General features: G+C 37.0%; 1 long non-coding RNA gene across 2 annotated transcripts; it reads right to left on the reverse strand.

The window, feature by feature from the left end:
• Nucleotides 1–18,611: 18,611 nt before the first annotated feature.
• LOC148125292 (uncharacterized) lies at nt 18,612–52,582 on the reverse strand. Of its 2 annotated transcripts, none has more exons than XR_015744413.1 (3): nt 52,477–52,582; nt 21,638–21,742; nt 18,612–18,822 (listed from the first exon to the last, which is right to left on the reverse strand). It is a non-coding gene; the product is annotated as an uncharacterized LOC148125292 (long non-coding RNA). The 2 variants fall into 2 exon arrangements; XR_015744412.1 differs by lacking the exon at nt 18,612–18,822 and adding an exon at nt 19,872–19,950.
• Between the last annotated feature and the right edge of the window lie 19,507 nt (nt 52,583–72,089).

Consider the following 72,089-nt stretch of genomic DNA (forward strand, 5'->3'; position numbering starts at 1 on the left):
GTATCCCATCCTCGTTGCTAGTGTTAAGTCTGGGTGGTGGGTCCCAAGGAGAGACGAGACTCGTGGTAGTGAACAAACAGCTCTTTATTAGCAATCAGATACTGAGACAAAACCCCTAGCCGAGGCTGCTCTTTTTATAGAGCTTGGCCCCGGCTAGGCAGCCAATGACAGTTCTTGTACCATATCTTCCAATCAGGGCTCGGCTTTTCTGGACCAATAGGAACGCAGGCTTTCAAGCCTGCTAGTACGGAACAATTTTTTTATTCCATTTGTAGATCCTATGCTTTTATTAATTTTTGTCTAATAATATGTCCTTTTAAACAGTTATCCTTTTTGTATGCCTACGCTATAAGTATATATGAAGTACTTTTGCTAACCTGCTGGCCTCTTCCAAAATTGCTACCCTACTATGCAAGAATTTTGTCTTCTCTGATTTCCATGATTATAAATATGTTTTATTGTGCCATTTAAAATCTGGAAGGCAAGGCCACTTCTTTCTTTGGAATCTTGTATGTTTGTTTGTTTTTTTGCTTGATTTTAGGTCTGTCAATGGAGATTCTTAATCATCCAGGTCATGGTTGTCCCAAAGGTGCTTTTTTCAAGAGGCAACTGGACTTTCTGGTTTTTCTTCAAAGTAGTTTTGCTTCTCATCCAAGAAGCTTCTTCAACTCTGACTGGATGGTGGGGAATGGAAGGATTTATATTCCTTGCCGACAGATGGCATTTAAATTCTTTTAACGGGTTGTTATAGTCATCTAGAGGCTAATTCTAGGTCTTTTCCCGTTCAATAAAGTTTACTGACAGTAAATCTCCCATGCCTCATTATTAGCAAAACCGAAAATCAAAGTGTACGAAAACTGTTCTTACCACTGCAACCCACTTAGCCATCAGATATGAAATACTTTAAAAAATTAACACAATTTTCTGCAGTTTTTCCTGATGTTACCAAATGCTAAATGTTTATAAGAGAGACAATTTAGACTTTATTCACCTCTCACGAGGTGGCACTTGGTAATTAACAACTCTTGTTAAAGGTATAACACTCATATGTCACAACTAAGCCTCAATATCTCAATGTTTGTGTGTGAAAGTTTGTGTGTGAAATGTAGAAATATTGTTGCAGCTATTCTTTAAAGTACCATAAGAGCCATGGTGACACAGTGATTAGTAGTACTGTAGACTAATTCTGTTGACTACCAGCTGCCACCAGTTCAACAGTTCGATTCTCACCAGTTCAAGGTTGACTCAGCCTTCTCTCCTTCCAAGGCGTGTAAACTGAGGACCCAGATTGTTGTGGGAAATATGCTGACTCTGTAAACCACTTGAGATAGCTGTAAAGCACTTTGAAGTGGAATAAAAGTCTAAGTGCTATTGCTATTTGCCCCTAAATAGATTACAGAAAGTTGTTCTGTCATTTTCCCAACCCCAATAGACAGTGTATATTATGAGATAGTTAAGCTGGTTAGCACACATTTGTTTTCATTACTCATACTGCTGAGTTGTCAATTATGACAATTTGTCTATCTGTTTTCTTGCTCATCAAAGATACATTACCTTTGCCCTTCAGGAGATCAGCTTCTTCTGCAAGATAAGATAAAATTCAGGTTGAGCACTACTAATTGTGGTCTGGGCCAAATAGGATTATTTTTATAAAAACATTAAATTGGCTTAGATTGGTAAATGGGTAAGTTTGCTTATTCTGTTTTGAATATTTGGCAAAGGTATATATCTCAGCCATATGCAGGACCATATCTTACTACCATCACGCATAACCTTTGCATATGGCTCCTGAGAAACCCATACAAACAGTGCTATTAAATTTTAATATTTAATGTGTGAAAATAGTTTTGTCTTGGGCTTTCACTGCTTTCAAAGAATGGGCCTTAATCCATTATCTAAAAGGCAAGTGTAGTTCCTGGATGATAAAAAAAAAAAGTGTTCCAAGTCAAGCAAATTTGTTCAAGTAAGGCTGTAGAGCTCAAGGGGATATTTAAGGAAAAAAAACCTGAAACCTAGGGTTCCATGTTCCACATTTTCATATTTAAAACAAGAAAAGAAGTCTGCTTTGAAACCTACTGTAAATTAATAATTCATTCTTGGACACAGGACTTTTGGACCTAATCAATACCTAATACTCTACATAATACTCTATATAAATGATCCTTGCAATCTCCAACTGCGTCCTCTTCATGGATGATGTAAAACTATTCAACACCACCAACAATGCTACTGTTCTATAAAGCAACCTTGATTATGTGTCTGAATGGTCAAAAAATTGGCAACTCCAAATCTCAACTAACAAATGACCTGTCCTACATATTGGTAAAAAAAATCAGTGCACCAAATACAAGCTAGGCGGATCTGACCTTGTTGATGACCCTCACTCTGTCAAGGACCTTGGAGTTCTAATATCAAATGACCTAAGTGCCAGAGCTCACTGTAACAGCATTGCCAAAAAGGCATTAAGAGTTGTAAATCTAATCTTAAGAAGTTTCTTCTCCAGTAATATTGAATTGCTAACTAGGGCATACAAAACCTTTGCTAGACCAATACTTGAATACAGCTCATCGGTGTGGAATCACCACTGATATCAAACAGTAATACAATTGAGCGAGTCCAGAAGTATTTCACAAGAAGAGTACTACACTCCTGTGCTTCCAACAGAATATCCATATCATCAGGATTGAAATTTTGGGCTTGGACAACCTTGAACTATGCCACCTATGGTTAGGCTTAAGCGTAGTACACAAAATTATCTGCTACAATGTCCTACCACTCAATGACTACTTCAGCTTCAACTGCAGCAATACAAGAGCACAACAGATACAAACTCAATGTAAACTGCTCCAAACTTGATTGCAGAAAGTACGACTTCAGCAACAGAGTGGTCAGTGCCTGGAATCCCCTACCTGACTCTGTTGAAACATCCTCTAGCACCCACTCCTTTAACCTTAAACTATCCACTATTGACTTCACCCCATTTCTAAGAGGACTGTAAGGGTTGTGCATAACTGCACAATTGTGCCTACCATCCCTGTCCTATTGTCCCCATTTATTCGTACCTATTTCTTGTATTCTTACTCATGTTTATATTTATACCTATTATCTTGTAAGCGATTGACAAATAAATAAAATATGTGTTTATTATTTATAAATAAATAAAATAAAATACATATGTGGAGGGATGAATAAGTTACCTGTCTCTATACTCAGGAGTATGTCAGGTTCATCCTTGTAAATTAATATGGATCAGACATAAACTATTTCAAGCATTATAATGAGTGTTAATTTGTCCCATGCCTCTTCCCTCCCTTTTTAAAGTAAATATATTTATATATAATTTTGGAGTGATTGTACAAATAAATGTTGACTTAAAGTTATGACCAATGAAAATATTTCTAAAGATATTCTTTGTGACAGGTTATTCAGATCAGCATCTCTATCACTTGAACTTATCTTCATTGTTGGAGGATTTTGCTTTTATAGCACTCTGGTTATGTGTTTCCTGGCAAAATGAACTTACTTTCCACTCCTCTGGGATTTTGAAGCTTTGTAATAGCAAATAACCCTATACTTTTGTTAGACCTACAATTTACATTCTTTTTATTTTTGAAAACTACCCTCATGGTAAAATTAATTAAAAGGCAGAGTATAAATCCAATAAATAAATAAATACAGTTTAATATGAATGTATATGTCAAAAAAAGTATAGCTGCACTTAGACTAGTGATTAATAGCTGTTTTAGTCCCTTATTACAACTCTATAAGCAATTAGAAACACATTTCTGCACTACCAGATAAATGTTCTGCATTACTCAGCAGAAAACTGAAATCCAGGATCACAAAGTAAGAGGCCAAATTAAATCTACTGATTCAAAGTCACTGCCATAGTTTGCCTTGTTGCAAATTGGAAGCCGTGCCAGAGGTAAAAGCAAGAGAAGAATGTATAAGCCTGGGGTTCTCAGTGGTTAATTCCTGTCACGATAAATCACAGTTTATCATCAGATAAAATTACTGTTGATGTGTCTAAAATGTAAATTAAAAATAAGGGGTGCTATACAAAATCCTGCATGCAAGGATAACCCACACCTATCTAAGTGAAAAATGAAAGATCATTATTTCTCAATAGAAGTGGTCAGCATTTTTCCTGGAATGGAGATGGAGAACTTTTGCTTCTAAATTATGAATACAGTTCATAGTATTTGATAAGAATTCAAGATTCAAAACAAGTTTAATCATCACATATAAATTCTGTAATTTAAGACAGATCTGGAAGAACAGAGAATACCTATTAAATATGTGAATCCTTCAAAACAAATAATCTCCTTCATAGCTCCCAGGCATAGGATTATTTTTTTCAGAAAAAAGTATTGTCCAACATGAATTCTACCCTGGGATGTATTAAAATCAGTTCAAACTAAGAAACATGTTGTAACATTTTTACATTTATAGGTCCTATTGGATCAACTTTGGATTCAGAAGAAGATATCATATTGTTTGGATTTGTCCAAAATTAACAGAAAACTTTCCTGTATTAAAATTATTGGACCAGGAGCTTTAGGCTCATATACAGTTTGACTAACATATGTAAATCTGAGAGGTGTTGCAAATTACACAAAGAATTGTTATAAAGGAGAATATTTGTAATTGGGGGTTGAAATGAGGAGTCCTTACTGCTCTCTGAGTTTGGTTGTTTTCTTGTAGATGTTTCATTACACAAACTAAGTAACACAATTAGTGCTCAAAGTAAGTGAGATTTGAAGACAGGGAAGAAGAGTAGGATGACAAAGGAGCTACACAGTCCCTGGTACTCTCTAAGCTTAGTAGTTTGCTTGCAGGCATTTATGACCCAACTAGGTAACATCACCAGTGCTAAAAGGGAGTAGTGTCTGTGAATTGGAAAAGAACGGGGGAGGGGTGCAGGGGAGGGAGTGGAAGAAGAAAAAGAAAGACTAGGAAGGAGAGATGAGGAAGAGGACTCTGAGATCCTTGGTGCTCTCTGAACTTGGTTGCTCTTTTGCAGACATCACTAAGTAACATCGCTAGTTCTAGAACATAGAATCCTGACATATCATTTTGGATATTAATATGTTTGTAAGAAAACAACCAAGCTCAGGGAGCACCAAGGGCCCCTCAAGAGTTACTATGATAAGATTTTCTATGTAGTTAGAACACCTACATATTCAGTGATCATGTTAAGAATGTTTCTATAAGCATAATAAATTGATAGCTACTTCTTGGAATAGACAGTTCAGCAGAATACATGACTCTCAAGGCAAGTTCATATAATAAGGGTAGATAATCTGGCAGATTAAATATGTTTTGAATTCTAATTATCTTCCCCATTGTACAGTTATTAGACATAATAGAATTTTCAATACATAAATTTGAAAGATCTTACTATATCCTAATTTGTTTCATATTTTAAAAATATCTTTGGTATATTAATATTGTATTTTCCTGCTGTATTAATACATTGTAGCAGCATTGTAGTGTGTTGAGTTATACAGTCTAGTATACTGATTTCATTTAACAGAAGTTAAATGTTGTGTGAAAAATGTATAATTTCATTTCTGGAAGATTCATTAGTTACTTTTTCATTATTTGTATTTTATTTATGTGGTCTCTCTTTATTGCTGATTCATCTTTATTAGTATATTAATAATGATGTAAATCTATTCATATCCTGATATCTACACTTTGAGTTTTCAAAATCAAAATGTATTTTCAGATATTGTTTTGTCACTCAAAATGTCTGACCTTAAAAGTTTGCAAAAATAGAACAATTAGTCAACATTTTTGTTACAAAAGGAAATATCTTACACTGCTTATTGGCACATTTGAGATGGATGAAGAAACCAAGTATGAGAATTTTTGAATTCGAAGAGTTGCTCCCACAACAAACATTGCACATTTAAACATGGAATCCAACTAGCTCCTATCATGGGTATAATAATTAGAAGGCAAAATAATGAATCTTGGTATAGACAATTCAAAGATCTTTTTCAGCTTTTACCTTCTAAACTTTGATGATACACCCAAAGAGTGACATTTTCCTTTCAGACACTTCCCATAAAGGCATGATGCTACAGCTATCATCTTAAGAATGCTTCTAAAGATAAATGTCCTTGAAAATAATGATACTCTGCACTGGTACTTTGCTTTTCAGTATGTTTGCTTCTATTAAAAATTAATTCAGTCCATTTTGTCCTTTTTAAGTACCCTTCCTTCAAGAAAGAGATGAAAGAAAACAGAAGCAAATGGGAATTAATATATGTTGTTTTTTTAGACACTTTAGAAATGAATGCATGCTTCAGCCCAAAAGCTGAAAGAATGAGATTTGTGCCTTCACTGTACTTGACTGCTAGTATGTTTGCTTTATCTTGCATTCCCTTCCTTATCATTGATCTAGAAAAAAATATTCTAAAATTATTTCAAGAACCACTGGTTATAGCTTTCAATTCTTACATATCATCTGCTCATTTCTTGACTCTGTGCTGTTGCTGTGAATATGCACATTTATACATTTATATATAGAGGAACAAAAGAAGTTCTGCATTTTATGCAACAATGCTGAAATTAAAAAAAAATAGAAGAATGGAAAATTACTGATGTCAGAGTTCATCCTTTAAACAGTGAGATAGTTAATTCAAAATTAATTCAAGAGCAGAACTTCAGGAGTATTTATATTCTCTCATCCTATTTGTTATAAACTATAAGGACCATGTTGCAGAGTGACTGGAGAAGAATCTCAATGCCAGCAATGTCAGAGGGATAAGTTAATACGTTTTCATATTTGGAAGGACACATTGGGTCCTTTCTTCTACTACTGCTTTATTTCAAAGGCTAGTTCTGCCATGTAGCCAATTCCTAGATTCACAGAATATTTGCCACATATATCTGTCACAGTTCCTTTAAGTATACCCAAGACAGAGCTCCAAACCACAAGAAATCCAAGACAATAATATCCCTTGGAAATTCACACACACAGCATTTTTCATAGCCCTCCTTGGTGTGCTGGGGAGAGGGCTTAAAGAAGGACAATAGCTGCATAAGTGCTGGCTATATTTTAGGTAGCTTGCTTACTCACAGTGTAAAAAAAATGGTACTTGATTTTAATGAGTAAATGAAGTCCTTGCTTTAGGTTACAACATGTCTTAGGCTGATCTTGGACATTATTATACTGGATTTATAATCCAGTTATGAAGTACAGTTTATCTCAAGTATATTGCATGCCTGGCTTTAAGACATAGAAAATGAAAAAAAAAATATGAAGGAGGGTTAGTAAAGAGAAAAATTAGTTCAAGAAAAGATTTATGGACTTTTCCTTATGTTCCGGACTAGCAGGCTCGTAGCCTGCAAATCTGATTGGCCCGCTGAAAGCCGATCATGATTGGTCACCATAGACTGATGCGATTGGCCAGTAAATGGGCTGCCGCGATTGGCCCTGCCAAGAGCGGCAAACTCAAATTGCCTTCATTGGCTGCCTAGCCGCAGCCAGCCCTATATAAGGGGCTGCTGCAGCTGGGGTTAGTTGCTCAGATCTGAAGTCACAAATAAAGAGCTGTTGTTGCTATCTGAGTCTTGCCTCCGTTCTTGAACCGTCCTCCCAGATTTAACACTGGCAACGAGGATGGGATGCCGAGGCAACAGAAGCTATTGAATTGAGCTAGCTGAAGGAGCACGTGGCTGACAGAACGCAACAACGGCGACATGGCCAGCAGCGCTATACCACCCGCACCATTCGATCCAGCTAGCGAAGATTGGGACTCATACATGGACAGATTTCAAATGTTCCTGGAGTCCAACAACCTCAAAGATGCCACGCCCAGCAAGAAATGAGCCGTTTTTCTAACCCATTGTGGACCAGCCGTTTTTAAGATGGCTAAAGCCTTAGCCAAGCCAGCTGAAGTTAAAACCATGGATTGGGACACCCTTGCTCCCATCCTGCGCAACCATTATGCCCCAGCCGTGCCAACTCTCATTCGCAGGCATGAGTTCTACCAGAGGGACCAACGTGAAGGTGAGAGCGTTGGGGATTTTGTGGCAGACCTGAGGAACCTGGGTGGTTTGTGTGGCTTCGCCAACCTCGAAGAAGCCATGAGAGATCGCATCGTCCTTGGCCTCAGAGACCCAACCGTCCAGAGCAAGATTATGGCCAAGGGAGACATCTCGCTTGCAGATGCCATAGCAGACGCCACAGCAGCCGAAGCCACTTGTAAATCGGCAGCACGAATGCGTCGAACCAGCGGGACCAACCGCCAACCCACCAACAATGCTGGGAAACCTTCGGACAAGTACACATCAACCACCCATCACGAAGACGTCGAGTCATCCTCAGACAGCGAGGAAGAAGAAGTCCACAGGCTTCAGTCAGAACGTGAGCAACGGGACCAGCGGGGTCCAACTACCAATGCGCCGGATGCAGGGGAAACCATCCCGATCCGAATGTAGATTCTTAGACGCCATATGCCGTTTTTGCGAGAAACGGGGACACATCGCGAAGGTATGCAGAAACAAGAGAAATTCCAGCCCCAGACAGAGAGGGAGCAGCCCAAAGAGAAATGATGGCAACGCCATCATGAAGAGGGACCGGCCTAGCAACCAGTGGAACTGGTACAGCAGACCCCGAAGGTTTAACGATGCCCCCAGACGAGAGGAGGCTCATCAAACCATCACCATCGGCCACGCTTCATCACTTGACGCTAAAAAGATCCGAGTAGAGGTCACGATTGAAAACAAACCATGCAACATGGAAGTCGACTCTGGGTCATCACTATCCATGGTATCCTGGAGAACACTCAAGCAGCTAATCCCCAACATCCGATGCGAAGACCTCAGCAGTCAGAGACTCATACTGAAAGACTATCAAGGCAACCGGATTCCAGTCTCAGGTACCTGCCATGTGCAGGTCTCATTCAAGGGACATAAGGCAATTCTACCACTCACCGTCATAGACCGAGACCGGCCAAGTCTATTGGGTCTTCAGTGGTTCGCGCCATTAGGAATCGGAATGGCTGGCATCCATCATACTGAAGACAATGACTGGGAGGCGTCTCTCGTCCACGACTTCCGAGAAGTGTTCAACGAAAGCCTAGGCAAGTACAAGGGGTCCCCCATTTCATTTAATCTTTGCCCCGACATAGCACCCATTCGCCTAAAGCCACGCCGAGTTCCCTTTGCTCTTAAATCCAAAATTGACGAGCAACTGGACAAATTAATTGCACAAGGTGTGTTAGAACCTATTGACCACGCCCGATGGGAGACACCAATTGTCACCCCCATAAAGTCTGATGGGTCCATAAGAATCTGCGGTGACTACAAGGCCACCCTCAATCACGCGCTACAGCAGAGCGCCTACCCAGTACCAGTTGTTCAACATCTCCTGCATTCACTTGGGGGTGGCAAAATATTCGCAAAATTAGATCTGGCCCAAGTGTATCAACAGCTGCCAGTTGATCCCGAGACTGCAGAAGCCCAAACTATAGTCACACATCGTGGTGCATTCAAATGCAACAGGCTCCAGTTTGGTGTAAGCGTAGCCCCAGGCATCTTTCAAAGCCTGATGGAGAGACTATTACAAGGGATAAAAGGGGTCGTGCCCTATTTTGATGACATATTAATAGCAGCACCCACAAAAAACCAATTAGAAAAATGCCTCAGAACAGTCCTACAGAGGTTCAAAAACGCTGGCCTCAAGGTTAAGATGGAAAAGTGTCAGCTTTGCACAGAGCGGGTGGAGTTTCTTGGCTACCTCCTTGACAAGCAAGGAATCCACCCCACAGAAAAAAAATTGGCAGCTATCAAAAACGCCCCAAGACCTAAAAACAAAACTGACCTCCAAGCCTTCTTGGGAATTATTAACTTTTATAACATCTTCCTACCCAGAAGGCGACTGTTGCTGAGCCCCTTCATAGACTACTCGATAAAAGGGCATCCTCGATTTGGGGACGTCGGGAGGAACACGCCTTCCAACAAGTAAAAGACCTCCTTACCTCAAAGGCAGTACTAATTCAGTATAATGAGACACTACCTTTGACTGTCAAGTGTGATGCCTCACCATTTGGGGTAGGGGCCATCCTGAGCCACGTCCTAGCAAACGGCTCAGAAGCACCAATTGCATTTTTTTCATGAACTCTATCAAAAACAGAAAGAAACTATAGCCAATTAGATAAGGAAGCCCTTGCTATTGTCTCTGCAATAAAACGATTTCATGAATATGTTTATGGGAGACCATTTTCTATTGTAACGGATCATAAGCCACTACTTGGGATCCTGGCGGGCGACAAACCTACTCCACGTATTCTCTCCCCCAGAATGACGCGATGGTCAGAATTTCTCGCTGCCTAAGACTATCAATTAAAGTATCGCCTGGGGAAATCTATTCCCCATGCAGATGCCTTGAGCCGCTCACTGCTACCCGAGCCACAGGAAGACCCAGCTCCCACACTCCTGGTACTGCAAATAGAGACAATGCCATCGCCTCCACTAACGGCTCAAGACATCGCCTTTGAAACCAAAAGAGACTCTTGTTTGGCATGAGTTCTTGGCTGGGTGGAGAGGGGATGGCCAGATTACGACACTAAGGAAATGTTTAAGCCGTTTAAAAACAGACAAACGGAACTTTTTTCACAAAAGGGGTACGTTTTGTGGGGAGACCAAGTTGTTGTACCAACTAAGTTACAAAAAAGGGTCTTGCAAATGCTACACGATGGACACCCGGGCATCGTGCGTATGAAAACACTGGCAAGAAGTTATGCCTGGTGGCCAGGTATGGACAAACAAATCAAAACCTGGGTCGCCTCTTGCAACAAATGCCAGGAAAACCACTCAGCTCCACCTAAAGCCCCACCAGCAGAATGGGAAACACCCAGGAGTCCTTGGTCTCGCATTCATATTGACTTTGCGGGACCTACGAGAGGCCACACCTTCTTAATAACTGTACATGCCTACTCAAACTGGCTTGAGGTCAATAAAATGAAAGCAACCACTACTGAGGCGGTCATTAAAAAACTGAACAGACTCTTCACCACACACGGGTTACCAGATGTCCTGGTCTCTGACAATGGGCCCCAATTTACTGCCTTAGCCTTTGAACAGTATTTAGCGGAACGGGGCATCCGACACGCACTCACATCGCCGGCTCATCCTGTGGCGAATGGCCGGGATGAACGAATGGTTCAGTTTACAAAGAAAACCCTGCAGAAAATGGATCAAGGCAACATCCACGACAAAGTCACTAGAATGCTGCTCCTACAACACATCACACCAAACAGCACGACCAACAAGAGTCCAGCTGAACTCCTGATGGCCAGGAAACTCAGATCGCCTCTAGATCGTTTGCACCCTGCCTACACCCCGGAAAAGCCCCGGGGTTCCAGCAGCAAGCACTGTGTTTTCAAGGTAGGAGACCTTGTTTTCGCAAAAAAAATTTCTGGGGATCCCCTTTGGATTCCTGACCAGGTAACTCAAGTTACGGGCCCCCACTCCTACCGTTTACTCACCACTGATGGCAGACCATGGAAATGCCATATTGACCAACTGCACTCCAGACCAGCCACATCTTCCAACCCTGACCCTAACTTTGACACTAGGGGGGGAGGGGAAGCAGTGAACTCAGAATTAGAACCAACACCTGTTTATCCCGAGCTAACACCAAGATCACCGCACCATGGTTGGCAACACTCACCAGCTGCAGCTGAGAATGGACAGTCGAACGCTTCGCCAAGAAGCAGCAACCAGGCAGTTTCAGCGAGCCCCAGGAGCCATGACAGTAACAGCGAGGCTGAGGACTCCATCCCCCTGGGGCACCAGAGGAGAGCCCTAACCATGACACCGGTTCACCGTTCCTGTTTGATCCAGCAAGCAGTCCATCTGAACCCGGGTTTGAACAGGGTCAAGCGGAACTGCGTAAGTCAGGCAGACAGGTGCGAAGACCTGCCTACCTGCGAGACTATATTACTCCACCCCTTAAACGGAACCGAGAGGGGAGGGGTGTTCCAGACTAGCAGGCTCGTAGCCTGCAAATCTGATTGGCCCGCTGAAAGCCGATCGTGATTGGTCGCTATAGACTGATGCGATTGGCCAGGAAATGGGCTGCCGCGATTGGCCCTGTCAAGAGCGGAAAACTCAAATCGCCTTCATTGGCTGCCTAGCCGCAGCCAGCCCTATATAAGGGGCTGCTGCAGCTGGGGTTAGTTGCTCAGATCTGAAGTCACAAATAAAGAGCTGTTGTTGCTATCTGAGTCTTGCCTCCGTTCTTGAACCGTCCTCCCAGATTTAACACCTTACTTCTGAATTACAGTGTCAATCAACCATAATTGAAATGATAAGTCTTTTCTTTATTACTGCCAATGCAGCAAAAAAAATAGTGATTGACACTAAAAGATAGTTTCATTAACATGAACACTGCCAATTGCAGGTGTCTACAACCTTATTTAGTCACAAACCCCAATTCCTGCATAAGATTAAAAATTCTTAATTATTCAAAAATTTACAAATTGCTAAATATTTGAAAAAAAAGTTCCTCATATTTAAAACATGTATAAAGATGAGGGATTCTACACAAGAATAATGTATGAATTTTGAGAATTGGGCTGTTGATAAAAAGACATTGATGGAAGATTTCAATGGCACTGGACCTTATTGTGATTATCACATGACTTTTCTGATTAGCTTTCCTAGGCTTGACTGAGAAGAGTTAATTTAAATGTCTAAATTTGACTTCTTTCTCTTTCTCTCCTTTCTCTCCTTTTAGTGCCGTTATTTCCTCCTTTTTCCATTACAAGTACTCTTTTAACTTAACCTATCTCTATTTTGTCGTTCTCTTCCTCTTCTTCATTCTTCTAGTAGAAGAAATTTTTATTTATGTGTGCACAGTTGTCTATACCATTGCCAGAGTGGTTTTTGTGTTTTGGACATAACTATATATGGAGATATATTAGTTTTATAAGAAAAGGATCTAATTTTATAGAAAATTAATTTTAATTGAATGAGAGGGATAATAAGTATATATATATATATATATATATATATATATATATATATATATATATATATATATATATATATATATATATATATATATATCTTTAAATCTAGACTTTTATAAAATATAATGTTATTAGGGCTGCTATTTCAGGTCTGCAAAAATTCTGATATCAATAGATGGCAATGAAAAAGCTAAATGTTTCTTTATCTTGGCCTTTTTCCTGCTCCTTTATTAGAACAACCAGATGTTCCATGAAAGATTTTAACTGATTAATAAAAAAAAATCAAATGCTTTGCTCAGGGGTGGGATTCAATTTTTTAACAACCGATTCTGTGGGCATGGCTAATTTGGTGGGCATGGCTTGGTGGTCATGTTATTGGCTGGGCATGGCCACCTCAATATCACTCACATTGAGGCACACATCTCCTCGCCTGGCCTCTCATGACTGTGGGGATGCTGCAAGAGTCGTAAGTGTGAAAAATGGTCATAAGTCACTTTTTTCAGTGCCATTGTAACTTTGAATGGTCACTCCACACAAGCAAAGTACCAGTAAAGGAGGGGAAAAAAACTCCAGAGAGGTTCCTGAGACAGGAAATCTAGTCCTGCCAAGAATGTAAAAAGGGTTAACGGAGAGGCAGTTTCTGTAAGCAACACCAGAATGTTTCCTTCCTGCCTTCCTTACAGGATTAGGCCAGCAATTTCTTCTAACAACCAGTTCTCCAAACTGCTTAGAATGTTAACAACCAGTTCTAGTGAATAGGTGCGAACTGGTAAAATCCCACTCCTGGCTTTGCTGATTTTATTCAAGCAAACATGGCTAAGTCAATTCAGCTCAGTTGCTCCAATATGCATATAATACAGAGGTGGTATTCAGCAGGTTCTGACCAGTTCTGGAGAACAGGGAATGGAAATTTTGAATAGTTCAGAGAACCAGTAAACACCACCTCTGACTGGAGATTTTACAGTATCCTTCCCCTGCCATGCCCACCAAGCCACGCCCACAGAACCAGTAGTAAAAAAAATTGAATCCCACCACTGATATAGTAGTGGTGAATTCACTGATGAATTCACCTAGCAATTGAACCTTGGGGTGGGATTAGGATACCTACGTTATCCATTAGTTTTGACATGGAATCAAAACCAGTTTAGCTGTGCTTTTCTTTTACATTGGCACAGTGTGAATGACAGAATGTAATCTCCCTGAAATAGCCATTATAGATAAAAACAATCCCATATCTTACTGCCTGTATTTTTTTTAATTAGTAGTGTTACATAGCAATTATTATTCAGAGATATAGTAGCAAACTAGATTAAAAGTGTAAAGGATTATTTGGAAGATTGTATCTGTCAGCTCATGCACAATCCCAGGAGAAAAACACATTTGATTTGAGAAGGTGCTGATTGTATCATGTGTGTGCATGCATGTACATATCACATCTTCTTTAATTGAATCAGGATGATTGCATAGTATTAGTATATAATTATAAATAGCTGCTGCTGTTAGCTTTATCTTCCATTAATTTGTTCAAATGATCCTTTTATAACCAGCCATATTGTCAGCCAACATATTGTCTGGCTGGCCAATGCCAACTATATGGATTATTATGTCTGAATTTAATGGACTTTGTCTTGTATCCAGTTATAATGTATGTGTACACACACACACACACTGTTTTCTATAAACACTTACAATCTGTGTTAGTATTGGACTGCATTTTAAAAATGAAATAAGAATTAACCAGGAGCAGAAATTAACCACCGAAGCATCAATCAGACAAAAGCATACTGTATGTTGAAGCTGTTCCAGATGTTTTTAAAAAATCTATTGGCAAAATATTTTAATCAATTCAATTCAATCAATATTTCATTCTAAGAAACCTATCTAATACCTATAGATTTTTGGATTATTTTGAATGAAAAGTTATTAATATCTGCACATGGAAATAAAGTGGAAATAATTTTATTAGGTATTATATAATTAAGCAGGAAATATTAAGCACATATAAACATTTAAATACATTAACAAGACAATTATGTATTAATGTTAAATATTTGCAGATTAGAACTAAGGTCCTAATGTAATTGGAGGTATACCAAATGAGTCTGTTTTCTCAAGCTGCCTAGGTATTTCCCAGTTTGCTTTACCTATTGTTTTTTTTCCAACCATACTTAATTTTTTCATTAATTTTGTTAGAATTATTCCTTTCTCTTTATATAATATTCTTCAAAAATAGTAATCTTTAAATATTTACAATCCTTCATACTTTATAATTCATTCTCCACTCAATAACACCTATGACCCAGCAATGCTTCAGTTAATTCATAAACACCTATAGTGTAGGGACCATTCATACTTCCAAGTGGGCTACTACTGCATATATATCTCTTATATCTCTCAAGCAGAGAAAAATCTACAATAAGCTCTTTGCTGTGACAAAATTGAACAGGCTTATTCAGTTTCATCACGGCAGTGAATGATCTATCCAGGGTTTCTGCCATAGTAAGTTTTAAAGGAAGCCCAAGCAGATATTTGCAGAAGGAAAGTCTTCACATGTGTTATCTTCCATGCAAGGAAAGATTCTAAATGCATTTCTATCTTGTGGGAATATAATTTGCAACACCTAAAACAGTTTTGTATACTTCAGAGTGCAATAGTTGAGGAAAATGTCTTGTATTAAAGAATCAAAGCACAGCAAGCTAAATTCTGATTTGTATGAAATTATGCATGCATTGGAGAACTTAGTCTGAACCAGGGAAATGTCTTTTCTCTGAGTTCTGTGGTTCTTACATTCATTTTTTCAATTAACTTTCCCCTTAAATTCTAATTCCCAGTATGTTTCTATTATAATTCTCAATATGCTCCTACACCATTCTGGGAACAAAGGAGAAGCTTTTCTATGGCTAATTTAACACTTGTAAGATTCCCACAAGTGATGGAGATCTAAAATCTTATCGTCCTGATGAGTAAAATATATTTTTTTCTGTTTCTAAATTAATGCATTTAAATTAGTGGTGGGATTAAAAAACTTTTACCTCCGGTTCTGTAGGCATGACTCTTCTGTGCCATGCAAAGCAGCTGCGCTTCAAAAGCAGAAGATAAAGGTGAGTATGGGAGCCTGGGGTGGGCCCAACAGCAGAGCAGCACCCACAATGAAGAATGATTGGTAAAAATGATAGAACTTGCTTAGATGGCCAAACTGATTTCTTTAGATAGGAAAAAAGGACAATATCTACATTTACTGTTGACTGGAAGCCCCTTCTATAGTTTTTGAGTGAAACAGAAAAAGTGAATTTGGGAAATGTTTGGATGAATAAGTAGGCTGCTAATATATCTCTGCTGGTTTTCTACACCTGGTTCCCTGAAAATTTTGAAAAGCTATGCTGTCTGTATAAAGCTGAATTGTCTTTGGCATATCTTTATGAAAGTTTCAGGGAGCCACATTAGCTGGAGAAGCTGAGTCTGAAAAGGAAGATAGCAAAGGGAGCCAGGAATTTCTGCTTCAGCAGGAGAAAGGTCAGTGCAGGGAACTGAGAGAGAAGGAAGCTGGAGCACGAACAAATCTGGGGTTGGGTGAGGCTTTTTGGGTCATGGCAGGCATCCCCAAACCATATGGTATATATGGCAGCCAAGAGAGTATAAATAGTAGGGGAAATAGATGGGCAGGAGGAGTTTCAGTTGTAAGCATAAATGAACTGCCAAGCACTTGAATTTTGACTATATGACTGCAGGGGCACTGCAACAGCTCTAACTCTAGCCATGGGTCATGTCCACTTTTTCAGCACTGTTGTAATTTTGAATGGCTGCTGAACACATTGTCATAAATCAAGGGCTACCTGTAATATAAAGAAGTACACTGAGTGATTTTTTTTTAGATAGAGAAAAAGATTGAGGATTAAATCGGTAACAAATCTATGAAGGGACAGTGCATGGGTGATGAAAAAGAGGAAGTCATGTAAAATGGAACTGATGAGATACTCAGGCAAAACGATAGTGAGAAGTTTAAAAAACAAATAGCAGTGTGAAATAATGTGTGAATGGGGAGAGTAAGGCTGGTATGCAAAATAAAAATATATATGCAGTGGACTGGAGAATGATTTGATGTAAACTAGATTTAGTTACATTTTCTTTTTATTTCTTATATTTCAATTTCTTTTTGGTTTACTATTCTGTACTTTGCATAATATTCACCTTGAAGTGGATTAGTTTGATGGGTATGTATATTGTATATGTGAAGATTATCAGTTCCAGCACTAAACCCATATCATTTCAGTGAATTTTACTCTATACTATGAGAAAACAAATTGATGAGCATTCTCTGAATACATATTTTAAGGCAGCTATACATCCTCCTAATAGATGCACCATATGGTCCAGACTTAGTGAGTTTCCTAATTGAACCATCTGTGGTACTTTAAGTCCACAGTATTTCCCACTATCTATGGATGAAGTTAGGTAATGGAAAACAATTAACTAAAGTTAGTTTGACAATATTTGTTCTTGGCAAATTTGTTTTGAGTTCTGTTAACCACTCTGTTGTCATCAAGACTCTCCCAAATCAATTTCTTCATGACTTGTTCTATGTTTCTGCATAGATTCAAATATCTATTTTTACTGTGTCTTTCTCCATCTAATCATCTGGTATGGCACTTGTTTTCTAAAATGAATTTATTATAGCATACATTTTTATATAATGCATTCCGTTTCATCATATGTGGCATCACATTAATCATCTGCAATAAATATTACCATTGCATCTAGCAATATTATGACACTGGGGGATTCTATCTGTTTAAATAATTGCTCCCATTTGAAAGGCAAAGCGAATCCCTAATATTGTATATTCTATCTCTGATAAGTTTTCTATTTTGCCTTGGGATATATTTCCGATTAAATAAATGATAATTAAATTTTCTAATCAATTGGGACATGAGTTTGAACTGAATCATCTTGCAGTATACATTGGTGTAATCATGTTCCATTTATGCAGAGAACATATCACTTGTCAAGGATGTGTATCTTTTCTTGGCTGCATCCCCATGATAAATATCAGTCAAGACCAAGAATATACTTTCAAATATATTTCAAACCTGGAAATTTCCCAAACCAATTAAGTTACAATTTTTAGGAGAATAAATTCAATGTAGATTGTTGACATGTGCTCTTTGTCAATATTTGAATTAATGATTTGCAATAGAGGGACAAGGTGGAGGACTTTCAAACATTCTAGGGCAATTCCTTAAGCAATATATTTCTGAAAAAAATTTCCAAACATTTTTCTCTTTCTTTTATATACTCCTTTTAAACTATATGTTTCATTTTCATTGCTATTATAATATTAAACTTGGACATTTACTTGGCAATGTACTTTGCTATTACTATATTATTACCATTTATAAAATAAAAAATAAAAAGTATCATATTTAGATTTTGGCAGGAGACCCACCAATAAAAAAGCAAGCCTACCAGAAAAAAATGCATAAATTTGGTTTTAATTAGGTTTGAAAATACTAATAGTCTCTCAAACTTCAGCACATCTCTTCCCTCCCTACACCCAGGGACAAAACAAACAAAAAAATCAAGGAAATAAATGAAATCCTGTTTCATAGGTCAAGACACAGCTTGGGGAATATGTTTTATTAATACATTATTACCTTATTGCTTTAATTTTATTTATTGCTTTAATAACAAAAAAATCCAGTCTGAGCAAGTAAACAATCTTAGCTTTTATCCCTTGAACTTTCAAATATATGGCCTCAGGCAAAATATTTCTTCTTGTAGCAAAATGCTCATTGACTTGCTTCTGTTACTCTTAGCCAGCAGATTTTGTCATCTGTAAGAGAAGAGGAAGTTAATCTTGTTTATATGGGAGAATCTGAAGATCATGGTAACAGCTGAAAAAGATGTGGTGAAGGATCATCCATTTAGTACAACTTTAGATTAAACCCCTTTGTTTACTAATTTTCACTCCATCATTCTTAAAACTATGAGGGGTAGCTTACACAAAAGGTAGGTGCACAAAAAGAAAAGATAATACCAAATCTGTCTTTTAAACAAGGGCAGTGGATTAAAAAAATAGCTGTAAAGTAGAATTTATTCCATTTTCTTTCAAATGCTTTATTTAACATGAAAAACATGTTGAAAAATCTGATTTTTCATATGGTTAAAGTCTCATTTAAGCCCTCTCTCAGATCTTTTCCCAAAAGAAAAGGACTGATTCACATTTTAGATGTCGATCAATCCCCCAATGTCGGTTTAATTTCTGATAATGTAAACCTATTGCATTATGTAGCGCTGTGGACAAAAGGTATTTTTCCTTCCCAAGATCTTATCTGCAAATTTAAATTAATGGTTTTCAGTCAGCTTTGTCAGCAATTTACAAGCACTTATCATGGCCGCAAAATATTCTTCTTTTTTTGTGTCTCAGAATGTCCATAGATGCTCACTAACAAGAACAGGAAAATGTGATTTGCATTCACTTTCCAGCTACTTGCCCTGCTCCAGCAGCTTGGCTAAGAGAAATAAATAAACAAATCACTGAAATAAATAACTATTATTCCAAAAGAAAATACTCAGGGAATACTGAAGAATATTTGCAAAAGTATTGCCAGGGTGTTTCCAGATGCAATTCAAGATGTTAATTGTCACTACTGAAGACTCATGAATTTCGGCCAAGTGACCAAAGGATCCATCTTCTCCCTAGTTGTTTTTATATGTTCAGTGAGGTGAGGCAGGTTGGGCATGTTGCCTTGGTATCTCATCAGCCAAGGAATGCCACTGGCAGGAAACATTAAATGCTCTCTCTTCCATTAACCCTGCCCTCTGAAATATCCTACCTTCAGATAATCAGGATGATTCTGAATCTGTTGGACTTTCATAAGCCTTGATATTGTGCCTGAGTATGAGAACCCCAAGGATTGGTCCCAAAACAGAGGTGGTATTCAGCAAGTTCTGACCAATCCTAGAGAACGGTAGCGGAAATTTTGAGTAGTTCAGAGAACCGGCAAAAACCACCTCTGATTGGATATTTTACAGTATCCTTCCCCTGCCACACCCACCAAGCCATGCCCACAGAACTGATAGTAAAAAAATTGAATCCCACCACTGGCCCAAAGCCAGAGATGACAGAGCAAAATCCATTGAAGTTCAAACCTTTATATGCTTTTACCTACTAGATAGAATCTTGCCAAACTAAAGCTATAACTTTTTAATTTACCAGTTTTATCATGAGATATTCTAGTCTTGAACTGGATAGAAAAGAGGAAAAGAGGTTCAGGTAGCAACACCCTAAAATATTATCTCAGGATAAATCTGATAGGTTAAAAATTTATAGCTTTAATTTGGCAAGATTTTGTCTAGTGGGAAAGTTAGATGTGGCCAAAAATCCCCAGATCTACTGTACCAGGTGCACATTCCATCACACCAAATATGTTAAGGACCCTGACTGTACTAATATGCATAATTATTTGGATCATTTTGAGTTTTCATGACATAGCTAATAGAAATGACTACAACCAATATGGTCATGTTAATATGTTCTTGAACAATTCTCATTCATTTAAAGTGTCCTGGGACATTTCAGGTTTCCAAAAATATGTATGTGCATGTGTATGCAGAACAGAACAATCCTGCAACCATTGTAGCCAAATTTTTCTAGAATGACGTGTAATATTTTTGTTTCTAAAATGTCACATTTGTTTTTCTCAAATTAATTTGAGCAACATAACCAGAGGACATTATCTGTGTATTCTCTAGTCATGCAGACATTTATTCAAAATTGTTCATGCTTGTTTAGAAGTTCTGATGGGATGTAACCCTGCTCAAAATGCTATATCTATCCTGGCTGAGTTGATTTTCTGAGAAATTATAGCATTTAAAGCCAAAGCAACCCCATTGTCTTTTCCCTTTCCAATTTTTTGCTGGTTATATAGTTTATCCATTGAAACAATTTGTTATTTGCTTAGCCTGCCTTTTTCTCCTATGTACAATATCTTTCCCATGCTATCTTGGTTCTTTAATATATTTTTTTCATTCATTTTTCTATATATATTCCCATGTTTCTTTTACTTATTTTTCCATTCTCTATGCAGATTTAAACTAAACATGCTTGTTGAAATATAACATTCTGCTATTGTTCAATGTGTACAGTATAGGTTTGTACATAAAATGACTTTCTTTCAACTTGAATTTCTCTCCCTCCAGATGGGTGCCAAGTTGTATGAGAAATTATGCAGTGTGATGCATATGGACCATAACATATGGAGGAAGAGTGCTGTTGAGCTTTAGGATCCAAATTTCATGCCAATGTATGTTTCACAAAATCAGTGTTTGTTAATTATGTTCTATGTGGAAGCCAGCCTATATGTTCAATGGAAGCTCTAAAGTGAGAATCCAATAAATATTTCAAAACCTCTGTCCATATCTCAATTATGTCAAAAAAGAAAACATATCACTCTGTTTCTGAAAATTAATCTATTATAGAAGCATATCTTTATGCTGATATTCAATGCAAAGAAGATAATTATACATACACATTTAAATACATACTCATTTTAAAAAAACTTGCTCTACAATTACACATTTCTTTAAAAAAAATCATTTTAAAACATGTATCAAACAACCCCTGTTTTGATGGGTTATTATCTTACCTAAACAGAGAATCCAAGGGTGATCAAGAAAGCAGTGAAAATAGGAGCAACTTTTGACTTCCTGCCAGTCCTTTTTTCCTTTCTTTTCCTTCCAAGTGGTTGTTGCTGAATGGAATAGGGAGTGAGAGATTGTGAAACTGACTGGGAAACTGTCACTGAATGTTGAAAATGAATGGAAGTGCGACAGCAGCCAGTAGCGCAGAAACAGCCATAACTTCCCCAAATTTAATTCCCTTTAGGATTAATGAATCTTGGATTTTGGACATGTTCTTTAAGTTAGCCCTTTTGAAGGGCCTTGATTCAAAAAATGTTGCCCTACAATCCTTTGTTTTCCTCATATAAGCATCAATGAGAGTTTTAGTAGTATATAGATGGTGGTATTTCTGTTTTTTAATTGATCAGATCCTTGTCTAAAAAAAGGCACAGGGTAGATGCCTAATATTTTGGGGGGGGGGAGGCGGGAGGGGAAATGGAGAAAGAATGAATCATCCTGAAGTTTTTTTTAATGATTTATAAATTTCATCAGTTCTTCAACTTCTTTAAATTACATTCAGTAGTTCATCTTTAATATCTTTGGTAGCACCTGATGAACAATGTTCTTTTTAAGTGTCAGATGCATCTAAGAAAAACTGTTGATGGACAATATAGAATAGAAGATTGGGACTGTTTTGTATTAAAAATATTCAAATAGGGATAATTTCTTTTTTGTTTTTAAAATAGTTTTTATTAGACATTTTCCAACAATTTAAAAACATATTTACATTTCCAACAATGTTACAGCATCATCATCATTCATATTCATATATCAATTGCTATATTATTTTTATTTCTATTGTCTAGCCAGATATACCAGGCATCCCAGACTAGATAGTACTCAGTTTCATTTTTATCTTTTAACTCAAGGGTCAGCCTGTCCATCTCTGTGCAGTACAGGATCTTTCTTATCACTGTCCCGTCAGCTGGTATATTCTCTTGTTTCCAGGACTGTGTATATACAATCCTGGACACTGTTATTATATGTAAAATAATATATGCATCTGTTTTAGCATAACTTTCCCTTAATATTCCTAATAAGAACAGTTCCAAATAAGGATAATTTCAATATACTTTTACTTTTGAAACAGAACAAGAAAGGCAATGGGTTATATAATAGTCATATAGTCTTGATTAATATGTTTCAGATTATCATTCTCCTGGGAAAATTTCTATAACTTGATAAACACTATCTCCACTACACCACACACAAACAAACAAATGTAAGGTATCAGAGACATATTCTAAAGTAATAAAAGCATTAATTTAAAACTAATTTTAAAAATGACACTAGTCTGTGAGATTTTCTATAAAGAATTATGCATCTGTCCCAGCACGGAATATGTATGTTGATGGATATGGACATGGACATGGATTAAACATGGACATAATTTAGGAATAAAATTTAAAAAAAATTGCTGACATACATAGAGCTGTAATGGAAACAGTTCTAAGAACTTTAAGTGAATTTAGTGATCTGATTCAGACACATGATGAAGTTTGTTTTACAGTTGTTTTATGTTCCTGGTTTGTTTGGTGTTATTGTGATGTATGATTTTCTTCTTTCCTTTCCTCCTTCCTGTTTAAAACATATATGTAGCCACCAAACTTATACTGAACTCTGGCAGCTCCCAATCAACAATTAAAACAATTAGAATAGCCATAAATCTTATATACCATAATTCTGGGTGGCTCACAAAACAGCAATAAAAACATAAAACTATAACAGAAGCTCATGGCATCCTAAAATCATCACACCTTTACCCATTCAAACAATAATCTAAAATGCATTTATCAAGATTATATGACTGTTAAATAATTATGGTAAAAAGATTTGCACTAGTTCCCAGGTTCTCTCTATCCCTACATTTGCTGGAAATAGCAATGGTTTTAAAAAATAATGACTCTGAAAGGTGAGAAAATCCACTTACTAATAATTAAAAGGCAAATGAAAGGATGTTGGAAAACTACTGATGTTTAGGAATCATTAAAAAGGCTCTAAAGATAACAAAGATTGAATTGTAGGCTAAAAGGCTACAAATGATTTTTCATGATCCAACATTCAGGGAAGACATGGCTATAGAGAATGCTAGTCTTGTTCTAGTTATGTAAGGGAAAACATTGAAATTATATGAAAATTTCAGACACTAATAATTATTTAAATGTATTTAGCTTCATTTTTCCTGCTATTAATTTTAACAAATAATAACAATAATAATCTTTTCCAAGACAATTGATACAGCAAAAATGAAAAGGAAAAGTGAAATTATCTTACACAGCTCACTTTGAAAGATTTATATTAACTCTGTTCTGCAGACAGATGACTTTGACTATTCATTCTACAGTATATACCTTTGATAGGAAATTATATTATTGAATAAAAAAATAAAATGGATATGGATATCTTATAAATGCTTGTTAAAATGACTACAAGCCTAATTTTGAATGGACACAATTGGATATTTTTGTATTTAATTCAGAAACTCATTTTTCCTTTAAATTGAGTATTCAGTTTGATTAAGAATGTTCTTGATTTGGAATGTTTTTAATGGTAGAACGTATTTTTGGAACAAGCAGCTCATGTTTTCAAAATGTATTTGTAATAGATATGTAGTAAGCTGGATACTTACAAGAATCACAAAAAAAGAAATTAAAAACCACAAATCCTAAAAAACTATGTACTGAATACAAATGATTTCTTGTATTATGAAGTAAGTACTTATTCACTGGCTAAAATGACTCACCTTATGTAATTATAGTTCAAATATTAAACTTTTACATAGTGGGATAGTGGGTAACACCCTATGTTTGATTTGTTAAGCATTCTCAAACACATTAAAACCAAACTTTTTTTAAAAAAATTTTTTTTCATCATTTCAAAATACATTTTATGTATATGCTTGTGTATCTTGAGCTTACAGCAACCAGCTGTTAGAATGAATCAGCCAATAGCTGACTACAGAAAGTGCAAATCAGTCAGTATTCACTCATTTGATTTTAATTTTCCAATCCCATAGATTACTTCTCCCACCCCAGAGTTTTGAATATTCCATGCGTATGACATCAGTCTTTCTTAATGGAGCATATTTTTAGCTTTCTGCCACTCCATTGGTTTTACCAACTTTTTAAATGTGCATTTTTATGGTGATTAGCACAGAGACAAGACAAGACAAGATTTATTTCTGAAACAATCCACTGATTTATCTATCAATCCCACTTATCTACCTGGCATCAAATCAGTTTTGTCAGTAAGTGCTATTCCCACTGCAGAAAAACCCAGTAAGAGTTTTTGGTAAGGCATTATTCCTGAAATTTTGGTTGATTGAAACAACACTGAAAATTTGGGAGCAGTGACATGCCAAGTAGCCTGTTCAAGAATTTTTTTAAGAAGTCATTAACAAACAAGAGCTTTGTTTTGTCAGACCTGCAACAACTTAAATATTTAAATAACATGATCCTTGGCTTGATTTCTTGAGAAAGGTGCAGTTTATTAGAGATCAAGTGTATTGCAGTAGTGCAAAGTCAGAGCTGAGAATCAGATGTCAAAATCCCCAACTTCTACTTTTTCCTTCCTTACCTATCTCTCATCACCCACCCCAGGGTAACCAATCAGATTCAAGATGTTTTCATAACTGTTGTTCAAGTGCAGCTTGGTATGAGCCCGCTCCTTCTTTCAGCTGGGTGACCTTGAAGCATTATCTCAAGGAGTTACAGCACTTACTTTAGTTTCCCAAAGCATTCCCCACTTCATTCCCCCTCCTCACAGTTCATTGCAGCCTGTCACTGCATAGCAGCAAACCATAAGCAAGCATAAGGTGGCAGCTAACAGTATACCATACAAACATAGGATTCAAATCACAAGCAAAATATAATAGTTTATAGATCCGAGTCACTATTTATTTATACTTTGTCTATACCTATAAACAAATAATTCAACCAATTCATAAGTGTTCTGTGTTCTTTTTCAATTCTGCATATATCATTAAAATTAGGGTGACCCCCTACACATTCTCTTCATCATTATATAAATCTTGACCCATATTTTCTCTTAAATACAAGTAACTGTACTTCTGTAAACTGCACCGTAATATTAGTATATTTTCTTATCTTTGTCTTGCTCTGGGGTAGGCTGCTGGGTTGTGATGCAAATAATAAAAGAAAGCTCTTTTTTTTCTATTCACAACTAGAGGCTTATATATTTCTTATTGGATCTAAAAAGGAACGAGAATTTAAATGATTCCCTGAGATAGTATATTCTCAAACCAAGATTTTGTTATGCCATATGTATTCAGAACAAATAGCCATATAGTCAGACAGGTAATATTATACAGGTACTTAGTTATAAGAATGACTTATATGCAAGTCACACGATGGATCTTTTTGTAAATGCAGATAGTCATGCCAGGAGGGCAAAATATGCTAGGAGAGAAGTCTAGTTTTCTCTCCATTTAATATGTCTCTGTTTATAATTAAACTTTCTTTCTCCTCCTTAAAAAACTGTTTCTTTTTCTGCCCCTTACTTCCAAGATTAATCCTGCTACTGCTTCTCTACTCCTACCCACCCGACACCTGCTAATATTAAGGAAGGTACCTTGCACCCAAGGACACATATTCTTTTTATATATTTCCTTTCCTTTCTTCTCTACTCCCTGAGCTAACCTTCCTTCCATTATGAAGATCCTTTAAGCCTGATTTCATTACAGGTTCCACACATCATGGAAAAAAAACATTATCTCTTTCTGTGATCCATTTACTTACATTTTTCTATTATTTTCTTAGCATCCCAGAATTTTTATTCTCTGCTTCTGATTACCAGTTAATGACATGCACAACCAAGACTTTTAGCACTAAAGCTAAACTATTGCAATTTTTGTTCCTCATGGCAAACCCTTACCACTTTGCATCAGGTTCATCCATTTTTCAACTTTACTGCAATTTTCCAGTTTATAGTTATTTTTGAGATTAACATCTTATCAAACAAGATAATTGTCAATTTACTTTTTCTTTATTCCCCCTTCCCAATTTCTTCCATATACCACCTGCCCATTAGTCTGAACTGAATAAAATCTTGGCATTTTATTATTTTCTATTCTTTCAACCGGTTTCTACAGTCTACTTCAGCTTACATGAATAATATCTCCAACTTCTAAAGAAAGTAATCATAATACTGTTTCTTGCCTCAACTTAGATTGCTCTAATGTATTCCCTTGATAATTTTAAAGCTTTAATAAGATTCTTTCATTTTAAATGTTGTCCTATTAACAATTGGGCTGTTGATTAATTGCCTAATATAGAAGTATTTCTCTAAGCCAGATTTTAAAAGGGATAGATTAGTTCAATGTGCATTCAACTGTTACTGAACTGGAGAGAGATTTTTATTTTTATTTTTTACACAAGGACAGTAAGGTGGTTGCCTACTATGAAGAATGATATAACAGAAAGGACTATTTACGTTATTTAGTTTAGTTTAGTTTACTTTATTGTCATTGCACCTCGTACAATGAAATCAAACACCGTCTTCAGTGCACATCATGACCATGACCATGAAAATAAACACCTAAAAACTTAAAACTGACCGTTTTTTCCACTCGGTCTCCATTGATAGGCAAGGGCTGGATGTCTGATCTGTTCCTTCTATAATCCGCTATAAGCTCCTTGGTCTTACTGGTGTTGAGGACCAAATTATTGTCTCTACACCACAAAAGCAACTGGCCCACCTCATCTCGGTAGGCAGACTCATCCTCCCTGGAGATAAGTTCCACCACTGTTGTATCATCTGCAAATTTAGCAATAGTATTATTAGCGTGAGTGAGAATGCAGTCATGCACATATGAGCAAGGGACTCAAAACACAACCCTGTGGTGTACCAGTGTTAAGAATAAGGGCTGAAGAGGTATTATTACCTAATCTGACCCTCGGTGAGCGGCCAGACAGGAAATCCATAATCCAAAGGCAGATTAAATTAGAAAGCCCAAGGTCCAGAAGTTTAGACACTAGTCTATGTGGAAGAATTATGTTAAACACAGAATTAAAATCCACAAAAAGCATCCTCACATACCCCACCCACCGCTGATCTAGATGAGTCAGAGCAGTGTGAAGAGTGATGCCTATAGCATCCTCTGTAGATCTATTTTTTCTGTATGCAAACTGGTGTTTATCAAATGTATGTGGAAGACCAGAAATGATGTGCCAGCAGACCAATTTCTCAAAGCACTTCATGATGATAGGAGAGTGCTACTGGTCTGTAATTGTTGAGGTTATTGATAGGGAACTTCTTTGGCAGCGGAACAATGGTGGAAGCCTTCAAACAAGATGGAATAGTGGACTGGGATAAAGACCAACTGAAGATCCTGGTAAAGACTCCAGCCAACTGATCAGCACAGTCTTTAAGCACTTGGCCAGAGGTATCATCAGGACCGGCAGCCTTTCTAGGGTCCACAGCCCTCAGAATGCTCCTCACCTCCTGTTCTTCCACAATGAGGTGGGGGCTACAATTGGCTGGTAGTTGTATTTTATCTGTCTCTGATGTCTCCAGCGAGCAAAGAAATGATTCATTTCCTCTGCCAATGAAGCATCCCCCTCAGCAGGGATGACATTGGTCAGTTGATGGTTTGTAATTTGTTGAATCCCTCGCCACACCTGCCTCATGTTATTGCTATAACTCAATCTTCCTCTTGTAAGCAGTCTTGGTCTTCTGAATACCTTTCTTCAGATTAGTTCTGGCAACACTGTATCTTGCCCCATCACCAGACCTAAAAGCCTTGGTCCTGTCATGCAAGATGCGCTTGGTCATCCAGGGGTTCTGATTGGGAAATTGATTTCAATTGATTGCTTTGTTCAGAAATCCAAATTAAAGTGCCTACAACAGATAGCTGTTCATTCAGTAAAAAAGATTCTGCTTCTCTGATCAATTGATTTTATTCATAAACAGCTCATATTGCTAGAAATTAACCAGATTTGTCTTCCTTTAACCTAAACCCATTATTCCATTTCAGGCCTCCAGGGATAATAGATAGGATGTCTGTGTAACCTGTGTAGCATCCTCTCTGGTACTTCAAAAGCACCATTATATCCCTGCCCTCTTCTTAAGACTAAAAATAATTCACTCTCTCATGTATTCCAGGAAGAAAATGGTGAGCTATCATCTATCTCTTTCAAATATGCAAGGTTGCTTAATATTTGAATACATGTTATTTGAATACATGTTATACTCTTTTCAGTGGCTTTTATTTGACAAAATCCAACTCTACATTTTAAAGCATTACTGGTATAGTGTATTTCATTAAAATAAAGCCCTCCGAAATTATTTTAGCAAGTAGATTATATTTGCCTCTCTGTACATTCATCTTAGATCACTCTTGGCTCAGTTTAGAAGCTAACCAACTTCTGTTAAAAATTCAATATTCTCTTTCAGTTCCTATGTCTATCCATATAGATCTATTACTTCTTCTTATAGAGCTACTCAATATATTGTAATATACCTTTTCTTGCTTTCTTAATAATTCCTGGAAACTAAAACATACATTATTTACAGGGCATATTTGCTAACATTACTCCTTACCCCCCACCCACCCCTTAACTAAAATCAAATGTTACAAGTCAGAAATTATCTATACCCTGTACTCTGTCAATTAACAGGCATTTCTCCTTTTTTGGTATCTGGATAGCTGAATTTTTACCTTTTCTTTTATTGAGTGTTAACCTGGTTCTCTTCCATGCTTCCTGATTAAGGTCAGGATCTCCTGGTTCTGATAGTTGCTATATAATACCAGTTTTGGATACTTTATGCTTATCTCAAGACAGATGATGAATTAACTATTATAGTGAAGTATAGGTAGTTGCCTCATTTAACAGAGAGATAACAGATAATCAGAATTGGAAGGGACCTTGTAGGTCATCTAGTCCAACCCCCAGCCCAAGCAGGAGACCCTACACCATTTCTGACAAATGGCAACCCAATCTTTTCTTGAAAGTCTCATATGATGATGTTCCCACAACTTCTGAGGGCAAGCTGTTCTATTGGTTGATTGTTCTCACTGTCAGAAAGTTTCTCCTTATTTCTAGGTTAAATCTCTCCTTGTTCAGTTTCCATCTATTATTCCTTGTCTGGCCTACAGGCGCTTTAGAAAATAGCTTGACCCCTTCTTCTCTGTAGCAGCCCCTCAAATATTGGAACACTGGCATCATATCTCCTCTGGTCCTTCTCTTCATTAGACTAGCCATGCCCAGTTCCTGTAACCATTCTTCATATGTTTTAGTCTCCAGTCCCCTAATCATCCTGATTGCTCTTCTCTTTATTTGATGTGGGGGTTACTGCTTTAGTCACAATTCCAGATGATCAAACTTTGTGTTTGTGTGAAACAGTTTATTCCAGGCTCAGTGGAGTTCTGCCTTGATGTTGGGAAAACCCGGGCAGCATTATCATTTTCATAGTTTAAAACCAACCCCTTATCATTTCTATCAGCCAAACCGCATGTATTTTTGGGCTACCAAATAATGAAAAGCAACAATTTTCTTATCCTAATTAACCAGCCAAACAATATTGTCCAGACAGATTTTTAAGACATATATGTATATATGTTTGGACCATAAGGGAGTCTGAGCAACAATTAAGGCCCTTGAACTATGGTGCTGCAGAAGACTCCTGTGAGTCCCTGGACTGCAAGGCAATCAAACTGGTCAGTCCTAGAGAAGATCAACCTTGACTGCTCTTTAGAAGGCCAGATCCTCAAGATGAAACTCAAATACTTTGGCCACCTAATGAGAAGGAATGACTCACTGGAGAAGAGCCTAATGCTGGGAATGATTGAGGGCAAAAGAAGAAAGGGACTGCAGAGAATGAGGTGGCTGGAGCAGTCGGCATGGACTTAAATGGACTCTGGGAGTTTGTAGAGGACAGGAAAGCCTGGAGGAGCATTGTCCCTGGGGTCGCGATGGGCTGGAAATGACTTCAAAACTAACAACAACAATAACAACAACAATTTATGTATGTCCATTTTTCCGATTATTTGCAATCTGATATATATCTTTTACAGATATATTTATCATAGTTATTATAATTATGATCATCATCTACATTTCAGAAAAATTCCTATGAAAGAAAGATAGGTATGGAAAGACTGATTGAAAGAACCAAAGTGCTGAAATTGCCTAAAAGCTTTGGCTTGCATCCATTCTCCACTTGCATTTCAAAGCTCATATGAGTTGTAAAGTGTTATACTTTCCAATGAAGCATTTTTACTCAACGTTCATGTTTGTATGGTGGCTGCATTTGAAACACATTTTAATTAATACGTGTAGGAAGCAACACACTTTTTCTAGAAACTTTTCTTCAGGAATGATCAAAGGATATATAAAAATGTCTCATCTACTGAACAAGGTTTGCATAACAACAGTAATTCAATAGTAATTTGCTGATTTGCTTCAGTGTTTAATAAACTGAAACAGAGTCAGAAATAAATATATTTCTGTATATTCAGCTCCTAAAGAAACAACAATATGATAAATCAGTCACATTGGAACTGCTCTTCAAATGGTTGAGAATCCTGCTGTGAAGTGTCCAAAATGTGTACTTTCAGCACTGATACAGAGATACCAAAAACTGAGACTGAGACTGTGGATCTGAATTTGGAGATATTTTGGTAGAATGATGACTTGCTTCAGCTTAGAAATTGAATTGCTCAGCACTCTCAAGAACTTTTTTAAAGACTGCATGAAGACAGAAAGACTAACTTTGAACCTATTATCTATTTTTGATAAAAACTTTACTGATTCATATATCACCAAGTATAACATGCTATTTTATAAATTATGAAAATCACCAGCATAGTTATTACCTTGATGTTCTTCTGATTTATAATCCAAGCCAATATAGATTGCAATATGCTGACTGAGAATCCCCAGATTTTGTATATTTTAATTCTGATTTCAAAACATTCAACAATGAAAATTTTATTGCTTGACTTCCTGCGTTTCATAACTTTTTCATTAAAGAAACTGAGATGCATTGAGAGAAATGTTAAGCTGAGAAGCTTAATGGAGTATGAATTATGAGGAAATGGAAAGGATGAGTTATAGTTCATACTGTGGAAGATAAAGGTGTCAAGGCAGAAAAAACAGTAAGAGAATACTGCATATTCATATGCTGCTTGTTGATTTCACAATAAACATCACAATAACATTATATACAATGACTATGATGAGAACTGAATGTTGGCGTAGACATACTTTGATCTTCATATGGTTACAAGGCTCTACATATGTACTTTGCTATTGTGGAAAATGATTTGTCAGAAATAAAAAGCAATGGCTGTAGCTCCCTGCTTATTTTAATATTTGTTCTGTAAGCCATTGAAATTTATATTTCTTATTTTGATAGTAGAAAATTATGCTTGGTGTTTACTTATAACACTTATTTGCAAAGTACTCAATGTAGTTTGCATATCAGTAATCTGAAAAAATTATATGAAGCAATTTATAGAAGGAAAATGAAATGAGATCAGAATCATAGTTTTTCTAAGGCTAGCTAATGAATTGATGATTAAACAGACTTGAGAAAAGCAAGTCCACTATTCAGCTCCTAAATTTTTCAATGTATGCATATTTTTTAAAAAAATGTAAACTCTTTTTAATTGTTATTGCTTTTAAAATAACAGAGGAAGAAAAAGAAATCAAAATGTAGAAATATAAAAATGCATACATAACTAAACTATAAGAAATGCTTCAAAATAAGTGAAAAATTATTGCATAAAAATGCAAAATATAAATTATGATACATTATTAGTAATCTACTACAATTCTATATAAGATTATGTAAAACAATATTATTAAATTCTGTATATGTATATATGTGTGTATATTAACATATATAACTATGCTTTATTAAACTATTGTATTATATATAAAGTCCCATATTTCATTATATTTATCCATACAAGGATAACTGATAGCCATTTACTCAATGGTTTGAAGACCTCATTTCCTACTTATGAACAGATTGTCTATAGTCATAAACATTGTATAAACAGATATAATGAGATGTGAGATTCTTTTATAAAATGGAATTAAAGTAGGACAAAGATCCATCCCAAAATATGATAAGAACAGCTATTAATGTTTGTTCTTTTGTCTAGCGGGTGATATTCAGAAGAGGGAGGAAATATAACCATGGGAATCAATTGAATCCATTTCTTTTGCTTGTCCTTCTAATGACCAACGCTGTACATCACCTTATTCTTAAAGAAGAAAAAGGCTCGTCAGTCAGGGCAAGGCAGTTTATTCAAGCAGACCTCTCTGTCAACTGAACAATAGAAATATGGGACATTAATGTGACTGATATTCCCTAAGTCTTCAGACATGAAAACACCATCAGGCTCTGACCAAGATCTCTGTTACAAATCTGTCCTTTTATCTTTCTTGGAATATAATGCAAAACACTTCCAAGGAAAATTTAGATTGGAAATGTTTGTTTCTTGGCCTTTTGGCTAAGATTAAGTGTATGCGTGTAGCTTGGAAAAACATCCTACTGACAAAGAATAAGAAGATTGATTATAGCACTGTAATATGGTTTTAACTCTTCATCTATAAATCTTTAAAAGGCAGGCATTATACTGTCCTGTGGAAAGCCTCCCAAATAAGTAATTTGTTTGTGCACTATTTCACCCTTAATATGTGCAGTAAGAAATGTGTCTGTTCTTTTTACCTTATTTGAAGATAAGTCACCTACCGTATTTGAATGTTCCATTCTGATCATTTTGCAAATCTCAAACTATCTGTTGGAATGTTTGAACATTAAGCAAGGATGTCCTCTTCTTGATTTTCTCTTTCCATGTATGATGGCAAGAAAATAATTACACCTCCTTAACTGGGGAGATAGTTAGCTAGTTCTAGTCCAGCTGAGGTCATATCCTGTAAACTATAATATACATACTTTCAAAAGGTACATTATATGGTTCACTTCATCCTTTCCAAACAATTTACTGACAACCTCATGTTCACTAAACTGAAACTTGTTCCTCCAATGGATGGATAGAGTATGCTGGCAGCTTCAGATCAAAATGGATTTAATTAGCAAACTGTCTTGTAAATTTATGCAGGATTAGGAAGCATTTTCTTCACTAAGCTAGGATGTATAATATAATAGCTCCACCATAACCCTAATTGCTGTCACAAATGACAATATAGTGATATATATTAGTGCCGGAGAAGAAATATTCTTTACTGCTACACAACAGTGCCTGCCCTGGTTGAAAAAAAAGGTTGATTGGATAACCTGTCATACTATAGATTTCAACAACATTGCTAGATCAAGTGGTAGGAAATCTATAATAGCACTTAAAATTTCCCAGAATCCTTTTTTTTCTGAAGGGAAATTAAATTAATAAGATACGTTATTTCTGTAGTACTTGCATCAAAAGTTCTCATACCCATTAGTTAGTGATATGGCTCTTTTATAAGTCATTGCCATGTTCTAGATCACAGGTGTCAAATTTGCAGCGTCACATTGTCATCACATGATGTTTTGTGACATTTTTTTCCCTTTGTGAACCTGGGATGGGCTTGGCCTGCATGTGACAAATCCAGCCCATGGGCCCAGGTTGACACCCCTGTTCTTGATGACTGAATCATAGTATATAGTAATTCTTAATTCTATTTATTTGACTTTAAATAGAAGCAATAAGCCATTTCTTGAAAATATTTATATATTGTTTATTATATAACTCTTGAAGCAGTTACAGGTGTTAGTTTATTAGCAATAATTGTTCTCGCTAAGTATTCAATAAAGAATGCAAACATACTTATTTCAGACTTGTTTCATTTTTAGCAATTGCCATAGTCTTGTGAATGTATGTATATATGTATAGGTATGTGTGTGTGTGTGCATGCGTGTATGCATTTGTACTTGTTTGTATGTGTATATATGTTCACTGCTCTGAATGATAGTGTTTGCATTTGAAGAAATAGAGTCTGATGCCATAAAAGTATTTGTAAAGATTCTTCATTGTTACAGTAGTAGTAGACACTAGAAATCAAATGAAAAAAGATTGGATGGCCTGGAAATCTTTGAGAGAAGACAACTAAGAGGGAGTGTGACAGCACTTTTGAATTACTTAAAAGGTTTTTCAGATGGAGGAAGAACAGGACTTATCCTCTTTTCTTTCAGGTAGGAGAATAGTTGATTTACGTTACAGAAAACTGATTTAGATTGAATGTTTAAAACAATGTCCATACAACAACACAGAATCAACAGAAAAATCAATTATTGAAAGAGGTAATGCGCTCCAGCTTAGTTGAAGGCTAGACAATCATCTACCTGGAAAGCTTTAATATGACTTTCTGTATTGAGCAGAACATTGCCTCGATAGTTTAAATTGTTCCTTCCAAAATTTTGTGATGGATTCCTTTATTGGTAATATATATGAACACAGTCCATATTAACAACATAGCATGATTTTGATCCTAATGGTATTGTGAACGTTTTGAAGCAAATATCATCATTCAGTCTTTAAGATCTCCCAAATCTTGTTCAGGAATAATTATCTACCATATGCATAAACTTCATCAAGTTGTACCAATCATAAAACATCCATTACATCAGTTACAAGAGTATTTAAAGTACAGATGTATGCATATTAGCTTCTACCAAATCAGATTCCTTGGTAAATACAAACAAACATTCACTGAAAAACAAACTGGATATTTATGCCCATGTTTTCTTGAAAATATGACCCACCCCGAAAAGAAGCCTTATCATGTTTTTTTTAAACAAGTTTTATTGATTTTACAAACAAACAAACAAAACAAAACATCATTAAACATTAAAAACATAAAACCTCTTTCCATTGTAAATCTTTACAAGGCAGGTAACACATTGCTTTATATCACATACTTATAATTTATCCCATTTCCACATAAACACGTAAATTCCCTTTACCAAATTCCACATTGTTTCTCTTTAATCATTATTCAATCATATTTCCTTTCTAATTTATCTGCTATTCAACCATCACATTTATATTTTCCTCTGGCTTGTTTATAATTATTCTCATCTAGTCTTCCTCCGAGATTTTATTATTTAATTCTTAGTTGAACACACACACATAAGACATAAACATAAAAACATAAAACTTTCTTTTAGAAAGTAACTTGGCCCCAGATTACCTCTTTTTGTATGGACTTCAATTGAATTCATGCTCTTCTTATATACCATTACCTATCTTGTTTACCATTCTATATCTATTATATAACTCCTCTCCACTTTTGCCTCATCTTAATTCTGTTTTATATATTTAATCTTGCTTTAAAGAAAAATATTTTATATCTTTTGTCCATTTCTCCATTTACATCTGTCTCATTTCCAATATAAAAAAGAATAGTTTCCCCTGGAATCACTAATCAGAGTATGATGCCTTTCTATCATTCCCCTAAATTAAAATTTAAAATAACACCTAAATCCCAATCAGATTCTGCTTAGTACATTCTACTATTTCAGAAACCAATACTACAATAATAAATCCACAACAGTCAACACATCAATCCATTAAACTCTATATTTAAACTAATATTTTAAACATTCCCTTTAGTATTTTATTAAAACTTAATATCATTCATTATTAAACATTTTAAAGTTATACCTTAATATTTTAGTCTTTTATTAGATCTTAAAAAGTTCTGATTATCTACTTATAATACAAATACCACTATTACAATACTCATGTGTACTTTGCAGAATCCCCTTTTTTTTAAAAAAACCCCATACATTACCCATTATCCCTAAAAAAAAATTTCTTTTCTCCATCTTGTTTTATACCTTTGTAACTTTTTTCCCCCTTTTCCTTTTCCTTCTTAGCCCACCTAAACTTTTTACCCCCTCCTCTCCAAACCTCTGCCTTCTTGGTTTCCCCTTTCTGTTACATTCCTCTTTCCTTTTGCTTTCTAGCATTCTGTTGTTTTTGCATCTTCTTTTTCTCTTTCATAAATATTTTTTTATTTCTTAAGTCCTTCCTTTTCGCTTCTCTCTTTCTCCTTTCTTTCTTAGTCACACCATTTAGTTCATTAAAATGGCTTCTTCTTCCTCGGCTTCTTCCAGCTGTTGTTTAATTTGCTGACACATGACAAGCGCCATATCTAGGAAACAAAGGGCTTCTCCCATAACATCTTTGCCTTCTTTCCTTATTTTTAAATATTGTTTTTTTAGTTCATCAAGAGATAGAGCCATTTTAAACTGTTTCTTCTTCTTTTTCTGTATCCTCTTCTTATTATTAAGCCAATCAGTTATTTCCAAACTTAAAACAGTTCCCAAAAGTCCCAAAATCCCGCAATCATCAAACAGTCCAGGCAGAGTACAAACTTCTTCTTTTTACAATTTCTCTTCTAGGGGTGAAGTCAAGTTAGGGAAAGAAAAAATGTCCAGTCTGTGCTTTAAATCTTTTTTAGAATTAATTTCTATTCTCTTTATCTTCAAGGCATCTCCTCCAGCAAAGTCTTAGAGTACAATTTTTTTTTCCAAGCCTCTTCCTTCCCACTTATAACAAAGGAGTTTAGGTTTTACCTTCTATTAAAAGGCTGGTTTCCCTTGTCCATTTGTTAATTCCATAAGGGAGGGAGAGTAACTTCCCCTTTTCATCACTTTTCTTCGCCGCTGAAAACATCAATCGGGAACATTGTAGCATCCAGAAAAAAGCCAATACTTTCCCAGGTGTTAAATATGTCCTTAAGGTCCCAGTTCGACCAAGAAAAAACTTTCATTTTAAAACTTCTTCTTCCTTCTGCACATTCTTTATCCAGTTGCCGGCTTCTTTATGGCGGCCATAAAGACCGCCGCTCCACCGTCTTGAGAGAAGGGGGTTATTGCCGGCTGGGGAGGGGGTCTGCGATACCCCTCAGCCCCTGTCCGGATCCCCCCTATCTTCAGCTGCCCCAACAGGGCAGCCTTAGCCTCCAAATCTGTCAGGATTGGAGGCACCAAGGCGGCTAGCACAGCAGGGATCGCGGAGAAAGCGAATCCCTGCTGTCACCGAAGCTGACAAACCGGAAGACCCCTATCACGTTTTTGATGCATGCGCTAAAATTAAGCCATACCCCACAAAATTAGTCCTAATTAAGACCCCATCCACCCCAGGGTGCAAGGGGTGGGGCACGGCGCACAGGTAAAAATTAAGCTAGGGTGGGGATGGGTGGTGGTGTACCTGCCCTACTTACCAGGCCTCACACATCCCAACAACAGACTTACATTGCAGGCCTACTTCTCCTGTGGCCACTTGCTGCCATTCACATGCATCACCCTACCCCCCAGCCGCCATTTCACCATCAGAGCCTTCTGGAAAGCACTCTGAAGCTGAGAAATGGGCTCCAGATTGATGCGAGCAGCACCCCTGGCACCTGTTTCACCTTCAGATGCCTTCTGAAAAGCCAAGAAATGAGGTCCAGATTGATGCATTGGGGAAACAAGGTAGATATGCAGAACTGCCTCCTTTATGACTGTATGCATAGATGTCTCTGTTGATTGGATATTACCTATTAATAAACATTACTTTAGAAAAGAAAGGGGATATATGTGATTTAAAAAATATATTTAAATAAGATAGTAGGATTTGCAAAATTAAATGATCTAAAAGCACTTGGATGCTAAGACTTTTTGTTTGGTTGGTTAACCTATGAGCTAGTATTGTGAATTATTAGTGCTAAATGATTACGTGATACCCTGTTTTATTATTATCACAACTTTGACTTGTGATTTTGCCTTTGTTTATGGTTATTATATATTCCTATATTTTTTTATATTTTATTTTTACTACACTTAGCACCAGAAGGATTGAAGACACATAAAATCATGTGTACTAAATAATTTGACATATAAGAACAGTGAACATAGGATCCATCTCACATAATATTTGAAATAATATAATATTTCAATTCATCTCACAGCAACTTGATGTGATAATATTGTATTATTAGTACGCAACTGCTGATGGATAAAAATGGATACTGTGAGTTTCTTGAGTTTATTGAGTGAGTGCATAGTGGATAGTTGCAAAGAGACGGAGCCAGGAACATCAATTGCGAATGAGCAACTGAATGAATTGCTGGCTATGTAGGATGGAGAAGAGACACAGCTACAGTGGATCAGTAGTCAAGAAGAGCAGTTTCTGTTCCCACTAGATCCTAGGTCATAAAGAACTGAATGGAAGCAGGTGCAAGGAAGGTCAGCAGCTTCAACCTTCCTAATGAGGTGCACTTATTAGTTCAGTGTTTGGAACTGAAAGGTGTGGGAGTCAACTGTTAATAATTGGTCATTCTGGGGAAGGCGGAGCCACGTCGCTGTGATACAGCTGCAATCTCGGGGCTCTGAGATTGCAGCTGATATCTTCGCCCCTGGTCGGTCCTAATGGACCTAAACCATCCCGTAGAGACGGTGATTGTAAGGGGCGCGTTCTGCTGATCCCAGGGACATCGCAAAGTCCCTGGTTGATCCAGAAGAAGCCCTTTTACCATTGGCGGAGAGGCAGCCTTTAAGCTGCTGAAGCTGTGACAGCTCTGGAAGGAAGAGGCAGAAAGAGAAAGTGCATCGGCTGGTGATAATCTTTTTTTTTTGGGGGGGGACTTAAGGACACTCTAAAATGAGAAGAATCCTGTAAGACTTTGGACAAAAACTGATGAAACTGATTTAGCGGCAATTTTTTAAAGAGAAAGTAAAATTGAGGCTTGGCTTTTTATTTTTACTTTTGTTTTCATTGAACTTCCATTGTGAACTAGTAACTGTAACTAGACTGGTTTTTTCTCTTATATTTATCTAATTTTCTTTTCTTTTTTTCTCCCCTTTTTTTTTAGAACAGAGGCTCCCTTTAGTAATTTTTTTTTCTTTCTTAAATATATATATATACATACATACATACATACATACATACATACATACATACATGTATATTTCCCTTTTTTTATTAGGCTTTTTGGGGAAAGAAGGGGGAGTGGATTAAAGAAACTTTGTAACACTGCCAACTAGAGGCTTGAAAATACTTTATTGGAAGTTGTGAGGGCTGTGAAGGAATCCTTTCTCAAGGACACTGGAACTTGATAAGATAGAGGGAAGAACACCGGAGAATGTTTTAACAGGTGTTCTTTGGAACTTCTATTATTAATTGAGTACTTGAAGTTTGGCTTTGGAATTTGTGGAGAAGCCATAATAAGAGCCTTGGATAACTAAATAAGATGCAGTGTGCTTTCTTTTTTATCTTCTTTTAGTTGTTTCATCCCTCCTCTTCAATCCCACAGTATTTTGTAATATTTGTATATCTATTTTCTTTTTCTTTTGTTTGACTTTATTTTTAATTTTACTTTTCTTCTTAAAGGGAAAGCCTCAGAATATTTTTCTTTTTTCTTTTTGCTTATTGGAATTTTTGCCTGTTCTATTTTCTATTTTCATTTCTTATTTATTTTTATGGTTATTTTTTATTTTTTGAGACCTTATAATTGGATTAAGGTGTGAAGAATCTGAATTCTTTTTTTCTTTTTTTATCATTGCTTTTTAATATTATTGGGTCTTACTCTCTTTTTCTTTTTCTTTTTTACTATTCTTAATTTTTATTTTTGAATTATAATTGACTATTCCACAATAGGATTAAGGTTTAGAAGAACCTGAAGAATCTCCTCCTTTTTCTTTTTAATCTTCTTTTTCTCCTTCTCTTTTTAATCCTGGACTCTTTATTTTTTATTGGGTTTTTTTAAAAATGTTTTTCTTCTTCCCAACTGGATTATAATTGGCTGAGTTATTCAAATGAGTAAGAAAACTTTACCTTATGGCAGTTCAACTTCTGCTCCTGCTTCTCCCTCAACTGGAGGATGACTATCAATAATGGCAAAGCAAGATAAAGTACAAATGGACTTAGCGACGATTATACAAGGAATACAAGAACTCAAAATGAGTATTGACCAAAGAACAGAGAGTATTGAACAAAGAATTGCGAAGACTGATGAAAAAATTGAAAATTTTCAACAAATGATGGCGAAACAGGAGGAGAGACTCCAAAAAATTGAGGAGAAAGACAAACAAAGAGATGAGACAATTGGAAATATTGTTAGCAAATTAACAACGGTGCAACAAGATATAACTGCGATGTTGAAGTGGGAGATGGATAGGTCAGAATTTTATCTCAGATTTCAAAACATAGAGGAAGAAAAAGGACAAGATTTGGCGGCTGTAATGATAGAAATTCTGGCTGGAGCTTTGGAGATAACAGAGGAAAAGATGATGGATGGAGTAGATGAGATATATCGTGTCTTCACAAGATATGCGATGAGGAATAAGCTACCAAGGGAGATCCATGTCAGATTTACTAAAAAGACTATTAAAACACACATATTACAAGTCACAAGAGATAAGGGGTTGAAATACAAAGGTAAAGAGATTGTGGTTTTAAAACAAGTGCCCAGAAGAGTGAGAGAGATGAGAAGAGAATATCGATTTTTGATCAAAACGTTATTGGAAAAAGAGGTGAATTATAGATGGTTGATCCCAGAAGGATTAATGTTTATATGGCAAGAACAGAGACATAAAATCGACTCAATTGAGAAAGCAGAAATATTCTACAATGAATTTTTTGGAAGAAGAGAAATAGAGACAGAAAAAGAGACCATCTCAACTGAGCCTCAAGAAGACCAGATGGGAACGGGGAAAGAAGAAGGTGCGGTAGGTGGAAAAATGGAGATCAAAGAACAACTTGAAGTAAGATCTACAAGAACTGTTAGACCTAAATATAAAACATAACCATGGAGGAAAAAAAAAGAATTGGCTTTCTTCTTCAGTGAAAATAAAAAAGAAGATACTTCAATGCAGAATGTTTGGGATACAATGAAGGCATATGCGAGAGGATTAATAATGGATTATACAAAGAAAAAGAATATTAGGAAGAGGCAAACTATTAAAGCTTTAGAAGATGATTATAAAAAACTGGAAAAAGAATTGCAGAATATGCCACCGAAAAAAGATATTAAATTTAAAATGGATATAATTAAACATAAGATGGGTCAGGCAGAGAAAGAAGAATTGGCACAAAAAATCAGAAGTGCTAAACAGAACTATTTTGAAGATGCAAACAAACCAGGTAGATGGCTAGCATACAAATTGAGAAAGAAGAATGAATCTAGGAAAATAGTACAGTTAATAGATGATCAAGGCCAAATGTGTTATGGTAATAAGGAGAAAAAGACAATTATCCAAGACTTTTATGGACAATTATATAAGCAGGAGGATTTCGATGAGGAAAGAATTAAGCTTTATCTACAAAATGCTAACTTACCTAAGATATCTGAAGAGACTGAAAAAATGTTAGAAAGTACTATAACAATGATGGAACTAACGGAAGCATTTCATAGGCAGAATAATGGAAAAGCACCAGGCCCAGACGGGCTGCCGGCAGAATTTTATAAAACATTATAAGAATCGTTGAGCACTCCACTGTTAGAAGTTATGAATGAAGCCATGTTAAATAAGAAAATACCCAAAACATGGTCAGAAGCTTATATCACACTTATTCCAAAAGAAGGGGCCGATCCATCACAAATTAAGAACTATAGACCTATTTCTTTACTGAATGCAGATTAAAAAATCTTTGCTTCCATCTTGGCAGAAAGGCTCAAAAGATATCTAAATAACTTTATTCATCCTGACCAGAATGGATTCCTGCCAAAGAGACAAATTAGGGATAATATGAGGGTAATTCTGGACACTTTGGAATATTACAAGGCGCATCCTGAAAAACAAATGGCTTTGATATTTTTAGATGCCCAAAAGGCATTTGATAATGTGAATTGGAGATTCGTATTTTTGTTATTGGAACAGATGGGCTTTGCTAGAAAATTTATTCAAGCAATAGAAGCCATATATGATAAACAAACGGCAAGAGTAATGATAGAGGGAGATTTTACAGATTCTATTAATATAAGAAAAGGCACAAGACAAGGTTGCCCATTATCACCTTTGTTATTTGTATTGACTTTGGAAGTGCTGAATAGAAACATTAGAGAGGATCCAAATATAAAAGGAATGAAAATTAAGAAGGAGGAATTTAAATTGCAAGCCTTTGCGGATGATTTGGTTTTTATTTTAGAAGATCCTCTAGGAACAGCTTTAAAGCTACTGGAAAAGATAGAGATGTATGGTGAGATGGCAGGCTTGGAAATAAACAAAGATAAAACAAAGATCTTGACAAAGAATATGTTATTAAAACAAAGAGATGAACTGGCAGATTTATTGAAAATTCGAGTTACGAATAAGGTTAAATATTTGGGGATACATTTGACATCAAGATGTACTACATTGAAAGAGAATAACTATATTAAACTTAAACAACAGATAGCATCCGATTTGAAGAAATGGGAAAATCTACAATTGTCATTGATAAGTAGAATTTCAACAATCAAGATGAATATTTTACCCAGAATTTTATGTTTGTTCCAGACCATACCAATCAGGCTTGGTAAAGATTACTTTGAAGAATTAAATAAAATTGTGTTGAAGTTTATATGGCAAGGTAAGAAAGCCAGAATAAAATTAAAACTTCCACAAGATGCTAGAATTAGAGGAGGTTTTGGCCTTCCGAATTGGGAGTTATACTACCAGCTGCAAATTTAATGTGGGTTAAAGAATGGATAACATTAAGAAAGACTAGATTGTTGACATTAGAAGGGCATGATTTATTACTGGGATGGCATGCTTTTCTGTGGTATAAGGGAACTAAATTGCAGGGCTATTTTAGAAGGCATTATATAAGGGAGTCTTTATGGTTGAATTGGGAGAAAATTAAGAGAAAATGTTATTTGAAAATCCCAGTCTGGTTATCAACTATTGAAGCTTTTTCTTATCCTATAATATATGAGAAGGAACAAACAGTTAGCTATGGGGAAATATTGGATGAAAAGAGTGAACTTAAAACAATGCAAAAACTAGAAGAACAAGGCATAAAGATGAATTGGTTTTCATATGCGCAAATACATTCAAGGTATCTTATAGATTCTAAAGCGGAGGGATTTTATGATAAATTGACTGATTTAGACAGGATCTTGATAGGTACTGATGAAAAAGTGATTAAAAAATTATACAGTTATTTGTTGGAAATTTTATTAGAGGAGGAACAAGTTAAAGAAACGATGATTGTTTGGGGGAAAATTTTGGATATGGGATTGATTTGGAGAAATGGGAAAAATTGTGGTCTCAAAATTATAAAATGACAATGTCAACAGCTTATAAAGAAAACTTGTATAAGATGTTTTACAGGTGGCATTTTCCCCCGACAAGAATTGCAAGAATGTTTAAGAACAAATCTGAAAAGTGCTGGAAATGTCATCAGATACCTGGCTCATACTACCATATGTGGTGGACTTGTGAGGACGCTAGAAAATATTGGACTAAGATTTGCATATGGTTGGAAAAAATGACAAAGACACATATAGACTTGAAACCAGAGATTTTTTATTGGGAATCTTACCTGATATATATAATAAAAATTTGAAGTATTTGATTGTAAATATATTAACAGCGGCTAGGATTGTATTTGCTAAAAACTGGAAGAGTGAGAAAACTCCATCAGAGGAAGAAATTATTAAGAAAATATTGGATTGTGCTGAAATGAGTAAATTGACATTTGAAATCAGAGAACAAGAAGATAAACAATTTTATGAAGTTTGGGATCTTTTTTATCAATGGTTAGATAATAAAACACAATAATAGAATATTCAGATTTAGCATAAAAAAATTTTTCCTTTTTTTTTCTTGATATTATCTTTATAAAACATTATCAAGATAGATTTGGTATGATCTTATGATTTATTGCAAAATAAACTAAGTAAACTATAGTTATCTCGTTAAAATATGAATTAACAAAATTATAGATAAATGATTTTTTTAGTGATGATATTAGGTTATATAATTATTGATTGATAATATGAGCTATTATGTAATATAATATTAGTGACTAGGAAATGGATGCACAAAAAAAAAGTGGTAAACCAATCAATGCACTGTATGTAAATTTATGAAGAAGGATGATATTTTTATGTTTTATGTGATATGTCTATGTTGTTTTGTTGTTAAAATAAATTTTTTTATATAAAAAAATAATAATTGGTCATTCTGTGATGACCCAGGACATGGCACAAAGGCAACAAGTCAAATAAGCAAGAACAGTCCCTTTAATACCTCCAACTTTGCCCCCAATGTCCAGGTTACCTTCGGCTAGAGAAAAAACTCTTCCAAGAACAGACTTTAAGTGGAGGAAATTCACTCTGAGAACAAAGTACATACAAACCTTAAATAAAAATCCACACAAACCAGGTTGTAGCAATTAACTTGACAGGGCAGGATAAGAAATTGCAGACTTGAAAGGCCAACAAAACACACATAGTTGAGAAGATGCAAGGAACCCAGAAAAGCTTCAACAATAACAGATAACTCACGATTTGCTTCCAACAACTTTGCTGTGTGTTTAAACACTGTGTTCCCAGCTACAGCTAATAAAGGGAATCAGGATTCTTTCTTCCCCCATAAGCCATGCAACTCACATTTCTCCCTTCTCTGTTCCTCCCTGTGTGCCCTAGGATGAAGAGGGGGTGGCCCTGAGTCTTCCTCTGAATTCTCTCAGCCTTGCTCTACCACTTCTCTGCTCTGCCCAGCCGAACTTTGTTTCTTCGAACCTTCCCCAGTTTCTTCCACAGCCAACAGAGCCACACTCCCACTCCTTGTCAACTGCTTGGCCTCCCCCAGGAATCAGATTCTGACAGGGGCATGACACATTCATGTGTGCTTTGGAGTTCCTTGACCTATAGATTTCCTTGTACCTTTGTTCCTTTGAATCTGTGCTTTGGACTTATAGATTTGAATTGAGCTTATCATGCTGTGATAACATTGATTCTAAGTTGATTGTCTCACATCTTTGACTAATTATTGACTTTGCTGGCCTTGAACTCCATTGACTTTGCTGTGAACAGATTCCTGAGGAACTGCACTTGCAGTTGGGACCTGGAGAATGACAAAGAGGCTAGATCAGGGGTCTCCAACCTTTTGGACCTCAGGGACCACCAAACTCATAATTTTAGATCCCAGGGACCAGTAACCGGTTCTGTGGGCATGGCCTAATTTGTGGGTGTGGCTTGGTGGTCATGTGACTGGCTGGGCATGGCTTGTATGTAAATATTATAAATATGTATATATGTATATAAATATGTATATAAATATTGAATTTTTTATAAAAAAGAGCAACTTTTACCCAAAATCAGGCAAAGCAGGCAGATTGAGTTGCTCACAGAATCATTCAGTGATCTCTCTATCTGCCATCAGCTAGCTCAGTCTCTCAAATTTGCTTGCCATGAGTCTGCACTGAATTTGCTTGGAAGCAAACCTTCAGTCCTAAGGGAGGTTTGGCTGTGCTGAGCCAAAGATCTAAAGATTAGCTAGAAAGCAAGAAATTCAACCATTTCCTGCTTCCTAGCTAATCTAAATCTCCCAGCACAGCGGAAGAGATGATGGTTGGAAAAAGGAAAAATAGCAATTTAGCAGGCAAGTTTACTGGGTAAGGAGTGAGTTCCCGTGGGCCATGTGGACAGCACAGCCTTGTGTTTCTGCACAGCCTGGATTAATTGCTTTTGGGGGGTGCTCTGCGGGTGAGATTTCTCTGCAGCCCACCAAAATTTTCTCATGGCCCACCAGTGGGCTACAGCCCACTGGTTGGCGACTGCTGGGCTAGATGATGTGGAATAAATATATTAAACCTTGCTTGTGTGTGGGCATGTGTAGACTGGCACAGAACAATCATACTGGCTGTCAGTTAAGGTTTGTAATATAGTTTACCACTACAGATTAAAAGCATAAAATGTATGAAATGTGTTGTGCATATGGAAAAATTCCTAACAAGTTATATATCTTTGAAGAAATTTGCACAAAAAAACTTACACCTTTCAGTTTGAACCTTTATAAAGATTTCAGATAATAGGGAAAATACATTTTTAAATTAAATTGACTAATTCACAAAATCAGATTTCAAGAGAAGCTGAAATTTACAGAAATTCCAATTCTTATCTTAGAGTTACTCCTAATGCTACATTTAAGTTCTTCTAGTAGTTTTAAGGCTAGGCAAGAATCCCACAGGGCAGAGGTAATAATGAATATGTTTATTCATCCTGGTTTCTTCTGAAATTAGATTAACTTTTCACACATTGGGTCCATCAAATAGGTTTTCTTATAAGGTATTATATAAGAACCTAAGGGCTAATGCTGAATCCTATGCTATTATGCCCTTAGATTCTGAATATCTCTGTATATAATATTATCTGAAAATAAAATGTTTTCATACTCTATCTCATCTACCTATAAAAAACTATCCGCATTACATTTATACACTACTCAAGAGCATGAAAAATGCATGATTAACTGGCAATCACTGAGTTATTATTTTGTACAGAAAGAGTAAATTGATTTTTGAATTCTTATTCTTCGTATGACTATAAAGTTAACATGGTTGGTAGCATGCCACTACGGTTCCATAAATTTTTCCATGTTCCAGTGGAACATGAAATAAATGTTTACAAATCTGTTTATTTGCACTATGTAGGCCCTTTTTAAATATCTTTGTAAAATGTTGGGAACATTTAGTATTCACCAGAGAAACTTTGCTGTACACTGTCACTTTGACTGAAATATGAGTTTATGTATATTTGATTAATCCTATTTGTGAAGCCTTTCCCAATCTGATGCTCTTCCAATGTGTTAAAATTGTGTTTACAGAATTTACAACCTATTCTGAAAGTTTATTGTATACTTTTAAATTTAAATTATTTTCAAGTTACTTTATTAATTACATTTACATAAATTTACTTTTATATATATGTTGAAATGTAAACAATATTGAGATTCTGCAGTGATTTAAGATATGAATTTGCACACTCAAGAAATTGATGGATGACAGATGTCATAGAGTGACTACAGAATATGAGCTGAGCTGATAGCAATTGCACTGTTTTTTTCCATGAGGAAATTGAAGTTATTCAGACAAATATTAAACATTATAACTGAGATCAGTATAGCCTGGAAAGACTTTCACCGCAGAGTAAATGTCAGGCTTCCGTAATTTCAACATTCAATAAAGAAAATGTTGAAAATGAGATTTTAGAAAATGAATGTGAAGAACAAAACAATATAGCAGGATTCAATCCAAAGAAAGACAGAGAGCATCAGAATAATAATAAAAGCAGTTCATCTGAATGTCTCCAAAGTCATACTTGGTCAATCAGATACTATAGAAAGTTCTAGAAACTGGATAGTCATTTACCTGAGGTCAATTTATATTTATTTTGAGAAAGTTTAAGAGTGTATTGTATTTTATTTATGCATTTGGATGAGGCTTCAAATAATATCTCCTAAGACTCTTGGAAACTTGCCCTGATCATTTCACAACTGGATAATTGCAAAATTCTCTATATGTGAATTCCCTTGAAGAACACTCCAAAGCTCCAGCAGGTTCAATATGTGGCAGTATAAGCAATAATGGGCACCTTCTGATAAGACCTTGTGTCACCACTAATATGGAGTTGCCAAATTGACAGTTAACTTTTGAGTTTAATTCAAGGTGCTCATTACTATATATAAAATCCTGTACATCAAAAGGCTGGATATCTAAGTAACAGTGGTGGGATTCAAATTTTTTTTACTACTGGTTCTGTCGGTGTGGCTTGGTGGGCATGGCTTAGTGGGCCTGGCTTGGTGGGCATGGCAGGGGAATGATACTGTAAAATCTCCTTTCCCACTCCACTCCTGGGGGAAGGTTACTGCAAAATACCATTCCCTCTCCAACCCACTAACCTGCTTTCCAGCTCCAGCAACAAAAGAAGACTCAGCCAATCAGCTGGACTCAGGAGGCAGAGAATAGATGGGGCAGGGCCAATCAGAGGTAGTATTTGCTGGTTCTATGAACTACTCAAAATTTCCACTACTGGTTCTCCAGGACTGCTCAGAACCTGCCAAATACCATCTCTGCTAAGCAAGTACTTGTCTCTAACTATTTCTGTTGACCAGTGCATTCTAGCACAATGTATATGCTCTTTGTTCCCAATCTTATGCACTGTCTTTTCACAGGACCAAGGAAGCATGCTCCCATGCCCCCATCATCTGGAACAGAATTTTCCCAAAGACAAGAACAATGTCCTCTCTTCCAGGATTCCAGAAATATTAAAACCTGGCTTGTTCCTGGGGCTAAAGTTAATTTAGCAATCTATTTGTCTAGAATGGTATAAAGTCTCCTGCCTGAGCAGGGGATTGGACTGGAAGACCTGCAATGTCCCTTCCAACATCGCAATCTATATCTTAAAAGCCACACACAACAGGCACCACTTAAATACCACATACAGAATAGCCCAAAGAACCCACTCTGCCAAAGAGAAGTTCCCTGAGAATGGGTTCCAGCACAAGTCCAAAAGATTGGAAAATGAAACCTCTGGTCCTGGTTACTGACCAGACTGGATCCTGTTAGGAATGACAGTCACCTAGCAGTTGGGTTGGATAGTCATTTAATACTGTTGTATCTTCAAGAGAATGTTGTAATAACAATTGACTGAGGTTCGTCCAACGGCCATAAGACGGAACCAGAAACCTGGTTTGTTCTTTTTTTGCATTTCCTTTGTTTGCCTTTTGCCTTTTGCCTGATCATCATTCTGCTTGAATTGCTGTGAGTCTTACAACTTTTCACAAACTCCGTTTACTGAACTTTGTTTATGATACTGGTAAAGAAAAGGACTTCAGTTTTGGATTATCCTTGGACTGATTATTCTGAATACTAACTGCTTTAACTGCATGTGATTTGGACTGTTTGTTGGACCTTGTTTACCTGTTTACAGGAAGTTAAATTTACATTTTACTATTCAGTGTATCTGTGTGCTGGTTGTGTGTTATTCATCACCATTCTCATTATGTTTCCCTTAGTGCACTCATTCTCCTAACGGGGAATACTTCAACACTGATTATGGGTCCAGACTCAGATAACTGAGAGTTAGTGTGAATACACAGTACCATATACAGACAGCTGTCTATTGTTTAATCTTGGGTTACTGTCCTGGTAAAGATGGCACAAGACCCATCAACAACTCTATCACTGATAACCCGGTTGGATGGAACAAACTATGTTTTCTGGTCTATGAAGTGCAGTCTACTTCTGCGTAGAGAAGGGTTATGGAATACAGTTCAAGATCCACCAGATGTAAATGCAATCAGAACACAGCCAAGCCCCCACCCAATCAAGTCACACCTCCACTAGTTAAAAGGAAGAAGCCGCTGCAAGCTCACATTACTCTGAGAAGCACAGAGCTGGAGACACAAGCCTGAAGATGATGAATGAGACTTCATTGAAACGTTGCCTAGATACTTCCAATTTTACACGGGAGAAAACCAAATAACCAAAGATCCACATACAAATACCCGTGAGAATCTCAGAAAACACACACACACACACACACACACACACACACACACACACACATATTGACAAACACTATACAGAAGCCTGATGATGGCAGATGAGACTCTGCCAAAACATTGCTACAACTTTAAAAGCACAACTATAATGACGTGGGAAAATACCCGAACAAAGCTGAATAATATATATGTGTGTGTGTGTGTGTGTGTGTGTGTGTGTGTGTTTTATCTTATGTTTTCACGCATATTTATTTATATGGTATTTAGGTTTCTTCGGATATTTTCCCATGTCTTAACTCGAAGACCAATAAAAACAGATCTAGATTCCCAGCCAATCAAGATGAGGAAAAAAACCATTCAAATAAAGCAGAATGCCAGCACCAAGTTCAAACAAAAAACAGCTGCTAAGCCTGACACACCAGAATACAAAGAACCCAATACACAAGCCTGAGGATGACAGATGAGATTCTGCCGAAACGTCGCTATAATAAAAGCATAAATATTAAGATGTGGGAAAATACCTGAAGAAACCTAATACCATACATATGCATGTGTGTGTGTTTGTGTGTCTATATCTATCTATCTATCTATCTATCTATCTATCTATCTATCTATCTATCTATCATCTATCATTTTTTTCTTTGAGGCCCATTGACATTGCCAAGGTATTAACTCTGCAACCATTAGAGATCATTACTGCTTCTTATTTGAGATCTGTAATGCAGGGGTGGGATTCAACCGGTGTTACTACTGGTTCGGTGATTATGTTTTCCATGCCCATAAGCACTTCATGTTTCACTTTCCAGATGCGTGCTGTGCACGCATGTAATAAAGCTTTAGCTGTGCCACTTGGACAGCTGATGAACATTACACGCAAGTACAAAGCGTTTCAAAAACCACATTTTTACTGCTTTTTCAAGCTCAGCTGTGCCACGCAAAGCAGCTGAAGTTGAAAAAGCAGGAAATAAAAGACAGGTAAGAGCCCAGGCGGGTGGGTGGGCCAAACAGCAGCAGACATAGAACCGGTTCTGTGTCTGCTGCTCTTCAAAGCTACTTGTTCTATAGAGCCGGGCAGAATCAGTAGCATCCCAGCCCTGCTGTAATGTCTTCCAAAAGTGCACATTGAATTAAAAAGGATTTGAGAGGTATTTAAAATCTGTGAAGTATAATAGCAATAGAGAGTTATATTAACTCTATATGCATGTAGAGTTATATACAGCTTCACATGCTTTATAGCACTCTGTAAGCTGTTTACAAATGTCAGCATATTGCCCCCAACAATCTGGATCCTCATTTTACTAACCTTGGAAGGATGGAAGGCTGAGTCAACCTTGAGCAGGTCAGGATTGAACTCCTGGCAGTGGGCAGAGTTAGCCTGCAATACTGCATTCTAATGAATAGTTAATTGTTTTGACATTAGGTATGGCAAGTTTGAATACACAGTAATACCATATGGATTAATGAATTGTCCCAAAGTTAGTTTATTCAATGTATTTCAAAATATTAATTTTAATAGTCACTATTAGACCAAAATGTCAAGAAAGAACATCATTTTAAAATCACATTTTTGTGTTTTAATTATTTTGGTAGTCATGAACAGTCTTAAATAAAATACTGGAACAGATTATGGAAACTCAAGTTCCTGATGTTACAGTTGAAATATCTGATTTCTGATCCAAAACCCATGATGCCAACTGATCCATAATTAATTACTTAAGTATTAAGCTAGAGAGCAACAGAATTCATTGCAGCTCTTGTTCAGAATACAGATACTTAATACTATAACTAAAACAGCTCAACCTTTATTTTATCAGTCCACTTTTATGAACAGGCAATTATTTTTTTATGAAATAAAAACTTAAGCATCTTTCTATTTGAGGTAGAAAAATGTATACAATATATATTGGTACTGAAAGACATTAGTATTTTTATGAGTGACATTTCAATGACAAACTCATTAATAGATCCACAGGCAACATTCAGCTTGATAATATTAATTCCATATATATCTTACCAGGTGATGTATTTCCCCCCATTAACAATTATGGAAAGTTCAGGAACAAAATGAATAGTATGAAAAATAGAGACAGAACATGTCATATTTTTGATGTTCTGTCTCATAGAGACAGAACATGTCATATTCTTTGATGTTGCTAAAAAAATAAGAATTACTGGATTTATTAGCAGCAAGTTCTAATTTAAGAATTTGGTATGACAATTGATGGATTTACATGAACTCTACTTGTCAATTTATTTTGATTTCCAATTCAAAATTATCTATATTAGAGAACCAGTTTTTTTTCTAGTGGTTAAGACATCAGGCTAGAAAGCAAGCAACCTGGAGTTTAAGTCTTACCTTAGCCATGAAAGTCAGCTGGTTGACTTTGGGTAAGTCATTCTCTCTCTCAGCTCAACCACCTCACAGGCCTGAGCCCCTGAGTATATTAAAGGCCTTATTTATTAACTGTGCTAACACATCCATGGCAACAATTCTACTTGGTAACATATATATTTACTTTTTATTGTTTAACATATTATTGATTTGTTGCTATGCTCTATGATATATGCTCTGCATAGTCACTTAGGAGTAACTTAATTAATTAAATAAATAAAAGCAAAACACAAAGCCCAGGTTTGCTTACTATCGAAAATAAAATGCGAACAGAAATGAAAGAAATAACGTATTAAAGGAATTGCTAATATTGCAATGATGTGGAGTCTAAATAGGATAAGTGAATATATGACTGGATTATCATGAAACTGAAAGAAACAATTAGGGCCTTGCATATTATCCCCTACTTTCTGCAGAAATAGCTACAGCATTGCCTGACAACAACCAGAAAAAGGAAACTTTCTTAGGTATTGAGTTCCATTGTCAAAAGGTTTTTATTATAGAAAAACTTTAGTTAGTTATTCACTAGGGTTATTTGGAGAGTAACTAAATAATAGAATGAACATTAGAATATTGTGAACTAAATCTGTTGAATAAAACATAGATCTAACAATAGGGAAGCTAAACCTTTTCCACTGTCACATCCACACCATTCGATACCACCGACACCAACAGAACTGTACTAAAAAAAAGAGGACATCCAAGTGTGTTGTCATTTTGAAGGATAGGATATAAAAAAGGGAGAGGGGGAAAAAAGCTGGGAAAATGTCAGTATGTCATAGAAAACTCAGATGGATTGTGAAAGCAATATTTTCCAGTTTTCAATCTGAAGGCTTTCATTACTTCTAATTAGTGAGTTCACTGTGGTGCCCCTTTTGGGAATTTGTGGGGTTCCTGTGACCAACAAATTTTGGGATCCTCTGGCCTAATGATTTAACTCATGCCAAGACAGAGAATATTATAGTACTACGGAATCATAACTAAACTAATGCAACTATTCATTCAGAAACCTTATTCAAATGAGAACTGAAAAATAAAGCTAATTAATTTCTTTCCAGATATTTTAGTTTTGTGTAATTTTTACAAAAAAAGAGAGAAATGATATGGATAATTTTACCAATCTCTTAGTCACTTTCAGCATGTAGAGGGACAGTATCTTCAGAATAAGAGCTTCTTACAGGAAAAATATAAAATATGTGGGGACTTGGTCAAGATTTTGTTCATGTTTCTAGTAGATTTGATTCCATATTATTAGTAATAATTAAAACTACAAAAAGAAACAGATAACTATCATCTCAAAGTCAGTCATTGTTTGACATTTTCATCTATTATATACCTCTGATGAAACAAAAAGTCATCTGGATATCACCTAGACAGTATAAATAATTTGAATGAATATTCATGAGGTTTATTAGGCATGTTGCTGTCATGATTCCATCAACATTCCAAGAATAATAATGGACAGCTATTTTGTTGACGTTTCTTCATCAAGTTTTCTATGTCAAATTAGATTCACCAGTGTCCAGACTAATACAGTTTCAAAAGATGAAAATAAATCAATGCAATATTTTATTACATGCAAGGAGTATGAATGTATCACTGTTTCAGTGCTATTCCACCAAAATAAGGTGTCAGATTAATTCTAATACCAATATTTCAGATTAGCATGAGATACTTCTCTTAATATTGGATTTTGTTAACAGACACATTGGCTTGGATATGTTTTACTGAATTTCAATTAACTGTGTTGATCTAATAAAGGTCAGTTGTCATTACAAATCTTATCCAAGAAAGCAACTTCTAGAAGTTATGATGGTCTTGAATAACTTTATGGCCAATTTACAATCATCCCGCCAGAGGCAAAAATACATTAGACTACTGCTACGCAACAGTAAAAGTGCTTATAGGTCTTTATCATGAGCAGCTGTGGGACACTCTGATCGCTGCATGATTCACCTTGTACCTGCCTATAAACAAAGACTTAAAACCATGAAACCAACAATTAAATCAGTGAGGACTTGGTCTGATGAGGCAAAGCTGAAGCTCCAGGCTTGCTTGATTGCACTGATTGGAATGTTTTTGAAGATACCTCTGCAGACCAGGATGAGCTCAGAGATACTGTAATATCATATGTCAGCTTCTGAGAAGGCTTATGTGTACCAACAAGGATCCTGCAAATATATAGTAACAATAAACCTTGGTTCACAGCTAAACTTAAGCAGCTACATCATTCCAAAGAGGAAGCCTACAGAAAAGGTGACAGAGTGCTATACAATCAGGCCAGAAACATATTCACAAGAGAGATCAGAGCAGCAAAAAGAAGCTAGTCTGAAAAGTTAAGGAATCAGTTATAAACAAATGAACAAGCAAACATGTGGAAAACTCTTAAAAATCTCACTGGCTACAGCAAACCTCCTTCCCAGGCAGAAGGAAATCAACAACTAGCAGATGACCTGAATGTGTTTTGCTGCAGGTTTGAAAGGAAACTACAGCCACCTATTTCCACAACCCCCATCTCAAACATACCAACAACAGCCAAGCCTCCTACAACTGACCCCTATCCATTGGGTTCACAACCTCTGGTGATCACAGAAAAAGAAGTTCAAGATCTATTTCACAGACAAAAGCGAGGAAAAGCACCAAGGCCAGACAAGATAACTCCTTCTTGCTTAAAAGTCTGTGCTGACCAATTGGCCCCCATCTTCACACAAATCTTCAATAGATCACTAGATATGTGCTATGTTCCCTCTTGCTTCAAGCACTCTACTATCATCCCAGTGCCAAAGAAGCAGGAACTGAATGACTACAGACTAGTTGCTCTAACATCGATAATTATGAAATGTTTGAAAAGCTAGTGCTGTCCCACTTGAAAAACATCACAGATCTGCTGTTAGATCCCATGCAGTTTGCATACTGAGCAAATAGATCAACAGATGATGCTGTTAATATGGCTCTGCACTACACCCTACAACACATTGAATCTCCAAATACCTACACAAGGGTCCTCTTTGTAGACTTCAGTTCAGCATTCAATACCATCATTCCACACATTCTTCTAACTAAATTAAGCCAGCTAGCGGCACCTGAACATACAGACAGGAGATTGTACAACTTGCCTTGTGGTGTGACCAGAACAATCTGGAACTGAACACACACAAAATCATAGGAATGGTGGTAGACTTTAGAAGAAACCCTCCCATACTACCACCTCTTACAATACTAGACAACACAGTATCAACAGTAGATACCTTCAAATTTCTAAGTTGTATTATATCACATGACCTAAAATGAACACCTAACATCAAAAACATCATAAAAAGCACAACAAAGAATGTTCTTTCTGCATAAACTCAGAAAGCTCAAACTGCCCAAGGAGCGGCTGATACAGTTCTACAGAAGAATTATTGAGTCTATCATCTGCATTTTGTAACTGTCTGATTTGGACACAGACTTCAGAGAATAATTAGGACTGTAGAAAAAACAATTATTACCAATCTGCCTTCAATCAAGGACATGTATACTGCACAAGTCAAAAAGAGGGCTATGAAAATATTTATAGACCCCTCACATCCTGGACATAAACTGTTTCAACTCCTTCCCTCAAAATGATGCTAGAAAGAATTGCACACCAGAACAACTAGACACAAGAACAGTTTTCCCCTGAATGCCATCACTCTGCTAAACAAATAATTCCCTCAACACTGTCCAACTATTTACAAAGTCTGCACTACTATTACTATTAATCTTCTCATCACTCCTTATCACCCATCCCCTCCCACTTGTGACTGTATGACTGGAACTTTGTCGCTTGTATCCTTCCGGTCTATATGGACTGTTTCCTAGTATGATTTGATTGCTTATTGTACCCTATGACTATTATTAAGTGTTGTACCTTATGATTCTTGACTATTGATGAATGTATCTTTTCTTTTATGTATACAGAGAGCATTTGCACCAAGACAAAATCCTTGTGTGTCCAATCACACTTAGCCAATAAAAGAATTCTAATTCTAATTCTACTGACTCTTCCCCTCCTCTCCCCGCCACCCACCGAATGAAGAGATTGGAGTAGAAAAGATTTCAAGAGAACAAGCACAATATGGCTATGCTAGCAATAGGAAAAATTCAGACAAAGGAGATTGCCTCCAGAAATAGCCTCCCTTGCTTTCTTTTTTCCCCACCCTCTCACAAAAAAGAGAGATTGGGCAGAAGGCATTCCAACAGAGCCATTTGCATAGTATTTGCATGACTCACAGACCTGGCCTGTTACGTGATTACATTGCTTTCAATATGTGCAAGACAGTAATTAGGCATTCAGCATTCCAAAGAGTAAGAAAATAGTTAGGGAGCAAACAAAAGTTGAAGTGTGAAACTGAATAGTCTTGTCTCTTTTTCCATCATGCTGCTCTAGAGTCCAGCATTGGGTATGACTCCGCCCTCTTATGACATGAGCTGAGTCTTCCACAATAAAAAGTTCACCTCCACTGAGAGCCCCAGCTTTTCGACTCAGCTCTTGGACATATGAGCTATTGTCTCTGGACTCTTGAGTTAATTAGCATTCCTCAAAACAAAAGCATTGGGGGAAAAAAAGGAAAAAAGACTCAACAACATTGAGAGCAGCTCCTGAGGCTCCAGTAGAGCTTCCCTCATGAGGAGAGCCGGGAACCACTCTCCTCCAGTTGCCAGCTGCCTCAGCAAGGCGCTGACATGCAGACAGTAAGTGTGATTGGCCAAAACACCGCGGAACCTCCCTCAGACTTACTAGAGGCTAGTTAACATCACACAGCCTGCTACACAGCTTTCCCTGGGCCATGCGGCTTGTAAAAACCTCCTGCACTTATTTTCGGCTGCACAAGTCTCCCAGAGATTAATTAAGCCCTAAACTGCCAAAGTTTTATGATAGCTGCCCTCATGGACTTGCAGCGATGAGGTCTGATCCCAATCAATGTCCCTTCTGCTGCTGCATCGATTGGAGGGCAATCTTCTGACTGCAAAGACATTAATCGGGCCATTATAAATTGCCAAACAAAGGCCACAGCATGAAGCCCCAGGGATTCAAACATGCAACAAGGATCCTCGAAGGCCTCAAGGCACCTCACTTCATGGCTGGTGGCCATTTTAAGTTCCTTCCGGCACCATTTATTAGTGGGTCCCAAGGCAGTGATCCTCTGTCCTGGTCATCCAGCTCGGAAAATACCATCAGGAGGAGCCAACAGCACTCCAGTGTTTCTTCCTTGAGCAATGGAAACACATTGGGCCCCACCGGGACCATCAGGCACGCAGAGCATTCAAACCTCTCAAGCCCCCAAAAGGACTCTGAAAAGAAAACTACCACGAGTCCTTTCAGCCAACAGGGAGGCCACTGCAAAGATCAGGGCCAAGGCCCTAGCCCCCAAGAAGGCCTCCAAGTCTCAATTTAGGGCAGAAAAAAGAAGACATGAGGCTTTAGAGAAACAGTTCACAAAAAATGCTCAGCAATTACAAGAACAAGTTTTATGCATAGAGAGGGCAGATGGGAGTCCGGCTAGCCATCTACGGAACTGGTCACCTGAAACGCAGGATGAGGCCCTTCCCCAGGACCTGAGTTTGTCAGTCCCTTCTTACAGACCACCTACTTGGGACACAGCTACGCCTAACCCTCAGCAGACTTTACCCATGAGGTTTACAGGTTTATGGAGGAAGCTAACCTTATTCCTTCTGTGACTGGGTCCCAGGTGGATAGGTCCTCCCCGGGAGAACAGGCCGCAGGATATCCAGGAAGTAGTTTCTGTGGCAGTCAGACAGGGCATCGCTGAAGATCTCAAACATCTCCACCCCCCGGGAAGAGGCTCAGGTATCTTTTCTTCTTTCTGTCAGGGTAACCCTCCTCCACGGAGGGAGGTTCCCACTTCAGAACCCATGTATGCCCCTCATCATCATTATAACTGGGAGGGACAGGATGACAGGGGATCCTCATACCACTCTGAATAGGGTAGTTCCTCAGCGGAGGAAGAAGAAGAAGTTAAAGTCCCCTTCCTCTCCAACAAAGAGGAAACCAAACCAGAACAACTGTCCACAATGGCTGTCTTTAAACCTTCCTTGTTTCGGCCCTTACTACAGAAGGTTCTGGTTATAGCCCAGTTAAGCCCAAGAGGTGGCCCCAGAACAACAGGGAGCCTGGGAGATGCACTATTTTCCAAACCGGTAGTCCAAAATGAGGTTATCCCATCTCCTTTGTTATTGTTGGATGTAGTAAAGGATCAGTGTGAGAACCCCCTGTCAGGGCCTCACCCTTCTTCCCAGAACAAGAGGTTCTTTAATGTAGGTCCCTCCCTGGCTAACGCATTAGCTCTCCCAGCAGTAGATTCCTCAGTGATAGCCACCTTTGTTTCCTCAGGCACACCTATAGAACCGGAGGATGTTTTACGACCGGAGGACAAAAGCCAGAACAAACTCTGAAGTGCACACACCAGGCTGCAGCTTGGGCATGAAAGCTTCCACTGCAGCCTCATTTTTTTACCAGGTCAGCAATTTGCTGGTTGCGTCAACTTCAGGACAGAGTTCCCAGTGTTGACATTATGTCCTACCAGGACCTCAACAAAATAATAGCAGCAGCTGAATTCACTGCAGACACCACTTTAAGCTTGGACAAATTTGCCTCAAAGGCAATGGCCTCTTCGGTGTCTGCCAGGCTCCTGCTGTGGATGTGCAACTGGCAGACCGACTCCAAGCATAAATGGATGTTGGCGTCGTCCCTTGCTCAGGAGAAAATCTCTTTGGAGCAGCCTTAGAGCCATATGTGGTAGAAAACCGAGACAAGAGAAAGATGCTGTCTACTTCCTCCAAAGGGTCAGATTTTTGATGCACCTCATACCCCAGAACTCAAACCTTCCAGCTGGACAACACCCCGCACTTCAGTCACAACCAGAGACTGTATCCTCCTCGTCGGAAACAACAGCAGGACCACCAACCCAAACAACAACAATTCTCCAGTAAGCGGTCCTTCCAATGGGGAGGAGGTCATTCATTCAAGCACTCTAAGTAACTACATCTATTCCCCTTTCATCGGAGGTCATTTGACCTTTTCTAAATCCAGATGGGAGGAATCAACTACTGATGCCTGGGTCATCAGGACAATATCATCAGGCCTTCGCCTCAAATTTCTCTTCCTCCCTCCATCATTTTTTATCAGCTGTCCAACCTCTCATGACAGGCCATGATGGACTCAGCTATCCATCACCTGATGGACATCAGAGCCATAGAAAGAATTCCATGGGATCAGCGGGGGTCAGCCTTCTACTCCCACTTTGTTATTCCTACTTTGTTATTCCGAAGGCCTCAGGACATGGTGGAGAGCAATCCTCGATCTCAAGCTCCTGACCAAATTCATCCCATACAGGCATTTTAAGATGCAGACACTACATTCTATTCTTCAGAGCATCCAAGAGGGTGATCTCTTCTCTTCCATAGACCTCATGGAGGCTTACCTCTTTATCCCAATTTGGCCTCCCCATTGCCAGTTCCTATGTTTTTTTAATTGCAGTGAGCACTACCAATACCGGGCCCTACCATTTGGCCTTTCATCGTCACCAAGGGTCTTTACTAAGATCCTAGCAGCATTGGCAGCCCTCCTCCAAGCCTTATCTGTGAGGGTCCAATGCTACCTGGACAACATTCTGATTCAATCTATCTCCGTCCAGGCAGCCGAACGACTTCTTTAAATCATGATGCAGGTGTTGCAGGAGCCATCTTTCTCCAATGACCCAACTGCTGCACCTCGGGGTCATCATCAACACAATCAGCTGTTAAGTCTTCCTCTCACAGGACCAACAGGACAGCATCAATGAGTTGATCAACAGAATTCGACTATGTCACTCTCTTCCATTCTCCCTCCTGTCCCAGTTGCTTGGGAAGATGATCTCATGCATCGAAGTTGTGCCATGGGCATGACTGCATTCATGCACCTTGCAATGGTTCCTCCTCACCTTCCAAAGAGAGGAGACCAGTCATTCTGCCTAAAGGGTACTGCCTTCTCCACAGGTGCTTCGATCCTTTTGATGGTGGCAGTACCAGGCCATCGCAAAGGGTCATCCCTTTATGGTGACAGACAGAATTGTAGTGACCACGAATGCCAGCCTTCAAGCTAGGGAGCACATGCCCAGGGCTGGATGGCCCAAGCACACTGGTCATCTTCAGACAGGTCTCTTCCCATTAACCTCCTGGAGCTCAGGGCTATTTTTCTTGCTCTGAGAAGTTTCCGGAAACTAGTGTCAGGGTCCCATGTGCTAGTCATGACAGACAATATAGCAGGCAAGGCTCATGTCAACAGGCATCTTGCTTTGATGTGGGAGGTGGGACATCTGGGGAGATGGGCAGAGAGAAACCTCCTGTCTCTCAGAGAGGACCATATTTCGGGGGTCGACAACTCCCAGGCAGACTTGTTGAGTTGGACTCAAGTCAACCACTTGGAATGGAGACTCCATCCTCCCCTATTCATAGAATTGTCCCACATTTTTGGAACCCAAGGGTTGGACCTCTTCACCACTCCCCAGAATGCACAGTAAACAGGTTTTTCTCCAGGTTCCCAACCTAGGGAGTGGAGGGGACCAATGCACTTCGGAGCAAATGGCCCCCAAGTCTCCTCGATGCCTTTCTCGCCCTTCCAATCATCCTGGCAGTCATCTGGAAGATGTTAGAGGAAAAGGTGGAGCTGATTCTGCTGGCCCCACATTGGCCCAGGAGACCCCAGTTTGCAGACCTGGTGAACCTGTCTGTTCAGAGGCGTTGGAAAATCCTGGCCTCATGGATCTCTCTCAGTCAGGGGTCCCTTCTGCATCTGAAACCCCAATGGTTCCAGCTGACCGCTTGGCGGTTGAGTGAAAATTGTTGAGGGAGGCCAACCTTTCAGATAGTGTAACTAACACAATACAGGCTTTACATAAAAAGTCTACAACCCGACTTTATGATGCCACCTGGAGGAAATTCAGTGACTGGTGCTTGGAGGGAGCCCAGAACCCCTCTTCAGCATCTGTTCCGGAGATCCTTCAGTTTCTTCAGGATGGGCTGGACAAGGGCCTCGTACCTAACACCTTCTGCAGGCAGGTGGCGGTCTTAGCTTCAGTAATTTCATGGGACAGGTACCTATCCCTCTCCCACCATCCTTCACTCCGCAGATTTCTGAGGGGAGCCTTAAATCTGTGATCACCCATTGTGCATAGGTATCCCACTTGGGACTTGCCTAAGGTTCTCCAAGTTCTCTCGAGCCGTCCTTTTGAGCCCTTATGAATGGTAGGTCTCTGTATTTTAACTCTGAAGGTATCCTTCTTGGTGGCTATTACATCAGCCAGGAGGGTGTCTGAATTAGCTGCCCTTTCAGTAAGGCCAGATTTATGTATGTTTCATGACAACTGGGTGGTTTTGTGTTTGGACCCTTCATTTGTACCCAAAATTAACTCTTGGTTTCACAGGGCTCAAGACATTGTACTCCCTGACTTTTGTCCCAAACCCCAACATGTATTGGAACATCAGTGGCACACATTGGATGTAAAAAGGGCACTCATGATTTATATCAAACATACTGCACCTTTTCGCAAAACTGAGCCAATGTTTGTGTCTCTTCAACCTGTCTCCCTGGGGTCTAAGGCCTCATCTCCCATGTTAAGTAGGTGGATCAGAGCATGCATTTCTAATGCATATGAAGTTCTTGGCTTGCCAGCTCCCAAGAAACTGACTGCACACTCTACCTGGAGCACAGCAACTTTGGCACTTGGGCCACACAGGCTTCAATTGAGGAAATTTGTAGAGCTGCTGCATGGACCTCGCCTTCCCCTTTCATCCAATATTACTGGCTGGACTTCTTTGCATCTTCACAGGCAGCATTTGGATGAAGGGTACTCCAGCACGTTGTTCCTGAGTTGGATTAAGAGGACCAGTCGATTCCCTCACTTGGGCATGCAGGCTTTGGTATGTCCCAATGCTGGACTCTAGAGCAGCATGACGAAGAAGGGATGTTGGTAGATTTACCAGTGAATGCCCTCTCTAGACCTGCTGTGATAGAGTTCAGCCCCACCCTTTGACCGTCTGATCTAGTATTCTTGGTTATGGGGGCGGCTGTATGCTCATACTGTTTTTTTTTTAATATTCCAGAGACAATCCTAATCTGTCAAGACACTTTGCCAGAAAAGCTGGAGCTCTCAGTGGAGGCAAACTTTTTATAGTGGCAGACTCAGCTCACGTCATAAGAGGGCAGAGTTATACCCAATACTGGACTCACAGCATGTCTAGAAAGGGCGTTCACTGGTAAATCTACCAATGCCCCTTCTAGTCAGATGATTTACCATCTAGCAACTGCTTTGCTTAATGGCAGAGTTGTCAATCTCAATTAGAGTAGTTAAAGTTTACTAGTAATACAAAAACAAGGGGTGCTTTTGATTACTTATGCATAAATTGGTACCTTTTAATAACAATCACCACTGGAATAAAAATTGATTGTCTATTAACCAAACAATTGAATAGGGTTTATGAATATATGTTCATATTTCTAGGGATAGATGTCAATAAAATTAGAACAATCCATGTGATTAGCCCACAAATATGACTAATGTGTTCACGTAATTTGTGGAAAAATCTCTCTTGTTACTGATCAGGTAGTTTTGTATGAAGAAGGTGTGAATGAATGCCTGGCTTTTCAAGAATTTTTACCAGATCATCATCATGCTTTAAGACATTTTACCATCTTATTCAGTAGCTGGTGATGAGAAATATTGCAAGATAAGTAACAAAATAGAGCTATCACGTATAGTAGCTTTATGAATAGTCTAGAAAGGTTAGAAATAATAGGATCATTTTGAACAGAAAGTTTCACACACTTTTATATGGAACAGCAAAAAAAAGTTAGATATTTCCAGCGGCAGCTCTCTGATCATCCCTTTTTATAATTTCAGCGTGAATAATCTCTAGGTACTACACCCTTTGGAAATGGCAATTATTTACTTTATGAATTAAAAATGAATATATGCATTTTACACTGTATATGAATAGGTTGGTTGTGAATCAATTTTAGCATAACTCATTTTAGCTGTACATATAAATTAATCTAGTAAATTTACAGGAACTAAGATTTTAGCTATTGAGGGCTCTAACACACACACACACACACACACACACAGAGAGCGGGGGGGGGGGGGATTTTCCTAACAATTAACTGTCAACATTCCAAAATAAAGGATTTGGAATATTATTTTGTAAAACACAGGGATTTATTGAGCAGAAAACAAAGTGAGAGGGGAGAGCAGGGGACAACAAGGACAGTAAAATGTCTATTATGCCATTAATTTTCATCAGAGTGAGAGAGAGAGACTTGTTAACATTTTGTGAATAGGTTTCGTGATGTAATTCTATTTAATAAGTTTTGAATATTTAAAAAAAATACATGGGGGAGTCTAAGTGGAAGAAAATATTTTGTATGCCATTAGCAACTTTGAGCGAGTGTTTTGCTTTAATCTTTTTTGTAACCAAAAAGAAAAAGAAGCCAGGCTTATACTTATTCCATAGGCAAGTGGTATATTTTCTTAGCTTTTGACATACCAAGAAGACCCAGTTTTTGATCCCTTATACTGCAGTTACCATTGGAAAAGCACCTGTGAGTTTGTGTGTTGCTTCTAGAAACCTGATTAAATCATGATAACTTTTTGCAGAATTGATCATTGATAGTTTCTTTTTTTACCTTACCAGCAGGGGTGGGTTTATACCGGTTCTGTCCGCCTCTGTAGAACCGGTAGCTCTGAAGAGCAGCAGATATAGAACCGGTTCTATGTCTGCTGATGTTTTTGTCCACCCACCCACCCGGGCTCTTACCTGACCTTTTTTCAGCTTCAGCTGCCATGCAAGGTACACCTGCAGTTTAAAAAGCAGGAAAAAGGGGCTTTTTCTAAGGCTGCTTCGCTGCTCTCAGCATGCTGATGACAATTTACAGGCACGCGCCGGCAGCGTGCAGGGAAGCACATTGTAAATCACCTAACCTTGTAAGTCACCGAACTGGTAGTTAACCCTGTCGGATCCCACCCCTGCTTACCAGACACTGATTTGAAATAGTCAGAATTGAACTTCTTTTTCTTAGCACATGTGGATGATGAGACAGTCTTAAGTTGGCATTATTTCTGATATATGAAGACATGGAATTTATTCTTTCATCTGTGAATATTTACTGCCAATTTTCAGTTTGAGATGTTGAATATCATTTCCCAAGATCAGATTTAGAAAACCTACCACTCATTATCCACATTTAGCCTGCCAGTATGGTAACATCAAAGCATTGAATCCAGTGGAAATGGCAGCAGAAAACCAATGGGAAGTAAACTGTTCCTTTCCTTTACGTTAAATACCTAAAATGCCAAAGTTCAAATAAAAGTGGCATATCAGAGTATTTTTAAGGTGTTGGAGAAGGGATGAGGGCAGAAATATAGAATTTACTTTGTAGCTTCTCTTTCTGCACTATGCTTAAATCTCTATAGTACTAACTCTTTGTCTGTTAGTATGTAACCTTCTATTGGAAGGTATAGGAAACAATTATTGAACCAACTCAAGTAAGCCAACTCATAGAATGCTGGGACCTATGACTTCAGTGGGACTAAAAGTTGGGAAAGTTGGGGCTGTTTCACTATCTCTGCACTACACTTTTATACTACTCTGCACTGCTCATAGGTTGCTTGGATTCCTCCTGGAAAGCTAGGGCTGGTTGAAGGGGTGCCAGCAAGGAGTTGGTATCCTTCTTTCTCCCTGAAGAGAGGAACACTTGGAGACATGCCAGTTTGGGAAGAGGGGTGGAGTCTACAACACTCTTTGTTCTTCCTTCCCCTTGCAAAGTGGCAGGCATTTCTTTAAATCAGCTGAGGAGGAGGATTATTTCTGATACTCCTCACCAGTTCCCCCCAAGCAAAGTCAACAAGGAAGTCAGCAGGAAATTGGAAATCATTTCCACTTGCACTGTTGTGCCTAACTGGCTGGTGGCAAGGCTCAGCAATTGAGCAATAATTGGTTGCTTTGGAACAGAGGACAATATTTATTTCTCTGTTGAGGTAAAGAAATATATCTGAAAGATGTGTATAGTAGAGTCTTAGAAATAGCTCAAACTCTCTGAGATCAGATTTCTTAAAGAATGTTAAGGACTATATTTTGATTAGGAACTTGTACTTTCCATGAAATTGTTTTGCAGAAGTTTTGTTTGCAACATCTGGTGTCTAATAATATATAATTTATTATTAGTGTGAGATGCTTCTTTAAGATTGCTGATCGCCAATGTATATTTTGGGTGCTGTTGTGACAATAATTTCAGTGTAATATGTATTATATGATTAACCTAGTTATTAAATTCTTAACCTGATTATTAAACTTACCTATTTTATTTATTTCCATATGTTTTTGAACTAAAAGCCAGCCAGGTGGAGTAGATTTATTTAACATCCTGAGCCATAACTGAACATACAAGGATATGACAACCAAACTTAGCATATTGCTAGCCATAATAATCAAGTATATTAAGTGGTGGCACAAGTACATGAACCATAATGGTGCAGTGGTTAGAATATAGCATTTCAGGCTAACTTTACTCATAGCCAAGAGTTCAGTTTTGACTAGCTCAAGGTTGATTCAGCTTTCCATCCTTCTGAGATCAATAAAATGAGGACCCAGATTATTGGGTGCTATTGCTGTTAAGTGAACCCAACCAGGGGTGGGATACGACAGGGTTAACTACTGGTTCGGGATTTATGGCTTCCCTGCCCACTGTGAGCCCCACGCCTGTTAATCGTCATTAGCAAGCTGCATGCCGAGAAGCAGCCTTTGAAACAGCCCTCTTTTCTTGTTTTTTTAACTGCAGCTGTGCCTCGTTCGGCAGCTGAAGTTGAAAAATCAGGAAATAAAGATCAGGTAAGAGTCCAGGTGGGCAGGTGAGTAAAAACATCTATGTCTGCTGCTCTTCAGAGCTACTGGTTCTACAGAGGTGGACAGAATCTGTAGAAATCCACCCCTGAACGCAACCAAGTTATGTTGTTTTGTCAACCCACTACAGCCCAGGAATGGATTTTGTTTTCAGTTTTGAAAAAAGTTATACTGGGCAGATAAGCAAATAGGCATGATGAAGATAAAATAAATGGTTTGTTTTATATTTAAAATAATGGTTTAATTATTAATATAGAATGTAATTATAATGTAGTATAATTGCTTTGACTATTGCACATATTTTATACTTTCCCAATTTTTCACACAAAATTTTACAATTTGAAGGTAACATCTAAGAAGCTATAGGTAAACTTGCAATTTTAGAGCCTCAGACTGTGCCCCTTCCTTCCTTCCTTCCTTCCTTCCTTCCTTCCTTCCTTCCTTCCTTCCTTCCTTCCTTCCTTCCTTCCTTCCACCAAATGATGTCATAAGGTATAATTTGTTAGGAAGTACTGGATAACAGGATTTATGCAAGTTTTTAGCACGACAATTATCTCCCTCACCCATCCCATCAACCCTAGCTTGCCAGTAGGAACCCAAGAAATCTATGGGTTTCTGGAAAGTGTAATCAGAAGGCAGTGAACAATAGTGCAAACCCTGCTTAAAGCCTCCTGTTTTGCTTCTTTCCAGTTTTGCTTCTTTCTAGACACCCTATTTTTCCCCCCTTCATTGTTATTCTAGGGACCAGGTTTTAGGGAAAAATATAATTATTATCAAAGATAAGAAAAATCTCTTGTGGAGAGACTTTTAGTCAAAATTAGCTGGGAGCTACAAATGCTCATCTGTTTATACTTTGCCAATGCATTTATATTATCTTTGTGGCTGTCTTCACTTTGTCATCAATTTTCAGTTTCCCAAGTCCTTGAAATCTGCACATTCTTTGCATAATTACTTTCAAAGTTGTGGCTTGCTTATTTATTAAACTCAACAGTTGTCTCAGAATCTAAAAGTTTGTATAAGTTCTTTTCAGCTGTAAAGAAGAGTAGAATATACTCTTGGCTGTGGTCAAGAAAATAAAACCAAATTGATCCAATAGTAACATCCTGCCATAAAATGAATCAGAGTGACCAGGATATAGTTAATAAAGAATAGTAACAATAATTCATTAAGCACCTGTGTAGAGAGGGAAATATAGAGTAACAGAAAAGTGAGTACAAAACAACAGATATCCATAACTTTTTTATCTATATTGTCCATTACTTTCCTATATCTAAAATTTACCTGGCCAAACATTATGCAACCAGTCATCATTGTTTGGTAAATTATATATCAGACATCTCTATAAAAAATGTGGTGGCCAAGCAAAATGTTTTGGATCTGGACAGTCAATGAGCATTGCATTGTGCTTACAACGTATTTATATTCTACTTTTTAATTTTATGGTATATCTCAACAACTTCAGCTAATAACTTGTTACATGCAAACATTTTTATGTTAATTAAATTTGTTACTTGTAGCAATCTGATTCAATGTTCCTCTGAACAAGATAGCATAGTTTCCCTCCTTTTCTTTTCATTACATTTCTTCACTCAGATTCTATCAAAAAAGAGTTTCATGCTCTAAATCGGCAAACAGCTACAGTATTCTGATGATGCAGTTGCTCTGTTTTTGACTCAGCTTAATCTAAGGCGGGCTTGCAAGGACTAGCAGTTTATCAAAGCCAAGAAAATTGGAATCATGCTAAAACTAAAGTAGTTGTGTTTATGAATAGACACATTAATTGTAACCTTAATTTGAAGATAAACACCTGCAACTGAACATGTAAATGACTTTCAATATACAAAGTCACCTTCCAATCATCTACAAAGAAGAAACAATCAAAACTATTTGAATGTAAACAATATTTAACAGCATAATATGATTTATTATATAAGACATTAATTTTGTACTTTCCTTAGAATTTTTCTTCAACTTCCAAGGGACTATTGTTCTGTGTACTTCATCATGTGTACTTTTATTGAAGAGCTTTAGAATCAGTTCAGGTGGACTGGACCAAAGAGATCTACATTTAATATCACACTACAGAATCCATAGGATAGTTGGAGATAAAAATATTATCTTGAGTTCGTGACAGAAGAATAGGATATACATAAAAAATATAAATAAAATATTATGTTCAGACAATGACTGGATTTCCTAGAACATGTTCAATCACTCAATCTATTTTAGCTTAGTTTGGTATATATGGCCCAGCCTTTATATTCAGTTAAAAAAGATTACTGTAACAAATTATATTTCCAAACATCCAATAATAAAAACAAAACAAATTAAGTTTAAATCAATGTTAAAAATGAATTGGAGAAAAATATTTGTATATGGAATCGCTCAACCTTACTCTTTAAGGATCTTAATGTCTATGGAGATTTTCAGCATCCAAGTCATGATTGTCAGAGCTGAAGAAGCTTCTTGGATAAGAAGCAAAACATCTTCAAAGAAAAAACAGCATGTCCAGTTGTCTCTTTAAGAATCTTAGTTTCCAAATGGTGTTTAATTTTTACAGATAGGCCATTATTTCAAAAACTAATTGATTAACATACATCTACTACCCCAAGAACTTGAACTGTACAGAAAACTGATGAAATACTTTCTTACAGGAATCAAAAGCAGATTTTTTTCCCCTTATGCAAGCTAATCAAGCTTTTCCAGGACTTTAAATGCAAATTATCACCTGCTTCTGTAGAACAGTCTGTCTTCATGGTTGCTTCAGTCATGATTAATCTTTCTACTCCTCATCCAAACGCTCTAATAGAGAAGAAATATTTGGCTCTGATGAAATGGGAAAGACTGCTTAGCTTTTATTCATTTAACATGACAGATTGCAATGATGGTAGACAAATCCAGAATCTTCCAGAATGTTAGAAAACTGCATAGCAAATAAGTACTAAAGTGAGACAATAATTTCTACAATTTTAAAGGAAAAAAATGTAAAATCAAGACAAATTCAAGTGTTGCTTATTTTGGTTTTATTACATTTATATCCCACCATAATTAACATGACTCATAGTGTTTTACAAGATGTGAAAAAACAAAAATTAAATACATTCAGTATGCATCTAATTGAAAATATTAAAATAATCAGCATATTAATTCAATATAAGTATAAATTAATGGATAATTTTGACATTTAACTTTAGGCTTATGGTATCTCCTTTCAGCTAGTTAAGGAAAATATGGTAATTACATTTTCTACATAATACAATGCAGCTTGTGATGTTTTTCAATGTAGCACTGAATAGCTTGATATGCTCTCAAACTATTAATTTACCATGATTTCATTAAAATACAGTTCTTGGATAGATTTTAGGAACAAGTAATGAAAATAAAAGTCATTCACCTGGAAAGTTAATACCTAATTTCTATTTTACAGTGAAATAATGTTTTTAATGACAATCTGTAAATTTATTCTTGAAATTCATATCTTTTGACCTTTTTTTCCATATAAATATTCCTTCAGTGACCATACAACATGACCTTCAGTGACCTTCAGTGACCATACAACATAATTCAGAATGTTTATGTTTTGGCAGACCAAATCCACTTGTTTCTTCATCATTGCCTTGACTTCTTATTTTCATCAATTCTATCAATTAGACTCTCACAAATTGTTCAGTAGGATGTAAATTACTTTTTTCCTTTATTTTATCTTGAAATGTCAGCTTCATTATAAATATTAAATGCATTTATTGTTGTAATTTGTTCATTTTACATAGGAAGAAGCAAAATAATTGTATTCAACCTGGTAATACATTTTGAAGCTGTTAGAAAACATATATTTATGATATTCTCTAGAATTTTATGAGGAATTGACTGATTTCTAATGTTCTGTATTCTCATTCTCCTTCCCATTTAATCTCTTCTAATAATTTAATATTTTATTCATTCCCTAGGCTTTCTCAAATATGGCACACTAGGCTGATTAATTTATCAATGTATTCATTTAATTTATGTAGCCTGGTTAGAAGGTTATATAGTTTATATATAAATAGTAATTTTGCTTTACTGTTAAATTGGGATTTAATATCACTTTAACTTTTTTTTAATCAAAGCTCTGTACTGCATATGTATGAGAAAAAAATGGATATTCTGCTTGGATTAATACTAACTATGCATATAGGGAGGAATTGTCACCAAAATACTACATAACTGAGTGTCTTCATGTGATGAGACTATATTGGTAAATCTTTATTTGATTAACCTCTCTACATAATCTGCACTTAATTGAGGCATTGCTCTGAATGCATGATTGCATGATCAGAAAAGCAGTGTAAATAAATAGAAGTAAAAAGATGATAGGATATCTATTTGGGGTAGTTTGGAGTAAATTGAAACCTTTCACACTTCTGATTTTATCATTTGAAAATGGAAGACCACATCACAAAGGCAAACATAAATATATCTTTTGTGTATGTGTGTGTGTGTGTGTCTAAGTCTGTGTATCTGTGTTTTTGTGTAGGTTTATTCATATATTTATTTTTATGCTTTAGAAACAAATCTCTCTCTCTCTCTCTCTCTCTCTCTATGTGTGTGTGTGTGTGTGTGTGTCTCTCACACACATACATACACACAGACACAGACACATGCATGCACACACAAATACACATATATTTATCTATTTCTCAGTTCTTTGCTTTAGATAAATGCTATGACCTATGACCTATTTGAAATTTAAATATTTTAATCTCTGCTGAGAATATCAGTGAAACTCTTAATAATTATTATTTTTATTTCTTTTTTTAAAAAGCACGGAGACACTTGTAAAGCTTTAATTGAATACCCATAAAATAAATCTTAATAGGTATTCTGTATATTAAAAAAACAACATCACTCTTAAATAAGTATTGTGCTAGGACTATCAATAATATACTTTTACAAATATGCCCTTACAAGTTACATAGTAGTACTTTTCCAGTCACGCTTGATGTAGAAAGAATCATAAAATGCCTTATCTAAATTGATCATATCACAGTTCTATTATAAGCAAATACAAGCATTTATTTAGCTGCTTTTAACCACTTTGCCTTGTTACTCAAGCAAAGCATCTGTGTATTTTTGCGTGTCTATGTACTTGAAGTAAGAAGAAAGATAATTGGCCTTTTCTTCTATCTTACAGCTTACTCAAACACTTTTCAAGGGTTGCCTATAGGCTAGTGTTAATTCCTGGTGATTGCCTGCGTAAGTCTGTGCAGTTTTCTTGACAAAGCTTTTTGGAAGTAGTTTGCCACTGCCTACTTCTAGGGCTAAAAGAAAGAGAGAGGTCCAAGGCAGTTTCTAGTCTGATACCTTGACCAATATACCAAACTTGGTCTTTTCAAGGATGTACTGTCTGTTCAATTTCAGAATATAAATTTTCTATAGTACTTGGATCACAATATCAAACAATATCACCAACTAAGTTCTCCACTCTCAATCTTTTCATTATCTTGTTTAGTACTAAAAATAGTAATGTACTATTAGTGATATCAGAGAACTCCAACATTTTTTTTAATTAATTAAATTTTTAACTTCCAAATATTGTGATTTTATCAAAAGAGACCATAGCAAGCACGGCACCAAAGAATTAAATCCTCAACTCTTCTAACCTAGAACAGTTCAGAAAACAA

The sequence above is a fragment of the Pseudonaja textilis genome, chromosome 7 (assembly GCF_049901715.1).
Source record: "Pseudonaja textilis isolate UNSWEBS1 chromosome 7, rPseTex1.2, whole genome shotgun sequence".
Classification (NCBI taxonomy): domain Eukaryota; kingdom Metazoa; phylum Chordata; class Lepidosauria; order Squamata; family Elapidae; genus Pseudonaja; species Pseudonaja textilis.